Here is a 70897-nt window from a genome sequence, read left to right as displayed (position 1 = left end):
GCAATCTACTGAATAGCATGGTCCCGCAGGATTCACAGCTCATTGGGGATTACCTGGATTCATTAAGAAAAAAACTTCTCCCAGAATCTCCACAAGCAGATCCCTGGGAGGGTCAAGGACCTGAGTCTACGGCAGAAGAAGCATCTTTCTGTGAATTAGAAATCATTGTTGCCTTTTGCATATAGATGCATTGAGGTGGGGAGGTTAAGTGACATACCCAGGGTTACAAAGCAACAAAGTGGTAGAGCAGAGAAAGCAATCTGGCATCCTGACTCCTATTTGTCTCTAGTTTCTATTCTCTCATCCACTCATGCCTTCAAATCTGTAGTTAACGTTGCTATAATCCATTTAGAAATGAATACAAATAAATATTTTTTCTTGTGGGCAATAAAGATGAGTTGATTTTGCACAGTTGTAAAATTCTGTTACATAGAAAGGATTCTTTATTTTATAATAGCTATTAGAATGTTTGTTTGTAGGATTTTCTCGGGCTGGAAACTTCAGAAGAAGCATTGCTTTGAGCTAATCATTTAGCAAAGGACAAAGATGCCTTAGATTGCTGACTAGTCCTATAGTTAATGGTTCTCTCAGGCTTTTCTCTGTCAAATGTGGCAACTATGACATCAAATGTTATCTCTGTAAACACATGCCAACTCAAAATAGCACATGGGGGGGAAGGACGAAGAGTTCCTTATCCTATATTTTAGCCAAGATTATGGTCACCAGCATGTTCCTCTCACCACAGAAAAAAAAAATAGACTTCAGTTCAACTATGCTTTCCAAATGTCAATTTTTAAAAATAAACGTCTGATCCAACAACCCGTTTCACTTTCGAATTAGCCACCTTAGGGGATCATACTCCAAGTGCATAAAATATGGAATTCTTATTTCTGGGATGCCAGAATTTGAGTTATGATATGTTATTTGCAGAGGCTTACTGCGGGCATGAGGATGGCTGCAGCTATTAGAGGCTTTTTTCCAAAGATTTTGCAGGACAGTAGACTGGCAGCTCAGACAACCAGGCTGTTTTGTTGATCTGTCACTGATCTGCCATGTGACCTTGAGCAAGTCTTTTCGCTTTTCTCTAGCTCTGTTTCTCCTCCTACAATTTGCCTTATCTATTTAAATGGCAGCCTTTCTGAGCAGGGAATTTCTCACCTTGTGCTAGCTAGCAGTGCTTAGCTCAACGCGAACCCGTCTTCCTTGGGATTATTGTATTGCAAAGCCAGCAAGTAACACTACCAGTTGAAAGCGCTAGTATAAAATACTAATAAGCTATTTTTCCGGAGGGGATCTTAGCGCAGTCAGAAGAGCAGTAATGCGCCCTTCACCGGTACTTCACTTCTGCTGCTCTTCCTATCCAGGAGCTGAAGCTGTTGACGTAGCATCACCAACACTGCCGCTTTACGGTCAGGTTTTTGGAGGCAAGCCTCAAAACCACGAGGATGTGGGGTGCAGCAGCGCGAAGCAGAGCTGGCCAGGCTGTGGCTGCTAAGCTACACTTGGTTTAGGAGCAGGTCAAATCCGCTCCCATGCTGGGCTTTATCAAGGAGGACGAGAGGTGCTCCTAATCCTGGCTGTGAGTGAAAGTGAGCCTGCGGAGCTGCCAAGGTTTTCCACTGCCCGCAGCACCGGACCTCAGCCATCCGTACTGGCAGCCCCGGGTTTGGCAGTATGTGTCGTGTCCCAGGGGTTCGGGACTGGCAGCGGCGGCCAGCTCCAAGGAGGGTCAGGCTCGCAGCAGCACAGCCCTGCTGAGCCACCCAGAGCAAAGCCACAGGCATTACTGCCCGCAAAGTTCTCGCCCTTTAACCTGCCCGCCCAGCCTGGAGTGGCAAAGGACAGCTAACACAGGTGGCTCGCAGCCCGCCAAGACCCCTGCACCTGAGGAGGTAATTTAGACGCAGCTGAAGGAAATGCTTGCTCGGCAGCAAAGAGCCACAGCCTGCCCTAGTTTTTCCAGCACGGGTAATCGTCACTGGCCGTGGCTCATAGTGAAACGCACGGTGAATAAAAACAGGTACGGAGGCTTGCCACGCGTGCCTTCAGAGTCCCGGGTAACGGTGCACCTCTCCAGAATTTATACACAAGAGCCTCACGTACCCATTTAGCAGGGCATTTGCAGGTGTGGCACCTGTTCCTCAACGTTGGAAAAAGTATAAAAGAAAAACCACCCTAAGGACAGGCTTTTCTTCCTTCTTCATGGCACGCTACCTGTAGACATCGCATCTCTGAGCAAGCAATCTGTACAGCCTGTGGAGCCGTATCCCACCAGACCCTCGGGTAGGGGCTGGGACCTACGGACCAATGGTGCAGGGAAACTCTCTCTTCCCCCAGAATCAATGGCCTTAAACACGGGTTGGAGTGGAGAGGTTTTCTGAGGCTGAACCATGATTTTTGGATGGCAGGTAGGTTTTGGTTGGGGATATAATGTGCGCTGCAGCTTATGTTGACTTCGGCCAAGCAGCTTATTATCCTAACTAGGAGATGTTTGTAAATACGCCCAGAAATACCCAATATATTTTACAAGCCAGGCGCAAGCTGTCAGCCTGCAGCGCATCCATAGCAGAGCCATTTCCTCGGCATTCTTCCTATAAATTAGACAAATGCCCAGACTATTTAAGGCAGCGGTTCACTTCACCGAGCAGGATTTCTTAATGCAGGTCCCAGGAGAAATGCGCCTACCTACCTCATCAGCACGATTTGGGGAGCTGAGGTTTTCTCCCGAAAGGGTCGTTCGGCACACGCTCACCGTCCTCACAGCATCCTTTTCCCAGCCAAGCACACGCCTTCCCCCTCCAACTGCAAGCGAGGGAGAGTCAGCGTAGGGGAGCGCAGGCTGTGCCTTTCTCTCGCGCACACACGGCAAATCCCAGAGCTTTCTGCCTGGAATCCCCCTGAGTCAGCGAACAGCTGGGATTCTCTCCCAGTCAGGAGGCAGCTTTCGGAGGAACATCTGGCTCCGGTCTCTATCTTGTCTGCTGCTCCTTCACACATCTACTTCCTTAAAAAGAGCTTACTGGGGGTGGGGGGGGGGGGGGAGGGAGGGGAAACTGGCTCCAGGTTCTTTTGGCTACTTAAAGAGGACCACCCTGTTGCACTGTCAAACAAAAGTTATGTATTTCCTACAACAAATATAACACTTAAATAAGGGAGACAATTAGATGCAGTTGCATTTGCCTATTGCGCTGCAGCTCCAACACCTTTGGGATGACTGGGGAGGTTTACGTGCAAGAAAGCTGCGTGCCGCTCACCTTCTCTTCAGTTTGAGCTCCCAGGCTGTTAAAGAGGGGCGTCAGCACAGAAAGGGCTGAGCGAAACCTTGGGGTGCTTGGGGGAACTGTATTAAACATTAAGCAGGGATGTCAGTCCACCCAGCCTTCCAGATGAAACCCTTGCTTTGCAAATTGCCCCGGAGAAGCTAGTGGCAATCTTTTTTAGAGGCTCGTAGTGCTTAGGGTGAGGAACAGTGGTCGAGTGGCTTTTCTGACAATTTCCAAATAAGCGCAAGCCAAATGAGAGAGGAGAAGAACAAAGGACACTGCTGTGGGGCAATAGATTTGAGGGAAAAAATTGTGATTTTGTGGTCAGTCAAATATGGAATGCGCTGATGGTTCCTGAAGATTTTCTAATGGAAAAATCATAAGCTGCAAATAGTTAAATCAGAGTCTCTATTTCTCAGCAAACATCTTAAATTACACATAAAAATCTCTTAAACGCTTCAGCTTAAGGGAGGCCCTGGCTAGCTCTAGATCCTTCGCCTTTTGGGGATTTTGCAGCAGACCACCCACCGGGAAAATGAAAAGTTGGCATCTCTACCACCCTAGCACATTTTCTGGAGACGAGTCCCTAAAACGCTGCGCTCTTTTCCCTGGGGAGACGAAATGAAAAGGTCTAACCTGGTCAGCATGATTTGACAAAGTAGGGAGGTATAAATCACCCGTGACATGACTTTCTCTAAACTATTAGATACTCTATTTACACGTATTTGGACCAAATGTCCTGCTTCACCCCGCTACTTACATGTAACGTAATCAGCCCGCACTTGTGCAAATAAGTCTACGATTTCACACAGAGACATGCTATATGCTGTAAGATGCCTTGTCTCAGATAATGAGCAAGTTGTATTAATTATTATAAATCTGTCCCAGCCTATTAAAGTCTTTCTTTAATGATGTTGCAGTGAGGTGGCTGCCTCATTCTGAGTCAGTTCCTCCGGTAGCTACGCCTGCCTTTTTGATTGAGACCTTTTGTGGCGCATAGTGGAGGTCGGCTATTTCCAGTTTATAGGCCAACAAGCCGCTTAGTCTCCAGAGACTTTTACGAAGGTTATGCTCTTCACCTGAATGAAAGGCCTGGAGTTGGAACTCCTAATTTTACGTATGAAAAAAAAATAAGTAACAAAAATGAATGCGTGCATGCCCAATAAGTGCCCGTTGCTAGGTAGAAATTAGGGATTTAGTTTGCTGTCCGTATACCGAAATAATCTTCCTCACCAAGTTAGCTGACCGTTTCACAACCACCAATGCGCTTTTGTCTTCACGCCACATGGGAAACAACTGTTGCTCTTGTTCAGGTAAGAGCAGCCGAAAGTGGCACCTGACAAAGTACATCTGAACCGAGCCTGCATGGCATATAAACCACACAGGGCTTTCCAGGTGCCTGTCTCCTCTGGCACAAACCAAGGACCTGACGAGAACACATCGTGGTTCCCTCTTAGCTTGCTTGTATGCCTGGTTTTCTTCCTGTGGTTGAATATATAGAACTATTCGACATGGTTTTGATGGCTTAAAGCATTATACCAAACTAGATGGCCAGGATATGCACTTGGATCTGAAGGTCTGGGAGCATCCCAGATCCATCAGTTTAAACCCAGCTTTAGTGGCTTGATGTTGTCGATGTGCCTGAAATGTGAACTAGAGCTGGCGTCCTGCGTTTTGCCAAGTTCAGCAGATGCACAGCCCATTTGACACGTAGTTAGCTAAGCTCAGCTTTAGGAGCTGCCATTTTGCTGGATGGGCCAGTAACACCACGGCCAAGGGTCCAGGAGACGCGGTGCGTCTGCCTGACCCTCTGTGCTAAAGGCATAGGGTTGTTCTGCACTCACGTGCACAGTATCCAGCAACCGTCTCACCCTCTTGATGCTGGGGGCCCAAACCCAACTCAGCCCCCAGCTCCCCTGGAGTTTTACCGTTTGCTCGCAGAGGGAGTTGGGAGAGAAGACTTCACTTTCCGAGGAAAGAGAGGCGCCATCCATAAACACTTCACAAGGCAAACGGGAGAGCGGGAAGCAGCTGAACGGCGGGTTACTACAGTGTCTCCATTCCACAGCAATTCTCACAGCAGTCTTTTGGCTACAGTCTAAAACATCGAGAGCCCCTCGGGGTACTGTAAGCACATCCAGCACCAGTTACTAAGCTAGATTGCATGACAGCGTTTCAATCACAGAGGCCACAGAGCCAGGATTACATATCTAATGTCATGCCCTTAAGAGTTAAGTAGTGTTGGACTATAGCATCATGTGCAGATGAGTGTCAGATGTAGTCTTGAATTTCTTGCCAGGATACCAATAACCGCTTTTTGCCATTTTATACTTTTCACTCATTTGGCTACAGTCCATGTTTGCAGCCTCGAATCAGGCATCTCCTACGGGACTGAGCGAGGCTTTTCTTTGCTGCGCTGGGAGACCTCATTGCGCTGAGGACAACTCCTCGAGCAGGTACCTTCTCAAAGGGAAGCACCCCCCACTTCTGTCCAGTGGACATGGTGGCAGGACAGGACCAGTGGATTTCTTCTTAAGGCCTGTGCTAGGCTCTGCTATTCTCTTTGTGACAGCCTGGCATCCATAACCCTCTGGAATAGTCAGGGGGGGGCATTCTGCCCACAACGCTCCACGTGCTCTGCTTGCATATATGTGTAAACTCAATTTTGCAGTGAAATTAATCAGAAGCCATGAAGAATAACAAAAAATAAATTATAAGATTCGTCATTACCTTTAGAGAAACATTAAGATTACCAATTTAGCCGTCCCGTTTTCCCTCTGCAAGCTAGATTTCTTTTAAGAAAGTGAAAGTGTGCCATCGAAATAAATCAGTAAAACATAATTGCTTGGGTATCACCAAAGAATGAGATTCAGAATTATCACTCCCATAACATATCAACCCTGAGCTGGTCTGGAGGGCACGCACGCTTTTCTTAATATGACTGCACATCGGCTTCAGTGGCATTGTATTCGACGAAGGTTTCTTCTTGTGACAGTCTCTGCACAAGACATATCACAGGAGCCAGAAACAAGATCTCTTTTCTTCTTCTCAAGCGGCTTCATCTTTTCTTCTTACTCCTCCTTTGGCTTCATTTCTCCCGCCAGAAGAGAAAAGTAAGGGCACCACTCTAATACCTAACAACCTCTAATAGAAGGCGTTTCTACCACGAGGCTGCGTTGGTGTCTGCTCACGCCCACAGCCTCCACAGGGTCAGCACGGTCATCGTATCCTGGGCTGCAGGTTCTCTTTCCCACCCCAAGAAAAGCCTACAGAGAGCTCCTTTGGAGGATTTCCTCCAATTTTAATTCATCCATTTCCCTAAACACCAGACATGCCTTGGTCCCAAACAGCTAATCGATTTCTGTGGCAGGAGATTAAGTATTTTCTGGTTGGGAATTCTTTTTTTCCAGGCACAGCAGAACCTGCCTGCTTATTCTCCTTGACCAGCCATGCAAGATGAAATGAGCCTGTCTAAGGCCGTAAGAAGGGAAGCTTGTTCCCAGTCCTCTCTCTTCAGCCACGGAGCCTGGTCCTGATTCAGCATGGCCTGCAGGCACATGGTCCGTTCCTGCTGTCTTCCAGAAGAAGATGAGCGTGTGCTAAGTTTTCACCTTGGAAGCCGATGGGATTTAAGGATATGCATACATGGCCCGTTGGATTGACGAGCGCATCACAGCTTCTGCTCTTTCCAGCACAAGGAAAACATTACACTGACCAGCGTAGGCCCACAATATTTCCATGTAAACAACGCTCACTTGGGTCCCCAAGCTGTGTTATTTATGTCCCCAGAATTGCCAGCCCTACCAGAGGGAATTTGAGTGGTCTCAAATGGCAGTGCCTGGCCATCACCAGAATTAAGTACTCCATTGTCACGGAGAGAATTGTTAGAGCTGTGCTCCAGCTTCAGAAGCCTTTTTTGTTAAGAAGACAGAAAAATGCAACAATCCCTGCACCCTAGACAATTAAAAGGAAACACCCTATAAGATGCTGAGAGCCTACAACTGTCACTAAGTCAGCAATGAGGCTGCTTCTCGGGGTACTTAATATCCCTTTTTATTGTGGGGAAAAAAAACCCCAAACCACCCCTGTCAGTGGGAGCCGTTTTCCCTGCTCTGTATCAGAGGCTGAAGTTTTGAATGGCATCTCAGGTGCGTGGACCAGGATTTAAAAACACGGCCCGTGCTATGAAACGTCCCTCCCCACATCCTTTGCTCGGCCTCGCTGAGCCTTAGCTGTTGACATGCGAGAATGGCTGTCGCCCTGATCGTGTCACACCAACATTATTTGTCAGGGATGTTGCCGGTCACCCACTGATTACAAGCTGAAGTCTCTGACCTCCTGGCTCAGCCAGCAGTTACAAGTACATCAAGTAGGACAAAGGTGTCCCTTAACATCCAAATAAACCATGAGAATAAAGCCCGACTGCACGTTGGTGTTAACAAAACACATGGAGTATTTTTATCTCTGGCAAGCTATTTCCTATTTGTAATACTACTTGAAACCGTTTCCAAGACTTCGTTTGATGTTACTCATATTCATATATTTTATGTGTCTTGTTTTCATTTTCCAAACATGTTTATTAAAAAATGTTCTCAGGGTAATGGCCCTTGTGGTAGGAATTTCTGTTTTGGGGGAAGAATACCAGAGTTGGAGGTTTTTGCCAGCAGGATGTGAAAGCTGAAGGAAATAACAATGACTGGGGCTAGAGATTTGTCACAGGGAGTTAGACGCGAAAATTTACAGTCTGGCCATGAGACAGTCCAGGCTAAAGCCATGAATTTATAGGAAGCATTGCCAAAAGCTGGATATTATTATTTTAATCAAACTCTGTTTTACTTTGCACGAAAAAAATGAGAATTGCCAGAGACTTTGGCTCCGCAGATAGAGGAGAAAGGGCAGAGGAGCCACCTCCGTCTCCACTGCTCTTCCCATCCCAGCTGAGGAGTGGGAAGCACGCATGACCTTCCCTGGAGAAATCATGGGAATTCAACCACCCCGAACCTCATAGGGAGAGTTTCTGCTTGCTCGGGAACTCCCCTCGCGCTCAGCGCTGCCGGCTCGGGCTCTGCTGACTTCAAAGGAGCACCAAACGGGCTGGGACCCACTCTCACACCGACACGCCGGCCTCCAACCTGGCAAGAAATTGCTTCATTCCTTCGCTCTGCATCCACCAAAGCGGGTGCAGGAATTTGCGGCTCGGAAGGTTGAAAACAACGGCACCGGTACAGGGCTCGTAGATTCCTGCTCCTCTGCAGATAATGCAGCCTTGAAAGTGCCCGGCAAGGATTTTCATAAAGGAAAGGCTTTATGCTCCTTTACGCTTGTATTGTCCCAGTGACCTTAATTGGTGGTGGGTTTGGTTTTTTTAATTGGATGAGAGAAGAGAGTTCTCTTCACTTTTACCTTAACAGTACGAGGTCTGGATCTGCTGGAAAATTACTTGTGAGACCTCTGGATCTCTTACTTGCACAGAAGTAGCCACTTATATTTATTGCTTTACATATGGCCACAATCCAGCAAATCACTCAAGCATGTGAATAACTTTAAGCATGGAAGGAGTCCCCCGTGAGCCAGCGGAACTACCACCACACTAAATATACACATCAAGCGATGAGCCCGGCTCCACCCTCGTGTTTTCCCCAGCGCTGCCATTTCTCCACATACGCACCCAGCAGGCCAGGGGCTTGTTCCTCAGGTTTCTTTCCAATTGCATAAATCTCGGTGGTGGATTTGAACTGTGGGCTGCATTGATTGCTGCGCGCTCATCGATCCTTGCCCGTGCCTACCCACCGAGGCTGCGCAGCGCTGGGCTCCCTTCGGCTTAAACGTTCTTCCTTTTTTTCCCTTTAATCGGGAGAAAAATACATAACCAATTTGCAGGGGGGGGGAGCCTTGCTGAGTTTTATAGGACCTTGCCGCCGTGTACGAGTATCTCCTCTTATCGCACACATCGAGGCGCAGTCCCCCTCGGAGGGTGGGAGCAGCAGGGACATCTTAGCTGGCCCCTGGGGTGGGGGTCCTGCCACCCTGGAGGGGTAAGGGCCGTGCCCGTCCCGCTGGTTTTTCTCCCTCCCCGCACTTTGGAGGGAGCGGGGCTGCCCCAGAGCCCCCCGACGGCTGCGGCCGCCGACACCTCGGGGGTCCCCCCGGGGACCCCCGCTCTCCCCCCCGGGGGGAGAGGCCGCATCCCGCTCCGGGGCATGCGGGACCGGGGTTGGGATGGCAGCCAGCCAGTGGGATTTTGGGGGAGGAAAAAGGGGGGAGAGGAGGGGATGGCAAATACTCCGTGGCAACGGCAAGACGTGAAGCCGGGAGCGCTAAGCGCGCACCAGGATTTATAGGTGGACTTTACAGGACGTTTTACTACAACCTGGGAGATGATTCATTTTTATACGTAGCGTGTTACACCGCGGGGCCGCTCCAGCCGGTTAATGTTCAACGCGGGCCGGGCTTGGCGGTGGGCGCAAGCCCGCGGCCGGGGAAGGGGCTGCGGGACCGAGCAGCCCCCAGCGCCCCCACAGCAGAGGAGGTGGGGGAAAAACCTTACGAAAAGGTCAAAGGGAAGGAGAGAGCGGAGAGTGGAAGGCGATCCCACCCCCCACTCCGATCAGGCGTGGGTTTCGCCGCCCGTTGACCAGCCCCTGCGTGGCCGTGTGGGGCTGCAGCCGGCAGAGCATCCCTCTCGTCTGCGGGCAGCGGCTACGGAGCACAGCCCGCACAGCACTCTGTGTGTGTGTAATATATATGTGTTTGCGTGTATACATCTATAGGTATGTGTGAATATAGATACGCGGGCGTAAATCCGAGACGCTTCCCCGCTGCACCCGGCTCGGGGAGCCCCCTGGGCCGGAGACGGGTCTCTCCCACTCTCCCAATCTCCCACTCTCCCACTCTCCCACTCTCCCACAGACACACTCAGGGCTCACACGGCTCCTTCTCCAGCGCTGCGCCCCGCTGCCCGGGCAGGGGCCGAGGCCGACGGGCTCCCGGCTCTTCCTCACTGCCGCAGCGAGGCACCCGCGGGCTCCTGCTCCCGGGTGGGCTGCTGGGGGCTTTGTGGCTGCTTTTTTCTTTCTTTTTCTTTCTTTCTTTTTTTTCCTCCCGGTTTCAGGCTGGCAGGCAGTCGCGTCCATCCTCCGCTCCCGGCGGTGGGCTCCAGCCCAGAGCCCCCTCCGGGGGCTCGGCTTTGCAAAACCGCAGCCGCGCAGGACCGTACCCGCGTGGGGTCAGGCCCAAGCTCTTCCCGAGGCTGTACCGCGGGCCACGAAGGCTCCCCACCTCGGTCACGCTACCTTCCTCCCGTGGGGCCCACGTCCGTGAGGCCCCCCCCCCCCCCCCCCCCCGGCTCGCCCGCTGCCGTGGCCGGGCTCCGCCGCAGGAGGTGCCGGGCACGGGCTGGCGGCTGCCGTGCGGGGTCGCGGGGTCGGGCCGGTGCCCCCCCCCCCCCAACCCCGGGCAGACACAAACCCGATTCTCGCTTCGGCAGCGGCAGCGTTTGCCTTCCCCCCGCCTGGCTCCGCGGCGGCGGCAGCCACCCGCGCTGGCCCCCCCCCCCCCCCCCCCCCGCCCCCGTCCCCATCGGAGCCCTTCGGGGCAGGCTTGGGGGGGGGGTGGTCGCAAGCCAGCAAACAAGCTGCCCTCGCCCCCAAAAACCACGCGTCCACCTAGGGGAAAATTCGTCCGAGCGCCGGCAGAGCCCTGGCTGGGCGGGGGGCAGCGCGGAGCTCCCTGCGCCCCTGCGCAGGGCCGCGGAGCACCGGCTCGGCTCTGCCCGGCACAAGCGGGGACCGAGGCCGGGAAAAACGGCCTCAAAAGCCTTTTTTTGGTTAAAAGGAGAAAAAAAAAAAAAAAAAGGCCTTGCCACTAAACGTTTACAAGTGAGGGTTTCTTTTATTTCCTCTTTTCTCCGAGAAGAAGGTGCAGGCGACCGGAGGAATGAATTCCAAAAGGGGTTCGCATTTAGAAAACTTCAGATTTAGCAATTAGTCCGGCAGCGTATGGAGCTCCGAAGGTGTAAATCCTTCCGAGTTCGTGGATTATTGACTGTTACGGTCTATCGGGTGCATAATATTCAGACCTACGCACGTATAACACGCGTACCAAAGCAGGCATTTAGCAAGGTAAATTACATGCCCCGAGAACGCCTCGGTATTAGCTCCGGTGCGCCGTGAGCCGGTCCCCTGCCCCCTCTCCTTGGCTTGAACAGGGGGGTGCGACCCCCACACACCCCCCCGCAACCCCCTCCGCGCCCACGGGGGACAGCGGGCTGCAAACCTGCCCCGCCGGCTGCCGCCGCGCCCGCCCCGCAACGCGGCAAAACGGCTTTTTTTTTTTATTTTTTTGGAAAGAAAAAACCCCAAAACAACCCAAAACAAAACAAAACAAAAAAACCACCCCTACCACACACCAACCTTCCCCGGGCTCAGATGTCAACTGGTTTCCGAAGGAAGTTATTTCCCTCCAAAAATGCTAATGCATCTCGTAAGGAAAAAAAAAAAAAAAAAAAAAGAAAAAAAGAAAAAATTTATTTTATTTAATAGGTATAAGCAAATGTACAGGTATGTAAGGATCCGTATCTCGCCGTTTCGGGGAGGCACAGGCGGACGAGCGCACACGTACATACAAACAACGGAGGGAGAGAACAGTGGGAAGTGCCCAGAAAACACCCCAGACCAGATATATATATATATATATATATACATCGGTACCTACGTGCAATTTTGACCTTTGTCAGGCGCGCCGATCCGGCTGCCCGGGCCCTGCGCACGCCGCCGGGGTTCAAAGTGCGAGAAGGCACCGTCCGAAAACAAAAGAGCCGAGCCGAGCCGAGCCGGGACACGGCCCCGCGGCTCCCCCCGGCCGCCGAACGGAGGGACCCCGGCGGCTGGAAGGGGCGCGCTCCCGGCGCCGCTCCGCGGCCCCGGGGGGAGGGGGTTCTGCGCGGGCCCGGGTCCGGCGGGATTGTGGATTGGGATGTGGATTGGGATGTGGATTTGGGAAGCAGACGGCGCTGCCCGCTCGCACGCCCGGCGCGGGGGACAGCGCAGCAGGCGGCCCGGAGCGGCCTTGCCGAGGGTCGGGGGGGGGGGGGGGGCCGTTGTTTAACTGCTCTCCCCCCCGGCTTCTTCAAATAGGTATTTTGCAAATTCCCTATTTCGTTGTGGCTTTAGCCCTCCCTCCGCCTCTCTACGGCCTCCATTGTTCCAGGTTCACGCTGCCACCGCCGATAAGGGGAAGGAAAACCCCCGGAAAAAAAAAAAAAGAAAAGAAAAGAAAAGAAAAAAAAGGCAGAAAAAAGAAAAAACCACGACCCAAGATTTTGATTTACGACCTAATCAAAACATTATATCTTTGGTCAAGTGGCGCAGAAAAATGATGACCCTCAAGGCTTCAGCTAGGGGGAGAAAGAGAAATTCAGATTACACTCGGAGTGATTTATGTCCTCTCTGAGCGGTCACGTTGATTTTTCATCGTTTGAGCCATTACACAGTAGAGTGGAAAACTCTGATCCAGTATTTTTTTGGTCCGGAAACGGGATATATTTTTCTTCTAAACGTATATGCCTATACTCTGTATTAAATATATATTCTTCCTCCACGCACACACATATTCTAAGTATATACACCGATATTTTTATATAGCTATATATACGAGAAGACTATAAATAACCAGTGCCACCGAGAAGAAACGAGAGCCGAAAAGAGCATGTAAAATACCGTGCCGATACCCGCAGCGATCCGCTCGCCGCTTTTCAAGCCCGTCCCGCCGAGAGGCTTTGGGCAGAAAAGCCCCCGCTTTTCTCCGGCTTCCCCGACCCCCGAGGGGGGGTCCCGGGCTGCCAAAGCCTCGCCGGCTTCGCCCCCAGACCTTCCGCCCGCAGCCCAGCGAGGAAGAGGAGAAGAAGGAGGAGGAAGGGGACATTTTGGGGAAACCCCTGGCACTCACCCGGGTGAGGTGTTGAGACGGTACGGGGAAAAAAAAAAAGAAAAAAAAAAAACCGAGGGGAGAGGCGTTGGGTCGGGGCGGCGGCGAGGCCGGGCACGCCGAGGGGGAGGGGGCCGGCCGCCTTTTCTTCCCCCCCCCCTCCCCTCCCCAAGCATGGAGGCTCTCTCTCTCTCTTCGCCGACCTCCTGGCAAAAACACACAGAGGAAAAGAAAAGAGAAAAACGGGTTAAAAAAAAAAAAATAAAATAAAAAAAGAAGAAATTAAAAATTAGACGAGGAAAAAAAAGGGGGGGTAAAAATTAAAGGCGAGGGGGGAAAATGGGGGCTGGGGGCTGCTCACTCCGCAAATGGGAACACGGGGGCGACTCCTCTTTTGGGTGGGGGAAGCGTTTTCCCCGTGGGAAAGCGCAGGGCGCTGACCTCTCCCCCCTCCCCATCTAACTGCTGGGGGGGGGGACGGGGGGGACGGGACGGGACGGGGACCCCCCCCACCCCGTCCGCGGTGGCCGCCCGCCCGCCGGGGGAGCCCGGGGGTGGGCGAGGACTCCCCCGGCGGCTCTTCCCGGGCTCCCAAAAGCGCGCAAGGAGCGCGCAAAGGCCGCGCAAGGGGCGCGCAAAGGCCGCGCAAGGGGCAAGCTCCCCCCCCCCCCGCGGTGAGTTTCCTCCCTGGCGTCCCCTCCGCACCTCGCCACTTTACGCGCCTGCGGAATTTCTTCGTCCATCGATATTCCCGCCGGGTCCTGCCCTCCCCCCCCCCCCGTCCTCCGCCAGCCCCTCCTTGCCCTCCCGGGGTGTAAACCGCTGGGAGGGCCGAGCAGCAATTCATCTTGATTTGCTTCAATTGTCCGGCGATGGCAAAGTTATAATCCTGTATAATTTCACGAACAAGCAGGTTGAGAATGAATGGGTCGATATTCTTTAAAACAAAACACACGAGAGCACGACCTTTCCCTTCAACGACGTGTTGCAGCACGAAGTCGCAGGAAACTCGGGGCTAACCTCTCAACCCCCGCGCTCCGCGGGGTTGCGGTTATTTGGGCTGCTCTTTGTTTCTCTTCATGTCTGAAAGGGGGATTTGGAAATAGAAATGTAATATTACATGAAGGATCTGCCCGCTGAAGGGAGAAGGTGAGCGCAAGGGGCGGCAAAGGGGAGAGATTATTTTGAACAGGAGCGGTTTGTTTGCAAATTGGCTTTTCTTTTCCTTCCCCCCCCCCCCCCCCCCCTTCCCACCCCGTCTTCTTTAATGTAATAAAAGCTTCCTTCACAGCGGGAGAAATTTATGCTCGAGATACAGCAACTTTGTGGCTGGTAATTCTCGAGGCCAGCGATGTCAAATAATCCATTTTCTCGGGGCTGCGCGGGGGAATAAAGGGATCCTGCTGCACGGAAGGCAGCATAGCCGAGCCCGGCGTTTCTCTAGCATGCGATGTTAGCGTGAGGGAATTCTTTTTTTTTTTTTTTTTTTTTTTCTTTACGCGAAACAAATGCCAGCATTTATTTGTATTGCAATAAAAAGTACTGCCCTGTGTTTCCAGAGAACAAGATCCAGTGTCAACGATCAGTCAATCACTGCAGACCAGTTACCGCTGCGCAGCTTGGCTCAGTAAATAAAAATCCAGACAAAACTGTATGCTGTATATTTTACTCCCATGAAATAAAACACATTTTTTTTTTCATGTTTGCTGAAAAGTAAAACAATAATATTGTACGAAATGTTATACACAGGGCATGTTTTACATTGCAATATCAGAAACATCATTGCATCCACCAGAGGTACTATTCTAAAACTGATATTCACACAATGGGGTTTTTTTTTAATAATTATATGTTAGAAACATACAGTGTCGCATTTAGTATATACATTCCCTTGCTCGCAAGCGAAAAAATCCTAATCGCTTCTGTGTAACATGCTTTATTTTAAAGCCTAACCTTTTAAAAACACTGTTGAGATATTACTAACAACTGCTTTTATAAAATTAATTTGACATTTCGATATATATACATCCTTTCAGTCATTTTTATGTTAACAATGCTAAACTTAAAAAATAACAAGCTTATAGTAACATTAAAATGTCATATCATATCCAGTCAAACATTTGTCCATATATATATATATATATATATGTCCTTGTAACTGTTGAAATACTCTTAGTGAAAGAAAGATCTCAGAATCTGTAGGAGGTCCTTTGAAAACAAAGGAACTATCTTATTTCAGTGGTTTCCTCTTTTTTTCCTCTCTCTCTTTTCCTCTCTCTCTCTCTGTCTCTGTCTGATTTTGCCTCCTTTCTCTTTCTCTCTAGTGCCCATTACTTTCTAGCGTAATTCTCAGTCTCTGCGGGAAATGGGGAGGGATTCCCATGCAGTGTTTCCTACTTGGGTGTCTCACACGGGTCTGTCCACCGCGTACTGGCAAGCGCTCAGGTTGGAAGCGGGGTTCTGCACACTGGCATAGCCAAAACTGGAGTGCTGCTTGGCTTTAAGTCTCAGACTCGCCAAGCTGGAGTTACATGTGTCCCTATAAACATACGGAGGTGTTGGAGGAGCATAAGGACAGGCTGGCGTCGGCACTGCAGAATTCAGGGAGGGATTGCTCAAGTTGTTCAAGTTATTCAGGCTGTTGAGGCTGGAGCCGGGGACCCCGGTGACTGCCGAGGGTACCATGCTTGAAGACATACTCATGGAGGAGATGGAGTTTGGAGGGGAGAACATGCTCTGAGAAGACAGAGGGTTGACATTCATGGAGTTGAAGAAAGGAAAGCTTTTGGTGGAGAGGGAGGCGGAGGTCAGGCCCTTGGCCGCCCAGTTGTTGTACGAGTAGCCGGGGTACATGTCATCGTAGGGCTGCATGAGGCCGTTAAACTGGGGACCGAAGCCGTTTTTGCAAAGCTCGGCTTGCTGGTTCCTTTCTCTCTTTCTCCATTTGGCTCTGCGATTCTTGAACCAAACCTTGGAAACGGGGGGAGAGGGAGGGAGAGGCGAGACGCGAGTTAGTCAGGAACCACCACCACCGCCGCCGCAGCCCTTCGCAAGCTCTCGGGGCAACAGCCGACCCTGTCCCTATATACATACACACACACACACATACATATATAGTTCAAAACGTGTACGTACGTACACATACACAGGTTTGCCTCCTCGCCCAGGGAACCCCGCGCTGGGCCGGGGCAGCGACGTGCTGCCGGGGCTGCCGAGCATCCCCCGGGCCCCGGGGCCGCTGGGGTTTAGCAAGGCAGATCCGTGGCTGTGCCATTCCCCGCACAAACCCCCCCGCACCCCCCGGCATCATTCGCGATGCTCTAATTCGCGCCAGAGGCCAACGCTTCCTTCTTCTCTCTTTTTTTTTTTTTTTTTTTTTTTTTTTCCCCCCTTCCTTTCTCTCTTTTCCCCCCTTCTCCTTTCTTGGCTTATACCTCACTGGAGCCATCCAGGGGAAATACAAAAGTGCAAAAGCGAGGGCAAAACGCCTGGAAACCCGCGGAATTTTAAGGCGATGTTTCCTATTACGGGGAAGGAGGGGGAAGCCAGCAACTAATAAATCCTTGCTTCAGTTTGTTAAAGCTACAAGTTCCTCCTGCGCGAAAGCTTCCAGAGCTGAAAACCACTTTCTAAACAAACTTGTTCGACTGCTCTTTGGCGGAAAAAAAAAAAAAAAAAAAAAAAAAAAAAAAAAGAAGAAAAAGATGAAAAAAAAAATTAAAATCGCCATTTAACAACGTGCTAAATGAGATCTAAGGGACCCTTCCCGCAGACAATGGGAAAAACGTGCCCTTTCCCAATCCACATCTAGGTGTCTGACCCGTCGGGCAGCCGCCAGCAGCAGCCTTACCGTGTGTATTGGAGCCGCCCCGGGGTGTTTGCAGGACCCCCCCCCCCCCCCCCGCCCTTCCCCGGGGCCGAGCCGGGCAGGGGCCACCCGGGCACCACGGGGACGGGCCCCGTCCGGCGGCACCGCGCCTCCCGAAACCAAACACCCCCCCCCCCCCCCAACACACACACCCCCTTCCCCGCAAAAACCCCGCCGCGACCCACACCGCTCCGTCCCCCGGCGAGGCACCGGGCCCCCCCCCCCCCCCGGCCCCGCACACCGCCGGCTCGGGGCTGCGAGCCGGTCCCGCTCGCTGCTGCCCCCCCCGTTCTCAGTGGCTCACGTTCCTCAAGCGACGGCGGGGAGAGGATTTATGTGGGATTGCCGAAAATCTGGGGGTTCGGCGCGTTTGGGGGCTTTTTTTTTGGTGTGGGTTTGGTTTTTTTTTTTTTTGTGTCCCCCCCCCCCCCCCCCAAGTACGGCGTTTGCACGCGAGCAGGATCCGGCCTCGGTATCTCTGCAGCGCCGTGATGGTCCCATAAATCTCGGAGGGGGAAAGGGCGGAGAGAGACGCTCGTCGAATTGTGAAACCAAAAGAAAGAGAAAATGCAAGGAAGGGCACGTCGGGAGCGCCTCGGAGTGAAGTAAAAGCCCTTGTGTATTTTACATCTTTTTCTCATTAGAGGCAGCGCAGGTTGCAGCCTGTTCCAAGTTGCTTTCTTGGCTAATGTTTTCATTAGCGTTTCGATCAAAAGGAGCAGGACGCATTGCACGGTGAGGGCGAAACGTGCAGCAAACCATATTCCGGAGAGAGAGAGAGAGAGATCCCAATCTGTCTCGCTTTGACAGAAATGTCCTGCTCTGCCCTGCTTTTGTGCAAAGGCTCTGAAGTTTGCATACGAACCGAAATCGAAAGCAGCTGCAAACATTTCAGCCCTCCTCCCCTTTCCCACCGCCCCCGACCCCCGCCGCTCGGAGCCGGGGTGTCTTGTCGGGACTTACCCTAACCCTGGCCTCGGTGAGGTTGGTCCAGACGGCGATCTCCTCCCGGGTGGACATGTCCGGGTAGCGATTCCGCTGGAAAGTGGCCTCCAGCTCCTGCAGCTGCTGGCTGGTGAAATGAGTCCGCTGCCGCCGCTGCCTCTTCTTTTTGGAGGGGTCCTCGGGCCCCGCATCCTCGTTCTTGCTCTGTTGGCTCTTATCTTTCTCTGTAAGGGGCGGGGGGGGGGGGGGGGGGAGGGAGGAGGTGTGGGGGGGGACACGACAAAAAAAAAAAACAACAAGGCGAAAAACGAGGGCTCCTCAGCCTCCTCTCCAGCGGCTGGGGAAGGGCTTGTCCCCAGCGCCGCCGCCGGAGCCCGCAGCCTGCCCCGAAAGGCGGCTCGGCGGTGTAATGATTAACCCGCACCGGCCTCCCGCCGCCGCGGCCCCTCCGCGCCCCCGCGGGCACCCACGGGCGGCTCCTCCCGCGGGAACGGCCGCTGCCGGGACAGCGGGACCGAGCCGCCTCTCCGCCTGTTTGTATGCAGGTTTCTCGCCTATCCGTATCGGGATTCTTCTCCCACCTGTATACATGTAATCCCTCTTATTTGTCTCTCCGTGCCCGTATTATCCGCCTGCCCGTATGGTGCTGTTCCTCTGGCTGTACGCGTATTATTCGCCCATCTGTAGCCACATCACTGGCCTATCTCTATCCGTACGATTTCTGCCTTTATACCTGGATGATTTGTCCCTCTATACCCGGATTACTCGTCCGTCTACACCCTCGTTACTCGTCGATCCGTATCGACATTATTCGCCGACCTGTAATCCATATTATTCGCCCACCTGTATCCATATTATTCGCCCACCTGTATCCATATTACTCGCCCACCGGTGTACACGCTGTTCACCCATCCTTACACATGTCATTATCTTCCTATACGCCGGCACACAGACACCGCACGAGACGCAAAAAAAAAAAAAAAAAAAAACCAACAAAAAACCACCACCAAACCCACGAAACGTGGCTCGGCTCGGCTGCGGGGCGCTCCCGGGGCAGAGGGGAGGCGGCGGCGGCGGCGCAGGACGGGCCGCGGGACCGGACCAGGACAGCGGGGAGCCCGGCGGGCGGGGGGTGGTGGTGGTGGGGGTGTCCCTGCCGCTCGCCCCCTCTTACCTGCGGCCTCGGGGCTGGAGGTGTCGGAGATGGTGTGCACCTCCAGCCGGTGCTTGGCGGACTCCAGGGAGGAGCGCGCCTGCCCCGGCGCCAGCGCCGTCGCCATGGCCAGCGCGGGCTGGTGGTGGTGGCAAGATGATGAAGAGGAGGAGGAGGAAGGTGAGGAGGAGCACAGCTTATTCCCGGCTCCCAGGCGCTCCAGGCTTAACGGGTCCTTCATGCAGTTCATCGGCAAAAGGACGCCAAAGTCTACGTGCGCGCCTGGGGGGTCGATAGGAGAAGGTGTGCGTGTGTCTGTAGGTGTCGGTACGTGTAGGAGGGTCGGCGCGGCGGCCCCTCCGCGGGCGCGGAGCAGCCCCGCGGCTCCGGGGGGGGTCAGGGCTGCTGGGCGGGGAGCCGCGTCGGGGCGGGCGGCGGCTCGGCTAGCGCCCGGACGGCACGGCGAGCCCAGAACCCCCCGCCGCCCCGGGGGGGGCGCGGCGGCGGCGGCGGCGGCGACGGGCGAGCGGGCGAGTCCGGTCCTGCAAGAGCCGTCACGGCGACACGGCTGCTCCCCGGCCGGCGGCCCCCGGCCCGCCGCGGGGGCTCCGCGGGGCGGGGGCGGCGAGGCGCGGCGGCGCTCCGCGGGGCGCTCCTCTCCGCTGCCCGCGCATGGACCCGCGCCGCGCCGCGGCCGGCCCCGCACCGCATCAGCTCAGCCGCTTCCCTCTTGGCCTGACATCTTAAACCGGCGGCGGCCTTCCCCGCGCCGGCACGTCACCCGCCCCGCCCCGCCCCGCCCCCCCCCCGCCCCTTCCCCCGCCCGCCGCGCCCCGCCCCCGGACGCGCCCCGCCCCGCGCCCCGCCCCCCGCAGCCCTGCGCGTCCCCGGCCGCGCTCTGCCAGCGGCGGGCGCATCCCCCCCCCCCATCCCCATCCCCCAAAAAAACTCCCGTTTTCCGCCCGGTTCTCCCCGCGGGTGGTACCCGCGCCCGGAGAGCCCGGCCTCCGCCGGCCGGCCCCGTCGGGACCGCTCCGGGCACGCCCGCTCGGCTCCGCGTCCCTCCGCGCTGGCGGACCCGCGGGGAGGGAGGGTCGGCACTGAGGGAGGTGCGGCAGCTACGGGGGGATGGAGAAAGCGAGGAAACCCCGGCGCCGACCCCCCTCGTCGTGGAGGGGGGGCGGAAAACAAACGGGCGGGGGTCGCGGCCGGTTAGACGGCGGATCTTGGAGGGGTGACGGCCACGGACAGCTAAGGGCGAACGGCAGCAATCGCCTCCCCTCGACGGAAAGCTTCACCGCACGCTCGCAGCCGGTTTCCCAAGAGCGAGCCCCCACGGCGGCTTTTACCCCCCCCCCCCCGGTTTTACACCTTCCTCGCACCCTTACCCGCCGGGATCCCTCGTCCCTCCTCTGGACGGGGACCCGCAGCCTCCGGACCCGCACCCACCGGCACGCAAACCTCTCCCGCGCGGCCTTCCCACTAACACCCCCCCCCCCCACTCCTCCGAGGTTTTTTAGGGGAAGATGAGGCAGGATTTGACCCCTCGCCCCCGGGCAGCGGCGGTGGAGGGACGGGCTGCGCTGTCCCCCGGTCCCCGCTTATAGCGCGGGGAGGAGGGGGGGGGGGGGGGGGGGGCGAGGCTGCTGTGGACTCCGGTCTCGCAGGAGGAAGGAGGAGCGGGGGTCTTTGAGCCTGACGTGGGGGCAAGTTGCCCTCCCGTGTTGGCCAGGACCTCCCGGGGCAGAAAAGCCCGTCCCCGAGCCCTGACCCCGGGGAGCTGCGGCCCTCCGGGGAGCCCAGGAGCGGAAAATGCAGGTCGCGGCTCCGCCGTCCGTTCCTCCGCACGGGTACGGGCATCGAAAAGTTCCCGAAAGCTTCCCCTTGGTGTGACCCTCCACACCCACATCCCAGCGCCCGAACTTTTCTGTATCCCGTCGCTTCGCCCCCCCCCCCCCCCCGCAAGGGTCCTTGTCAGTGGCGATGCTCGTTCGAGGTACGTATCGTCCCCCCGCAATCTTACTTATCGCTAAATTATACATATTACTTTCGCAGCCTGTTAGTAAAGAAGGTTAAATTAATTTACATTCTGCTCATTATCTGGTGTTTAAATGACGTGTTTTTATCCCTGAGATTTGGCAAAGAATCTCTTTCCTCAGACCCCACAGCGTTTCGACGGAGACAATGCTCTTACATTTGTAGTGGATTTTAATCTGATAAGACTCTAATTTGCTTAAGTCTTTTAAATAGGGGGTTTAAAATGATTCTAGCCGTTTTCTTATTGAATTTCCTCTAATTCCCCCAAGATCATAAAGTATATGTGTAAAGTAAATATTTCCTCCCTTTGCACCGGCAGCAGATGACCTATAACTAAGTCAATATGAATCCAGCTCCATTCTGCACAATTTGTTTACCAATCATATCCCCCTTTCTTCTTAACCTCTCGCTACCTCCGTGGTCCTGCACCCAGAAATCCACCTCCCCCCCCCCCCCCCCAGCCTTTCCCCACGACGGGACCACGCCAAGACCACGGGCGCGGAGCTGCCCCGGCCTCGCTGCCAAGGGGCACTGGGAGGGAGCGCTGCCCTTCTCCAGCCCCCCCCGTCGGGGTTGTAACCAGCCTGCAAAGCCCTGGGCTGGGGGGGGGGAGCCGGAGGGAGAGGGGATACGGTGGTACCCCCCCCCTTTTTTTTTTTTTTTTTTGAAGGGAGCAATGGAACCCTCTCGCAGATGAGCCCTTTCCCCCTCCCTTCACTTGCTTTTCTTTTTTTTTTTTTTTTTTTTTTTTTGCATTCATATATCTTTAGTTAATTTGGGGAAATGCTGGCTTCTTCTGCCGCGACTCGAAACGAAAAGTCCCTCCCGGCTGCGCGGCGCAGAGCGCTTTTTACGCGCTTTTTACGCGCTTTTTACGCGCTTTGCAGGGCGCAGCGCCGGTGCCCGCCCCGCAGCGAGAGGGACCTCTCTGGCCAGGGACACTCGGCGGGGGCAGGCGGGGCCCGGCCCGCTCCCCCCAGGGAAGGGGGAGACGAGGGGCAGGGGCCGGCCACCGCGCCGCCCTCCCACACCTTCCCCGGGGCCAGCCCCGCGTCCCCCAGCCCCAGCCGGGACAGAGCCTCCGGCCGTCCCCGCGTCCCCAAAAGCGGGGCACAGCACCGGCCCGGGCCCCGGCAGCCCAAAAAGAGAAGGTGCCGGCATTTCCTTTGATGAAAACTCCCCCCACCCCGGGCAGGAGGGGAGCTACCACGCAGCATTAGTTGTCATGGTGACCATAAATCACGTAAATCCAAAAATACCCACCTATAATCTGAGATGAAGCTTTTATTTCCCGAGTGAAATAATATTTTAAAAGCTGTCAGCCAACCGAAAAACAACCTAATTGTAGTCGCCCAAGTAATATATTAGCGGTAAAGGTTTCAATTAAAATGTCAAAAGTGTTTTTAATTTTTTTTCCCCTTTTTTTTTTTTTTTTTTCTCTGCTGGAAACTCCCATCGCCTTTCGGGTTCGGGTCCTTGCCGCGAAGCCGCCCCGACCGCCTCACCCGCCTACCGACCGTCCGCGCCTGCTACGCGGGGCTGTCTCCCCTCCCCACCAAAACCCCCCTATTTGGGGAAATTCCTCCCTTCCCCTTTCGCCCGGCGCTCCAGGGTTTGCCAGGGATGCGCTCCGGGGGGGCTGGAGGGCATCCGCCGGCCGCGAAAACCGGGGAATTGGGGCTGCTCCCCACCCCGCTCCACCTTCTCATTTCTTTTCCAATTTTGTATTTATTTTTTTTTTTTTTCCCCTCCCCGAGAGTGTTTTTCGACCTCCCGCTCCCGCCGGCCGTGCTGGTGGCCCGGGATCTCCGGTGCCAGCCCCGGTGCGGGAGCCGGGCGGGCCGGGAGCGGGGCCGGGAGCTGAGCGCCTCGGCTGGGGGGTGCGGAGGGGGGTTGGCCAGACCTACCGAGGGTATTTATTTTCCCACTTTTCCTTTATCTCCTAACGGGATCGTTGTTCCTAGGCGTAATACTCTCCTAAATGGATAAATTGGGTCTCATGTAGAGTCTCCAGGCAGTCCTGTTGTCTTTTACCTTTGGCTTGTTGTCTTTCGCCTATCTCGGATTACCGGGTATTCTCCTCGATGAAGAGCCATTAATTACCCGTTCAGTCAATATTAGGAAGACTACAGAGCTTTTTACATAGGATTAAGAAGACATCAGATTGTTCCGTTAGTATATTCCTCCTCACGAATAAGCTTTCGTTATACATTTCGTTTTCCCTGGAGTGAGGCTAACAACCGCTGCATATATTATTCTCAGGCGACGACGAAGGGAGGGGGAAATTATATATCCGAAGCTCAAGAAATAACTTTTAATTTGCGCTCGGCGGGGGCTGCGGGAAGGGGCGCGCAGTTTCCCCGGCGCCGCGCAGGGGCAGCGCAGCGGCGGAGCTCCGGGAGTGCCTGCGCCCCGGCCAGGGGACACCCGGCTCCACCGCTCGGGTCACAACGCCGGGGACAAATTTGGCCACGTTATGTGGCGGGGAGGGTGCCGCTCCGGCTCCGCCTCGGCCCCCCCCCCCCCCGTCCAGCCCTCCCGCGGGGGCGGAGGCTGCGCGCCCACCTCGTCCCGGGGCTCAAAAAAGGCACCGGGGCCCTTTGCTTTGCACGCTGCCCTGTCTTCAGCTAATCCGGACGGAAAGCTGAATCAGCGTTGGGGGTTTTTTTTTGGGGGTTTGTTTTTGAAAAAGAGATGCTAAGTTACGGAATATTTGGACCAAAGAATAATTTTTTTTTAAGAGTTGAAACAATCAATTTGTGATGCTGAATGATGATATAAGGCGGAACGTAGTTTCAATGTCTTAAGTTGGAGGCTGCTGTTTCAGCAATACCCAGATTATCGATTACAGGAAAGGATTCCTTCAGTAGAATTCACAGAGCTAACAAATTGTATAGATCACGTATATATACACACACGAATAGTTTAAGCATCCTCCCGCCCTGCATAAAAATTATTCGAAGAAACCCACCAGCAACCATTTACACGTGCTGTGGGGCTGTCGAAGCCTGTGCTGAAGTTTTCCTGATTTTGGGGGACTGGTCCCCCAGCAGCGATTTTCCCATCTCTCTGGGCAAACACGAGACCCGCCGGGCTGCCTTTGACACTCTGGGCTGCAACAATATTTTCATATTTTCCCAGTTAGCCTTTCCCCGGCGTGGTCACGGACCCGTTTCTTCTGGAACAGCCCTCCCTCCCCGTGCCCCCTTCCCCGCGGGAATCCAGCACACCCGTGTCGTTTTGGAGGGTCTCCTACTGAATTTCGTTTCCTCCTTTCACAGGAGCATCGATTTGACCAACCGTTTGCATTTTTTTTTTACCATTATTATACCACTGCTGCTAGTGAGCGATTATCCTCCTTGCGCCCACCGATGGTGCCTAACTCGCGAAATTACCTGCCCGACCGCCCTCGTAATTTCCGAAACCGAACTCTGACGGGGACGGGGGGGGGGACACGGGGGGTGTCCCAAATAACCCCGGCTCCACTTCCCCGCCTCCCACCCAGCCCGCCCCAAGGACCAGACTTTTGGCGAGGTAAATCCCATAAAGCATGAAGTCCTGACGATCAGGCAAGACACAAATCAACGAGCACCGCGCGATTAAAAGCAAATCGAAGCCAAGAGCCAACAAAACCCGCCCGAAACACGAGAAACCACCCGTGATTTCTACGATTTGCAGCGAGTCGCCCGAGCAGCTCGGGGCGTCTCAGGACTTGCCATCATCCGTCGGCCAGAGACACGGGCTGGGGCCGCACACAGGGATATAAATACCCGCACATCTGCAGGGGTACACCCGCACATCTGCAGGGACATACCCGCACATCTGCAGGGGTACACCCGCACATCTGCAGGCATATACCCGCACATCTGCAGGGGTACACCCGCACATCTGCAGGGACATACCCGCACATCTGCAGGCATATACCCGCACATCTGCAGGGGTACACCCGCACATCTGCAGGCATATACCCGCACATCTGCAGGGGTACACCCGCACATCTGCAGGCATATACCCGCACATCTGCAGGGATACACCCGCACATCTGCAGGGGTACACCCGCACATCTGCAGGGACATACCCGCACATCTGCAGGGGTACACCCGCACGTCTGCAGGGGTACACCCGCACATCTGCAGGGATATCCCGCATCCGCGGTCGTTCCGCGCTCCCCTTCCCCCTAACGGGCAAGGTTTTAATGGCCGGGCAACCCCGCGCTGCTTCTTAGGCTCAGACTTCTATTTTAATTAATGGCATTAAAGGTGTTTAGATAGCAATTTCCCCCGCAGCCCGAGGAGCGAAAAACAGACCGGCTGATACGGTAACGAGGCAGGAAATTTTGCGTGTACTACAATAATCCGGGTTCATAATTGATGGTTAAGAAAATAACCATTTGTTTCTCGGCAGAGGAAGTAAAAGTTACCGTGTCAGGGAGCATATGTGGATATTACTTTTATAAATACTTAGTCGAATAAAGCTGACTTGGAAGGGCTCATAAATTTATTATATCAGAAAGGTCCCCACTTTCCCATTAGATCGCGCTAAGGGCTTTGATTAAGACCACCTGTTCGTCGGGAGGAAAAGGCAGGGGAGGGTAAAAGGGCCTTTCTTATTTGCAAACCATATATAAAGCAATGTCACCCTTCCTTTCCACATTATTTAACACTTATTACCGGCCGAGGGAAAAAGTGCCAGACCCTAGTAAAGCCTATTTGTGCCCAATTTAATATCATGTATGTTTCCGGGATTAAAAATTATCGGCTCGTAATACCTTGGCGTTTGGAATTACCCCGGCTTTCGCTCGCTAACCTTCCTTTAGCCTAAGCGGTTCTTCTTCTAGGGGTTTTGATGTCCAGCTAGCAAATCCCGCTTAAAGTCTCCGGGGGAGGGTGGACTCGGGAAGGGGCCGTGGCTCCTCCTGAAATCCCTGGATGTTATTCGAGAAACAGCGAGCTGTTTGGCCAAACAGGGTTAATACCGTATTCTTACAAGGAAGTGTTTAACCACGAGACCGGGAATACGTGCATTATTAATTCACTCTAGTTTCCTGTATTATTAATTCAGGTTAATATCTTTTATTTAAACAAAATTACGTTTATCTTGGATTAAACAGTCTCTCGAAATACAGAGCGCTTGTTTTCTTCTTTGTAATGTGTTTGCATTGCTGTTTTTCTTTACCGCCCCCCGCGCTCACCTACCAGACCCCCAGAAACGGGCAGGGGAAGAGCAGGCAGGAGCTCGCCCTGCCTGCAGACGGGGTAACGCCGCGGGGGTGCCCGCCTCTGGGGGCAGGAGAGGGCCGGCAGCTCCTTTACGGCCGGGGGGATGGGTCAAACCCCAGAAAATAAAAATAAACACCAGGGCGACGCTGCGGGTAGCTGAAAGGCGCGCTGAGGGCGATGCTTTTTGGGGGGCCGGGGGGGGGGGCGGGACTCGCGCTGGCGGCGGGCGATGGTGCGCGCCTGCAGCCGCGGGGGTGCCCGCGCACCCCGCTGCCCCTCTCTCCGCGGCCGCGCATCTTCAGAGCCGCGCAAGCGGCGCCCGGGCGCAACGCCGCGCCGCGCCGCGCCGCCGGCAGAGGGCGCCCTGGCGCCGCCCAGGCGGGCCCGGCGCGGAGCTCCCGCCCCGCCGCCCCGGCAGCGCGGCCCGCGGAGGGGCGCGGAGGGGCCGCCGCTTACCGTTAACGGCGCTGGGGGGCGGCCGCCCGAAGAGTTTGCTGCCGGCGGGCTCCTTGCGGCCCTCCGGCGCCTCGCCGAGCTCCCCCTTTTTGACGTCCGCCTCCTTGGAGAAAAGACACTCGACGGCGGCGGGCTGCACCCCTGGGGACGGGGACACGGGGTTGGGGGGGGGGGGGACACGGGACGGACACGACACGGGGGAGAGGTGGTCAGCGCCCGCAGCTGCGCAACCCTCCGCGGAGGCGGCGCCGCCGCCGCCGCTTCCCGCGGGCCGCTCCGCCTGGCTCCGCACCCGCGCACCGCCCCGGCCCGCCCGGCAGCGGGGCCGCCGAGGCTCCGGCCCCGGCGGGGAGATCGGTTGCTCTTACCTAGCTGAACACAGGCGGAGACAAGTTTGCGGCAGTTGGACTCCATTACCCGTTATCTGCAAAAGATGAAGGCGTCGGAGTTTTAAATCAATTCTTTGGGGAGCGAACAATAAACGCAAAAAAAAAAAAAAAACCAAACCACCCCAACCCCAACCCCGGCAGCCACGTCGCGGCGGTGCTGGCGGCACCCCCGCATTTCCCCAGCCATGTCCCCCTCTCCCCGCCTCAACCTCGGGTCCCGCCCGAGCCTCTCCACGGCTTAGGCGCAACCCCCCGTGGCGGCTTCCCCTTCCCAGCCCGTGGGACCCCGCGGCCTCCCTCCACCCCTCGTTCTCTGGGGGCGTGGAGGAGGGTCCCCGAACCTCGCGGCCGTGCTCTGCCCCGGGCCAGCCCGACCCCGGTGCCAGGGGGTGCCGTGGGGCAGCGGGTACCGGTAGCCGGGCCCCCTGCGCGGCGGGCGAGGAGCGGCCGCCGAGGCCCCGCTCCCCGGCCGCCGCCGGCGCCTCCCCCGGTCTGAGAGGTCGGGCGGTAAAATCACAGGATTAGTGCCTGATTGAGATGTCTGTTCGTGAGATATTACAAAATTCATTATCACAGCTCTCTACTAACTCGATATGAAGTAACACAGATGGGATTTTATTAGCCCAGGCTTCAAATGTTTACTTATGATAATTTCGGGGGGAAATTTGCATGTCACCATCATTTCAGTAATCTTTCTTCTTCTTCTTCGCCTCTTTTTTAATGTCTGAACCGGGCTCTTTATTAGCTGCTGCTTAGAAATGCGGCAGCCTGGAGCCGAGGCACGTTTGGGATGAGCAGCGCCAGCCGCGGCGCCCGCCGTGCGGGCAGGGTGGGACCAAGGGGGAAAAGGGGATATTTTTTTTTTTTTTTTTAAAAAAAAAAAAAAAGGAAGGAAAAGAAGGGGGGAAAGGGGAAGGTGCGGTTATCGGGACTCCTCTCCGGGTGTCGTTGTGACACGGCGGTTTCTATTCAAAACCCAAGGACGCCAGGGCGAAACTCCGCTCCCTCCGGCAGCCGGGCCTAGCAGGCGAGCTGCGCCTAAATTAATCGGGAAGGCGATTAAGAGAACCTCAGTTCTTCGCCGATGGTCCTTAAATCGGGATAGGTCTCCGTCAAGGTTAGTCCCGCACGACAACCCCAGCTGCCCTCCCCCGCCGCCTGCCTCGGGGGCTGATTTATCTCACGCGTGGAGACGCACGGCTCCCCCCACGCACCCCGCCGCCACGGAGGGGAAGTTTTTCCTCTCCCCTGAACCGCCGGTCTCCTCGGAGTAAACTGCCTTTCCCGGACAGATTATTCCTCCTTCCTCGCTCTCAGCTGCCCGGACTGCTCCTTCCCTTTCCGCTCTCCGTACCCTCTTCTAATTTTTCTTGCAAACTACATCGCAGCGTGGGGGCCAAGGGGAGCGAGAAGCGTTTTCCTATTGTCTCCGGCCCGGCGACTCAAACGAAAGCAACTCCACTTGCTTTTCCATTTCCTTTTTTCCCAGCACTCCTTCGCTCGCAATTAAATATCTCGGCCCCTCCGTGCGCCCACGGCCCCAGCAAACGCACCAGCGGGGAGAGCTTTGCCTTTTCTCCGCTCCCGGCCGGGCCCGCTCCGCAGCAACCTGCTGGGAGCACGGCGGCTCCAGCGACTGCAGGGCTCGGGCAAAAAAGCGCTGTCACTCGGGATATTTTTTTTTTCTTTTTTTTTTTTTTTCTTATTGGTATCTATCGCTGTTCTTTCGGGGAGAAAAAAAACCACCCAAAACCAACCAACCCCCAAAAAATCCCAAACACACACAACGCCCCCCCAGAACAGAGTCCCCTGGCAGATACCTCAGCAACGCCCGAAACACCGAGAGGTCCGTGATTTCGGTTGGGAGGCTTTTTGTCAAGAGGCCCGCGGCCGCTGCCGGTGGCTCTCCAACGAAAGGGGCGCTCCGTGCGGGGCCTACCCCGCCGCGGTGCGGGTCCCGCCGCTCCCCCCCCCCCGCGGGTGGTGCCGGGGGGGGTCCCACCCGCGGAGCCCGCAGCCGGCGGCGGATCCGCCCGCACCATTTGCCGGCGCCCCGAGCCCGGTCCGGGGCCGCCGCCGTTCCCCGCCGGGCTGCGGGGCTCCGGCTTGCGGGAAGGCGCTGCCTGCGCGGCCGCTCCGTGGGGTCGGTTCCCCGGCGGCCGCCCCGCCGCGGGAACCCCGGGGCCGGCACGGCGGAGAAACGGCGCCGGGGGCAGCGGTCGCTCCCTTCTCCGCCAGCCCCGCGGGACGGGCCGCTGCCGCCCGGGAGGACGGCGGCAACTTCAGCCCGCGGCCCCGCCGCCCGTCCCGGGGGTGTAAAGAACCGGGTCCTCCCGCCCCGCCGACGCCCCCCCAACCCGAGACTCCCCCACTCACCGGGGCCGGCTGCGCTGTCCGCCCCCGCTGCTGGCGCTGCTGGTGCCGGTGCTGCCGGGGGCGGCGGGGCCGCGCCGGGCTCCTGCGCTGGCTGCGGGGCCGCGGAGCCGCCGCCGCCGCCGCCGCCGCTGGCTCCCTCCTTCCCCGGCCCTCCCGCGCCCCCGCCCCGCCCCGCCCGCCTCCCCGGGCCCTGACGTCACGCAGGCTCCGCCGAACGCGCCCCGCCGCCGCCGCCGCCGCCGGGCCGGGGCGGGCGGCTCCGCGGGGCTGCGCGGCGCTCCGCGGGCACGGGCGCAGGCGGCGGCGGCGGCGGCGGCGGCAGCCCCCGGCCGCGGAGGGGGCAGGGGGCAGGAGGAAGGAGAAAAGGCGGCGGAGGCGGCGGCGGGCTAGGTAGCCGGAGGAGAACCGAGGTGAGCGAGGGGGGCCGCGGCCCCTCCGCGCCCGCGCAGGGCGCGCCCCGCTCCGCCCGGTTGGGGAGGGGGGGGGGGGGGGGCACAAGGAACCGTGGCCAAAGTTTGGCCGGGCCGGGCGGCTTGTCCTTGCTACCAGGTGTGAAGAGGGACGGCCCACCCGGTGTGAGAGGTCTCGGTTCCCCTTTTTAACCCACCTTTTTGTAATTTTTTTTTTTTTTTCTCTCACTTTTTCTATTTTTTTTTTTTTTAATCCCGGGGCTTCTTGTTCGTGCCCGTAGCGCTAGGGCAGGGCCGGGGTAGCCGAAATCCTGCCGCTCGGCTCTGTTCCTCGCCCTTGCCTCGCTTACGGGCGACGGCGAGAAAACACTACGGGCAGACTCTCTCCCCCTTTTCGCCAAACGACACCGAGCTGGCGCCAGGGGGGAATTTATTTTCGATTTAGCGATGTTTTTCCTCGTTTAAGAAAATAACGAAGTCGGACATCTCTACTGAGACCAAAGTAAAGCGATGGCTTTTTCTCGCAACATTTCCGCGGCGTTGTTTATAGAGGGACGAGGCGAAAATAAAATAGGCGCTTTCTTAACGCGGGGGCTGCACCTGATCTATTTGTGGCTATTTTTAAATGATTTCAGCCTGGAGTGAATTTTAGTTATTTAGAGGCGTGGGCAGGGGGCTAGGCAATTGTTGCCGGAGGCGGAAAGCGAACCCTCGGAAGCGGCCAAGTTTGCAGCGGGTCGTTTTGCCGGCGGCTGCCGGGGAAGCCCAGCCGCGTTCGGCAGCTCCGCCGCGTCCCGGCGCGCACAGAAAAACCCCTTCGAGTGCGGCGCGGCAGCGGTCGCCACGCCAAGCGGGGCGGGCTGCTTCCCCTCGCAAGGAGAGAAATCGTGTGGGAGTTTTTTTTTTCTCGGGAGAAATAAAGGAATTAAGCGTGTCCTTTGGCTACCTGCGTTTCTGGCCTTGGGAGCGCTCTGCCAGGTGGAAATCCCGTTTCCCCGCGCATCCGAAGGAGGAGCGGGGAGCCACCTCGCACTCGCGTGTCCTCGGGAAAGGCGAACTGCTTGCGCCGGTGCGCACCTTCCCCACGCCCCGCAGCCCCGCAGGGAAGACGAGGCAGGGCAGCCTGCGGCGCCCCAGCGTTGGCAGCGCGGCCGCGGAGCGGGGTCGCGCCGGGCGGTAGCGGGCTCCGACCGCCCGCCCCGGAGCCGGAGCGGCTGAAGTGAGCAGCTGGTGGGAAATGCAAATGGCTCCTGGAGAAGCATAAGATCCAGGGTGATTTTCATTCCCTCCTCGAGTGTGTGGAAGGAGCTGGACATACGTTTCACGCTCCTAATCCTTCTTTTACATTTTTAGTCATACTCCTATTAAACAACTAATTAATGCCCAGAATCGCCAGGGAATACATTAGACATGCTGCCGTGGAAGAGGGGTTCCAGGGTGTCTGGAAACTACGGAGCCGACTTAATAGGCGGATTTCAAATTTTTTTCACCCCCCCCCCCCTTCTGTCAAAGCAATAAATGTAATAATAGATTTCAGGGCGAGCAAAGGCCGCGGCGGCTGTATTTATAGTCTGGCTCCCCCCTCCCGCCAGCGCCGTGACAACAGCTTTAAAACCCCCGACGAGCCTAAGGAGCCTTTCCTCGGCCGGCTGAAGCGGGGAGCGGCGGCGACGGGCTCCGGCCGGCGCCCGGCACCCGCGGCCCGGCTGGGACGTGAATAGCCGGGCGGGCAGCCCTCCCTGCCGGCCCCCCCGGCGGGCACGCCGGCTTGCCGAACGGCTCGGAAAGAAGGCCGGGGTTATTCCTCGGCCCGACAGGCGGAAAAGCTGTTTTCATAAACGCCTATCGCGACTATCCGTTTGCAGGCACCTGGCGCGGCCGGCGGTGCCCCCGACGGCGGCGGGAGCCGCGGGGCTTCTCCACGGGTGATCGCGGCCCTCAGCGTGGGCGAGCCGAAGGAGGACCCCGGCTGGCTCCCCGCTGCCGGCCGGGGAGGCTTTTGGCCAGGGACGGGGGAAGGCAAAAAAAAAAAAAAAAAAAAATATATAAATAGCCAACAACGGCAACAAAAAGGCAAAGCGTATGTAGCGGTGACTAAATGTAGAGCCGTGTTTCAGGCACCCCTCAGCGTCTGGCACCGGCCGCCAGCGCTGGGGGACCGGCGGCAAAGGGAGTTCTCCTCCAAAGTGTGCGATGGGGCGATTCACGGCCATTTACTTTCTTCATTCCCGGATTATGATCTCAGCCCTCGCAAGCAGTCCCTCCCGTCTCTCCCCCCCCCCAGCCTCTCCTCCCACCTCTCTGAGCTCCTTAGCTGACAGCAAACGAGTATGTAAATACCTATAGCTGGCTATGTTTAACACACTCAAACATTATTGATTTGTTGGGCTGCCCGAATATTTTCTTCCTGTCCAGATCTGGTTTCAAAATTGCTCATTCAGGCGGTTCGTCCCGATGCTACAATACAATAATTGTTAAAAAATTAAGCATTTCAAATGGACCCGTTGATTTGCATATAAATTAAAATTACTGTGCCTCGCGTATTCCAGTGTTTTATAATCATTTCGAAATTAACGCTTAACCACTTGATCTAAAAGAATATATAAATGTCTGTATTGACTCGCTAATGAATTACCTAATTAAAACGTCCCGAGGACGTCGGTCGTTAGGAAGATTGTTAAATCGGGGCACATTAGGGGTAAGGATGACGGTGCGAGCCGGAGCGGAGCAACCTCTGTTAACACAGAGTAATCTAAGCTTCACGCAGTGATTCCCGTAGTTATTTTCCTTTGCTTTCATCCCTTACCCCTCTTCTATCAATTTTTCCTTTTTTTTTTTTTTTTTTTTTTTTTTTTGAAGGAAGGAAGAAAGGAAGAAAGGAAAAAGAAGAGGAAGCGCAAATATCTCCCGGGTTGCTCCGAGCCGGCGGTCGCCGCTCCCCGGGCGGGCGGGATGCCCTCGGCCGGGGCTGCTCTCGGCTCGCACCTCCCCGGCCGCCACCGGCTGCGGGGAGCGGGGAAGCGCAGCCAGAGCCGGCGGGGCTCGTCCTGCGATAGAGATGCTCACAGGGCACTTACCTTCGTCATGAGACTAGGGATAAAAAGGTAGTTCTTCCTAGGAGAGGCAGTGCAAAAGAATGCGAGAAGTTGAGGGGGAAAAAAAAAAAAAGGAAAAAAAAAAAAAAAAAAAAAAAAAAAAGACCGGCGGTGCGAAAATCTGTAGCCTCGGGGGCTAGCCAGCAACCCCTTTCATTTCAAGCACTTATTGATTTGCTGTTGTCATCTTTGGCGACGCAGAAGGACACTTGAAAGAATTTCTGATGGGGCTCTGATCTGAGAAACGAGGTGACCTGACCGGGCTCTCACCAAATTCTTAATTACCACATCAACTGCCTTAAAAATAAAAAAAGGAGGGGGGGGGGGAGGGAAAAAAAAAAAAAAGGGGGGGGGGGGAATCTTTGACAGCAACAGAGTTTGCTTATCTGAACTTTTTTAACCACTCAGAAACTCTTCCTGTCTCCTGCTCCCACCGCTGTAACCGCAGCCCTGCACCGCCCCCCCCCGCCCCAGCCGCCGCTCCCCGCAGCCCCGAGCTCTCGGTCCACCGGAGCAGCGACCCGGCGAGCCCGCGGGGGGCGTGGGCGTGTGGGTGTGGGTGTGAAACCGCGGCGGCCAAGGCTGAGCGCACCCCTCGCCCCCCCCTTTTCGTTCACCGGCACCGAGGGCAGGTCTGGGGAGCAGCCCCCGGGGGCCGGGGAGGCGAGCCTGGGGAAGGGAGTTGCAAAAGAAAAACATTTCAAATGCAGCAGATTGCAGAGGAGAAGGCGAGAGAGGTCAGGACGAGGGGTGTGTTGGGGGGGTGTGCGTGCATGTGTGTGCGTGTGTTAGACTCCACCAGACGTGCGAGCCTGTGACTTGTCTGCGGCCAGCTGTTTTGAGTGTCATCAAAACTAGATGTATACGCTTCGAGCAGGGGAGCCAAAAGGAAAATTCAGATGAGGAAGTCAACACGAAAAACCTATTGTCGAAGGCACTGGAAGGCGGACGGTGTTTGGTGTTGCTTGTACACAGGCGTACAACGCTGACAGATGACAGCAGTGCTCTTGGCTGAAGAGAAATACGCTCGCTGCCTTTGTCCCACATGGTGCGCGCACACATGCACATTCCTTCTTTTTCCTGCTCCGGCTGCTGTTTCTGCAGGACAAAGCAAACCATCCTTTACGGGCACCATCCTCCCTCCCCGCCTTCTCTCTATTTTTTCTTTCTCTTCTTTTAATCCCTCCCCTCCATGCGTGGTTGCTCTTTATTTTGGTGTGAGGAAGCTGAGGGACGGGATTAGCACCTATTTCGGTGTCTCTGATTCTGTCCACTTCGCGGCGGTGGCCAGACCCAGGCTGCAAATGCTCAGCAAGCTTTTGCTCAGCATTTTGCACCCTTGTTAGCTTCGAAGGGACATTGTCCTTTCTGAGCAAATGCCAGTCCCACCAGTTCACGTCCCCCCGATGAGCAGGGCTGACGATGTCCCTGTTGTCTGTGTGTGTCACCCCTTTCCCATTTCCAGCGGGTCAGCTGCTCAGCTATGGCAGCCAGGACTGTCTGGTTATACCCGAGTCTTACACTTTCTGTTGAGCATCAGCTCCTCGAAGCCTGGTTTGTAGGGCGGCAACACTTATCAATGAGGATTAGACAGCCTAGCACGCGTTTTCAAGCCTCATTGTATGGCTTCAGTCATTTGTGACAGGACTTTTCAGCCCATAGCTTGCTCATAGCCCGTGTCCAGCACGGTATACTTAAACATGTCTATCTTCTCCCTACGTGCCTGACGCTTTGCAATACTGTCACTGGACTTCCTTCTCAGCGGTGTCCTGTTGTAGCAAAGGGAATGAATGAAACCACCCCTTGTTATCTTACAGGAGCTGGATTCAAATTTGGGGGATTTGAGAGCTTAGCAGAGAAATCCTAGAAGGGGTGACACTTGGATTTTTTTGACATGGCTTTCTACGTTGCTTTGAAGATCTTTTCCAAAGCTTACGGAAACCCAGGATCTCTGTGTAGTTGCCTAATTCGTTTGCATCCATACTTGGTAAAATTAGACCTTCTGGTAAGTGCCGCAGGTGTAGGCTGAAGGGGATGTCACATTATTCAAAAAACAGGTACAGCACAACAGTGCTGCCAGTGTTGGAGCGTCACAGCCTCCGTGCTGCTCTCGTCTGGAAAGCAGGCAGGTGTCACACCTCCTGTCCGTCACGGCGCGGAGGGACCCATCCCTCACGCTGTGAGCGCTGCCAGTATTTGTCTTCACCCTCTTCAGGGAGCTTCTGTCACGCTGCTCGTCAAGCGACTGCTTCTCCTGTGTCTCACTTGCCTTTGTTGCCGCCAGTCCGTCCCTCAAGCTACGAAATGCTCCGCTTAAAGTGTCCACGTGTGGTCGCCGGCTGTGGCCTTTGAATGTTTCTGAAGGAGAAGGGGGGGAAATGATGCCGCAATGACCCCAAATTATCTTTATCTTGTGGTTTTGTTACAAAAGAGAGTACCTCTTCGTACTTTTGCTTGTTGGGCGTGACGTAATTGTGAAGAAGCTGATTGAAGAAGGTGAGGTAAATGTGCATCGCTTCGGCTTTGCTCTCCTCTCACACGTGGTTTTGTGGTCATCCAGTGCGATGACCTGCGATTGATCTGTTCCTGGGTTGCGGTATCTTCCCTGAACGACACACTGCTGAAAAAGGTAGATGCACACAGAAACTATCCACCTCCGTCTGATCTCATATCATTCCTTACAGCAAACCGTTTTCTCTTCTTTCTGCTTTCTCTGGGCTGTCCCTGCCCCGGTGCGGGTCACCCGCGGCCTCAGTCCCTCAAGGTGCTTGTCCCCCTTCGCCATGGAGGCCCCCAGATTGCATCTTCCACCCTGTGGCTGCCAGGTTTTTTTTTTTGGTAAGAAGGTCGGGGAAGGGGTGCTGTGTGTGCTTTGAAGTTTTGGGGTGGGATTTTGGGGAGCAACAGTCAGGTTTTGGCACGTGGCGGGGCTGTCCCGCTACCTGGCCTTTGGAGCCGGTTGGAACCAGCTGTGACTGACCCTGGGCGGCTCATGGCTACCTCAGGGGTGGCCACCCAGCAGCCCCACCGCTACCACCGTGCTTCCTCGCTCGTGGCCTCCTCGCCCACGGCTGGGACACGCACAAAACCCCTCCAGAAGTGCGGGGTATCACGAACCCCCATCCCCACCAGCAGTGAGGTGGGGAGAAGGAGGGGAAAATCCCGCCTGGCCTAGGGAGGCCCCGCTCCTGGGCTGAAGGGACACCTGCCAGCGCCTTCCTCTACGCTGGGAGGAGACGGGACGTGGCCAGCGTCAAGACAGCTTTGAAACATGCCCAAGGAGCTGGCTGAAAGCAAGGGAAACAGCTTAAAAGCAGCCCAGCTGCTAAATTGGGGTGGCTGAGTAACCCCGGTCGCTGTGAGAGGAGGCTCAGGCCCCAACACCCCCGTCCCACCGGGAAGGCCTTGCCACCCCCATGCCAGCCCCTCGGCAGCGCTCCCTCTGCCCCAAAGCGGCTGCCGGGATGTCAGGATGGCTGGTCAGGCTATGTCCCAACCTCTGGAAAGTCTCAGTGCTTCAGAAAGGCTAAAGTATTAAGCAGCATTTGGGGAAATCGCTCAAGGAAGGGCAAAGGCGGCGGCACCCAGCGGGTCATTCTTCGTCTGGGAATGTGGCCAAGCTCTCTTACTCACCGTAATACACCATGTCAAAGAGCTGGCTCCTTATTAGACACTGCTTTTAAAAAGTATTTCACTTGGAAACGTAATGGTAAATTTTCTTCACCATTTGAGGGCTGCTTCCCCACTTTATTTTTTTTTTTTTTTTCCCCTTTCACTACTTTTATACGAAGCCATTCTGACATCCTCCATCAGCGAAAATGTTGAATGCTTTTAGAAAAACATTTGTTCTGATGGAATTTATGATCTGATCTGCTATTCAAATTTATGGTTATCTTAATGTGGTAGGTTAGATAAAATGTCTCTTGATGACATCGTGGCAATCACATAAAGCCATACTTTCAGGCATGTTTGGACAGCTTACCAAAAAGTGTTTGGGAACAGAATGTGGGTATAATAAAATGCAGAATTGAGTTGGAAAGATTGCCAGGTTAAAAAAAGCCACATAGTCCAAACCTTAAGCTAAAAGACAAGTTTATGGGTACGCTATAGGAGTGTCTTCATTTCCCCCAGGCAGAAGAGACACTGACTTTGAGGTCGGACTTGAAGAGGAAAGGTAAGATGTACTTGGTGCTTCTCTCTGGGAATCAAGAGAAAAAAAAATTGTTTAGTGTTCCCAAACAATTCCAGTGGACAAGAAAGGAGAAGAGGCGAGCCCACCAGCAGGTTTCTCTTCCATGTTTCTCTCCTTTCGGGAACCTTGCTTCCCAGGAGAACAGTGTGCCTGCTGGTTCTGCCGGTGTTGTACCACCCTGCTGAGTGCAGGCATGGCTTGGTGCAGCGCGGAGCTGGCTTCTTTCCGAGCACTTTTGCTGATGGCAGCATTGATACAATCTCATGAGGACGGCATACCCCATAAACCAGTTCTCCATTCAGCAGGGCCATCCCTGTGCCATCGACCCTAACTAGCTATGCTCCATGGACTATCATGGAACACATGTTTATAGAGTTGCTCACAGAAACTACAGACATCAATCTCACGACTGAACTCTTTCCGCACCAGCGTATCTCACTTTTTCCGTCTATTTTGCAGGCTTTTACCGTCCTGGTCAGGGTTTACTCATGCCACAATTTCTGGGGATCAAAGCCACGCTGCCTTCCTCTGTTTAGCACCACACTATTTAAATGAATATATTCTCCATGTACCCTTTGGGGTGAAAAGAAAGGGGCCTTTTAAATTTGGCAGACAAAAGTTGCTGGAGACAGAAGGAGATCTTTCTGCAGCTGATTTCTCTGTCACTGCCTGCTACTGAGCAGCTATAGCTGATTTTGGTTATTGATTTCCCTCCTGATTTCTGAGACCGAACATTTTCACACAGCCCATTTGTCTTTAATTTATTTTCCTTTTTGCCTCAGAGCACTGGGAACACAAGGGGCCACAAACACTTTGTGGCAACCACCTTGCCATGAAATGAAATCCCCTGTTGAAGCAGGTAGGCTCAGAAAACACTGCGTAATAAGAACACCCAGGAAGTTATTTCTGTCTTCTCAGATTTTAAAAGCTACTGAGCATACCTGTGATTATAAGTGAGCTGTAGGTCAACAAAAATGGCTGTTAGTGCTTTCATTATAATCTCAATTGTTGGGAGTTTACATAGCACAAACATTTGCTTTGTGGTGAAAGTACAGCATGTAAGCCTTTTGATCTGCAAGCAGTGAAAAAAAACAACAACTTTTTTGCTTTGTTTTCATTCCCTCCAAACACACTTTACAAACTGGGTTACAGCAGGATCGATCTGATGTTTGAGCTATAAAACATGGCATGAATATACATGACATTGGCCACTCCCACTTTCCTTGGTTTGGGAGAAAAATCTTTTTAAAAGGCACGATAAGATCTCTTCTGAGTGTACTCAGTAGCAGACTGCACTGTCTCTGCAAAGAGATGAGAAGCCTGAAATATGGGCTTCGCCTCATGTATAGCCCTGCAATGAGTAATAGGCAGAGACACTCCCTTTGCTGCTCTGAGACCTGCGAGACAGCAGAGAAAGGCTCGAAATATCGTGAGCATGAAGATTTTGAGATTCTTCAGTTCACACAGGGCAAGGGAGCAAGGAAAAGTCTCGAGTTGCGTTTCTTTTTTTCAGTTAAAAAGGCTCCTCTTCTCCCATAGAAAAGAAAGGCAGCCCACTTGTGGCTTCTCCAGGCCTTCTCAAAGAAATCAGCAATGAAATGCTGAACAGCTGGGCTCCTTCTTGGCACTTCACAGACAGGGGGGTGAGAGAAAAAGATTTCCAGATACTAAAGCAGGAGCCACAGCTGCTGCTACGGCAGAAGTTTTCCTGGGAACAAGCAGGTAGGAAGCTCTGTAGTGCCTTGGCAGGCTGAAATAGCAGCAGTGAGCGCAGAAATGGGTGTGATGGGCAGCAGCATCACTGCCTGCCAAACACCATCTCTGCCTGGTACCCGAAAAGGCCAGGCAACGTCAGCTCATGTGCAGCAGAGGCTGTGGCTGCCCAGTCTGTATCAAATGACAGGCTGTTTCTTTAGAAAACCCGTCTGTGGGTTTTCCTAATCTGCTGAAGCACAATGAAACACAACACGTTCCACTTTTGGGCTGTTTGTCACGCCTGCTGAGCTATGGTACAAACAGTAAGTAATCCTGTATTTACAGATGATACGATAATACAAAAGGAAGGCATCTTTAGGTCATTTAGGCATTCCTTAAGGTTTTTTTGTGCTTGACTTGGAAGGATGACCTACAGAGTTGATTGCAATCTTCCTATCCCAGCGCCCTGCCAGAAGACTCACTTTTTGAGACTCTTTCCTTGTTTCTGTAGTCTCTCTCTCCCACACCAGCTCTCCAGATTTTTGGTCTTGCACATTTATTCCAGGTTTCCATTCTGGGGATGTTTACACACAGCTTATATGAGGATTAGAATTTTTAGCCTTATGCATTTTCCTAGAGATACAGAAAACTCACCCCACTGCAGAACCTTACCTTTCCCCAAACGCTAGGTATTACTGCAAAAACATAGGTACAGTGAAACTTCTCCAGCTTAGAGATCTTTTTTTTTAACAAGTAATTTTTTAAGAAAGAAAAAATATTTTTCCTTTCTCTTCTTCTGACAAGTTACTGGCTTATCAAAGGTTGACTTTTTTTCCTAGAACACTTCAACACAGAAAAATGCTGCTTTCCCAGTTAAAATTTAGCCTACAACGGCAACCAAAAATACTGGTCTTATGACAGGCAGTGTGAGGGAACTGTTAGTACCAGAGGAAAACACACCCAGCAGTAATCAACAGCACCATTTCCATAACTCCTAACACCTGTTAAGCCCAGTCAGGTCTTGGCACTTTAAATACCAGCTGTGAGAGGACTATTTTTGTTGGGGTTGGGGGTTTGTTTGCTTTGGGAAACCTGGGGGTAGTGTTAGACAGGCGTTGCTCCATCCCAAAGATATATTGTAGAGGAAGAGTTTGTTTTGGTTTTAGTCTTATTTTCTTTTGTCCACCTCTTTCCTATTCCTAAGGGTATTGTGAGTGTGCACAGATATGGGGGTGTGTATATATATTTACTAGAAAAATCTGATACTCCTGGCTTTTTTGATAGATTTGACGCTTGCTGGAAATTTTTTCCTCTTCCGCTGAGGTAATGTTTGCTTGCTCACACTTATTAATAATTCCTAATGATGAGCAGAATTAGGCTTTGAGTTCGTATCCAGAAAAGGACTTTAGGTAACTCAGTTCAAGAAGGTATGCTGTGGATACCTTAGCTCCATAGAGTTGATGTCTTAGGTGGCTTTGTTGTGTGGGTGGTCAAATTAGTTCACGTCTTCTAGCAGCTGTGCTGTACAAGCTGGAGGAGACCAGACTATCCTTGCTGGTGGGATACCAGCTATGTTTTCTGACTGGCTAACGTGACAAAATGGGAGTTAGGAAGAACCCACGTGCTTAAGAAGTGGACTAGGCTGGCGTATGGTCAAGAGGATTTTACCTGCGGCTGATGTGGTAGGTAAAAGCCTGTGGACTGTTCTTAGCTAACAATATTTCTATTATGCATAAAACTTCTGCTTTTCTATAGTCTCATGACCTCCTTTAGTCCTACATTTGGCAATTTCTGTGTGTATCCGAGTTGCTGGGTTTCCTGTGTTGTGTTATTGTTTCATTAGCTCTCTGGTTGGCATAAAGTTTTCAAGGGAAAGTGGCACCTGGTTTTTTAGGGTGTCTTTCTGCTCTTTGGTACAACAGCTCTTTGTTCTTCCTGGTTTGGTTTGGTGGGGGTTTTGTGTTTTGTGGGTTTTTTGTTTGTTTGTTTGTTTTTTAGTGCAAGAAAGGAAGGCAAACTATGTCTCCCCCCCCCGCTTCTGGCTTTATTATTAGGTTCTCTGATACTGTACTGAGTGCATCCAGATTGCTACATTTCTGACTTAATAGTGTTAATGCTTTGAATATATGTAAATGAATACACAAGAGAACTGTGCTCTGTTCTTATAACAAAGCAAGTAACTGAAAAAATTAATTTGCTTTATCATTTCTTACTGTTCCTCTATCTTAAATATGTCAAACTCTTCTCTTCCTAAAGGTGAGACAGTCCTAGTTTAGCAGTAACATAGGAGATGGTGTTTTCGGGCAAAGTAAATGTGAATTTTAGTGTATTGGGGAATTTTAAGCTTATATTAGCAGGCTAGCATTTAAAAGCTCTTTAGCAAAGCTTGGAGTCCTAAATCATTGAGCTGCTACATTTATTAGGGCTATTATACAATAGCTTCAGTTCCAAGTACTTTACAAATGTTTTTGAGATTAAAGCATGTCTGCATGTTCTCGCTGAATAAAAGAAACTGATTGTGCTAATTCAACATACACTGTTTGAAAATCGTTTTGTTTGGTGTGTAGGCTAGAATATCAATTGGGTATCTGGAGGCTGCTGCATCTTTGATGGGGGTTTGTTAAATGCACCTGTAATGCAGATATTAAAATGAACGCTTCAGTTCTGTAAACAGCCTGACCTGAGGGGAAGGAGGGAAATGTAATAATAAGAATACATTTAGAAGCGTCAAAATTAGTGCTCAGGTGCTTAGCTTCTGCTGATACAATTTGTAGATGCGCTAAGTGTTTAGCACTCTTGTTAGCGTCAATGTAATAAAAATACCGTGGAGTGGCACACGTATAAAATTTACTCTTCCTAATCACGTGGGTAGGATAACAATTCTACTTTGTCATCCTATCTGATCTTTACATGTGAAAGTATTGAAGTAAGAGTCTAATGTTTTCTTCTATCCGCAAAGTAGAAATACCAATTGTTTGATAGACTGCAGCTGTGAACTCTCCAACTGGAAAAGAACACAAGTGATTTGGAGGCAAATGCAAGACCATAATTAGAACACTTATTCCCCCCCTGCTTTCTGCACCCACTTACCTTTTGCCTGTCTATGTGACAGATATTGGGAAGATTCAATGGGTATTTTCAGGTTTCTGTTAATATTTATGACCTAGCAGCATACTAGTTTCTCTGTTGTTGTTGTTTGAAGTCTCAGATGGTTTCTGGTGTACCAAGGCTATTTTAAGACTGAGATGCTTTGGTTCATGTGCAAATAGAAGCTGTCAACCCTTCAGCAGAACCAGGATACTTTCAGCTCCCCAGCTGAAGGCTGCCCTATACTTTCAGCATGTTCTTGTCTGCCTGAAAAAGTTCACAGCTGGTTAGTTGAATGACATGGAGGTACTTTCCTCTTTCATTGTGCAGATGGTGCTAACTACTGACTTAGCAGTGGGGGAGAATAAGAATTATGAGATGCAAGGAGGAGCACAGTGTAAATTGAAGCCCACAAAGTGCCAGGTTTGGAGGCTTCTCTAAGTTGTGATTCGGAATCGGAGAGGAAGGACTCCTTTTTACTCTTCTGAAGTGAAATTCTCTTTTAGATATCAAATTGAAAGTATGGCAGTGAAGTGGCCCCTTGCTCCATCCCCATAATGTTTATACGTTGGACTTGACACAGTTTTAGAGGTAGTTTTCTTTGTTTGGAGATTGTTCTCTGCTCCTCCTGAAAGCTAAGCTTTTTTGTACTGATTCAAAGAGGATGCCTAGAATTGCTAGTTGCCTTTGAAAGTCCTTTTTTTGCAAGTAGTACCAACAGATGTTGCGTTTGCACTGAGTATTTTCTGTCGTTTTGCAAGTGTGTTTTTAAATTAAGCATCCACTAGAAAGAAGTGGTAGTTAATGGCTTAGTTTTCTTGGCCAGGACAAAGGTTTGTTTCCTTTTGTTATTAGTTCTGTGTCATCACAGAAAGTAGACTAACTTTATTTTGCGTTTGTCTTTTTTTTCCCCTAGATGTATTGGGTTGAATAGCTCAACATAACAAATTATTCTATGTGCTTTAGTTTCAAGTTTTTCATGTAGAATCCAAGTTCTAGCATCAGGATTCAATTAAATGATAGTTTGATTTGACTGAAAAATTAATGGTCCAGAACAGAAACCTCGCAGTATTTTTTTGAAGTTCTTATTTTCAGTACTCCTGTTTTAAATAAAAATCTGGACTCAGCCCAGTAACATAAAGCTACATGTTTTCTCATCAGCTAAACATACGTAATGATTAAATTTAACAGTGATTGTTTGCTTGTTGCTCCTCTTGGCTGCATAGGTATCTTTCTGCATTCATAAAACTAATTCCCTGGCTCTAAGTGGCACTATACTGACTTGCTGTGAAAAGTTTCTTGCTACTGTCTGTTGCCCTTTTCAGGAAATAATGATTTGCCAAGTACAAATCATATTCTATAATTATATGTCATCTTCAATGACAGCTTGAACATTCAACTCCTGTTTACGCTTGAATCGGACATATTGATTTTTCATTTTAATGATAAACAGATTGGTATGTAATACATTTGACAATACATATGCTTAAAATGTGTTAAGCTGACTGAATGAAAAAAAAAAAGTTTGCAATGTAGGCTAGTGGAGGCATTCAGGCCGAAAATAAAATGAGGATGCATGCTACTCTAGGTAACTCACACCAAAAGAGAGTGCAGTTTCTTTAATCTGGTATCCTTGCAGGCATATTTATAATTTGCTTTTCTGGTTTGCTTTCAGTCTGTCTTTTGGCCAGGAGAGACTTTGCAGCCAAGAATACTTGGAGCATTTAAAAAAAAAAAAAATAAAAAATTACTGTGGCTTTACTTGAAAAATGTTTTTGGTTTTGAATTTTGATTTGTTCTCATAGTCAGAATCTACCGCAAGTTAAAATGGAAACTGGCCAAACTGCACAGTTTAACCTCTTGTTACCTGTGGAGTCACTCTTAAAAGGTTTTATTTTGGTGTCATTCTATAGAGCTGTACATATGCACCTTAAGATGTTAGGAGAATGTGTACTGTACTGACTGTATTAAAAATCTCTTCTACTAAACTGTTGCTTTTGGATAAAGATGAAGGCTTCCAAGAATACTCCAATTTTGCTGATGGTAATGATGTTTACTTAACCCCTTAAGATTTCTTTAGAGTATAAACAGATATCTTAAAAGAAATTTGAGTTCTTAAAATTTTCCTGTGGACTTGCATGGGAAACCGAGCACTTGGCTTTGTTATATGCTATCTAAATGTTACATAAAATCCAGTTATCCAATTTCAGTTTGAGTAGGCACTATGATGTAAATACTTGTTTTCAAGTATAGTATTCTTATCAGGTACAAAATAAAAATATATAGAAATGTGTATATACACACATATGCACACTATGTGCGTACAAAGGCAAATGATTTGTTAGTGTTCTGAACACTTTGGCTAGAGCAGTTTTAACCAGAAAATGACTGGCATCCTTTGACAAAAAAAAAAAAAACAAAACACACAACCCCGAAGAAAACCCACCCAAATGATAATGGTGGAACTGGTTGTGAATGTAGCAGGTTGCCAAGTAGAAAAATACTGAAAGCATGTGTAAGTATTTACAGTAAAGACCTTATGTTTTCTGCTTGGTAGTTTGCAAAACACTGAATTGAACGCTTTGGATAATCTTGACATTTGTACTTCTGTGCTTCATGTTACAGAATGTCTTGAGGTCCTCCTCGATCAGTGAGGCCATCACGTGTGCTCTGTCCTGAAGTATCTTTGTTCATGGTGATTTTTAAGGCTATTTCTTCCTTCAGACTTCCATAATTTGATACATGAAGACAAGTGGTTCATAGCCCTGTACAGCAGATGAATGTAATCTTTTTTTTTTTTAATAAAGCACGAACAGTTTCAGAGCAACAACAGTCATTTTGCTGCTCAGAGCGGTGTGAACCCTGAATACCTGGTCTCCCTGCTCCCCTCTGGCCTATTTCCTGCTAGAGTCTGACTTTAGCAGGCCTTTCATAGGCTGACCTTCGTGTCTGTGTGTTCAAGTTTGGTCTTCAACATAAAGATGATGGAATGAGTCCCCTGAGAGGTCCAAGGGCACCAGGTTTCCCTGGTTAGTTGCTGGTGTTTATTCTCTTTGGAGCCCATGTTCTTTTCTTTGCATCTTGCTAATCCTTTTCTCTTTCTGTTCTTTCCCCATGTTCTCTTTGATCTCATTCCCTTGTATTTTCAGGATGCTACTTTTATAAGTACAGCTGGTTTTGATCACACAAAGGATACATCCATGGTCAGGTTCTGTGGTCTTTGAGCATGGCCTGTCACGACTCTACCTGTATTACTGAAGGTTCACAGTATTTAAGACTGTATAGATTCAGTATTCTCCTGTGTTTTATTCAGCTGCTACTGTGCAAAGCCTGGGAAGTATAGTATCCGTGTCTGACTTACAATTTTTTTTTTTTTTTAAATTGAGTATTGATTAGTTGAGGTCAGTTAATAGGGAAGGTGTAGAGGATGCTTCAAGAAATGTAAAGACCTACAGATAGTTTGCTTTTGCAACAGAAATGCATTTTTTCCATTCAAGAAAGAAACTTATGCCTTTAAAAAAAAAAAAAAATCAGCTGGGGATGTATAAAGGGACATATAAAGAAACAAGGAGCTTCTAGTTATACTTGATTATAACCTTCCTCTAGCCAAAGATTGGTACAGCAGCACATCCAGGACACAAACCCTTGTTCTGTGGGTGAAACTCCCATAGGAGTCACGTGGAGAAAAGCTGTATAGAAACAATCAGCTCTCCAGATGACTCTGACATGGAGTTAATTGCTAATGTTTACTTGTGTTCTTGACTTTCCGGTCAGAAGTTGGCAGGTCTGATTCAGGAAGGCTTTTACCAAGAAGCTCTTGTTTTGTGTGTGTGCCAGTGGGACTCCCTGTCATAGTTGATGCAGGGGAAAGCTTTACATGTGTCCCTACTTGAAAAATGATCCCCCTCTCATCTTCTGTTTCTAGACTTGCTTGTCCCCACTTCTTCTAAAACAGTGCTCTAACATAGAACTCTGTACTGCTCTTCAACATTAGGGTCAAAAGTTTTCCCTCTAGCCTTCCCAGCAGCCTGCTGTTAAGCACTTCATACTTCCACCCACGTGTGATGTGTGTGGAGTGCCATGGGGATCTGTGTTTCAAACAAGGGCTGGATGGGAGTGAGGGATTCATCCTTAGGAGTCCGCGTCTCAGGTTGGTGTGGTTAGCTGCACCAATATACAGACACAGCAAGTACCGAAAGCTAGGAAATGATGTGTGTTTTCAGAGTATGTTATCAAGAAGACTCAGGTAGGCTAACTATATTTGTTCCGTGTAAATATGAGAAATAGTTGTCATTCTTTTGCACATTTTGTTATGTTGTATAGATTGTATAATGATGTAGCTATATAGATTGCATTGCTGAGATCATGGGTCTTACTATATGTGAATTGCTTAGTATGTTAGGACCTGCATTTCACCTGGGGTCTTTGAGCGCTACTGGAGTATTTCTACTCATGCTCCCTATATTATAAATGTGCCCTATATAGGTTTTCATGTATTCTGTAGTGCTGTACGTTTTTTTACTAGTCCAGAAAACACTCGTGAAATTTTATTATTATCAGCTTTCGATTGACCTATCATGGATGTAAACTCACTGTTGCTTCCAAAGTACAGCGGTGCTATGTTGTCTCTCCAAATGAAATGTACCTTTCCTACCAGTCAGGCAGCTGAGTTGGGGTGGGGAGTATAAAATAGACAAGCTTTCAGGCACATAAGCCTTTCTTCATGCTTGACCGTATACAGTACACAATTGCAACGGATCTTTTAGGCTCACAGGTCTCTTACAATACACTTCTACAGAAGCAGTATGGGCTTTTTCATGTCAAATATGAATTTAAGCATATAAAATAAGAGATGGTATCTTAAATTTGTTTTTTGTAAATATACGTCAACTTATCTTAATTTTCTCATTAGTGAGATATAAGTTACTGGAGACCTAGCTGCTGTGGCGTTATTTGCGTTAACTGATACAGCATAATAGTGTGATGATGAAAGGGACCTGGGAGAGGAAGAGGGAAAGCAAAACTTAGACAGCTCTCCGCTGAATTGAATGGAATCTTGACTGCCCACCAGGTTTTAAGTTGTTCTTAAATGTAGAAGAGGCATTTTGATTATATTACTAAAAATTTTAAAAAAGAAAAAAGCCCAAATCAACAAAAAACCCCACACCAAACCTGGGTGTGGGTTTTCTTTTGGCTTGACTTTAGGCAGTTCAGCAGCTGTTTTGACTTGGATTTGCATCTCATCCTAAATGGCAAAATTTAGAATTTCCATTTAAAATAGGGCTTTTTTTTTTTTTTCCCCTTCTGTGACAGCTTTCCAATTTCTGGAAAAGGCTAGGAACTCCTTGGTGGGTAGGTGCCTGGCTATTGATACATAGCTCAACAAGGTAGAGATCTAAGTGCCAAATGTGAATAGTAAAGAGTCCGTACGTTTTTATTAAAACACCTTTGCCAGCTACAAATAAAAGGGCAGGAGAAGAGCCACCTGGCAATGTCCCAAGTACATCCCAGGGCATGGAAGCCTCCCAGCAGAGATGGTGGGAGGAAGACTCATGTCATAGTGGTGAGGGGAGGATTGAAGTATGTGTGCATTGGTTGGGGGGACTGCTGCTGTCTAGAGCACAGCCCCAGAAACAATGGAAAAAGATAATTTGGCTTATGATTTGTGTTTGGCACATAGTAATGATCAGGAATCTTCTTGGCAGACCCCTGCTCCTCTTCTCTTCAGCAGAACCCACAAACATAATAGAAATGGGCTGTTGCTGGGAAAGGAAAGATGGATGTTTGTAAAGGGCACTTGAAACTGGCAAAAGTTAAATGGCACCAAATAGTTGAGCTGAGCCCTCCCTCCTCCTCCTGGTCTCCCGCTGACTTTAATGTGATTTGGTTGTTACTTGAGTTGTTCCTATAGTCAGATTACATGTGGGTATTTATAATTGTTGCCCCTGCTATTTCTTTTCTTTGTGGACTTTTTTTTTTTTGAGTCACACTTGCGTGTGTTTTGTCTTTCCAGTTAGGTTGTAAACTCTGAAGCAGGGGGGAAGGATTAGCTGTCTCTTCACTATGCGGTGGGGCTAATCTCTGGCAGGTAGCTTGTCGCTATGCTTAAAACATACAAGAAGAGAGTAGGAACGAGGACGGCCGGTTTCAGGCACCTGTGTTGTCCTTAACCACAGCTGCCTCTCTTCCCCCTAGATGTTCGGAGCCAGCGGCAGCCCTAATCCCAATCCAGCTAGCAGTGTCCTAGGGTGCCATACTGTGGAGCAGGCCAACGCTTCCTCTGTTGTTTGTTTTGATTTGTGGCTGAGCACAGCGAGAGCAGAGCCGTACCTGCTGCCGTAACACTGGATTGGAGTGCCACTGGATGTTGGTGCATTTGAAATACGAATCCAAACGTTGCTGCTTGTATCCTTTTCTGCATAAAGATGCCTGCCCGTGTGTCTGTTTGCTCGCACTGCCTAATTCAGCAGCTGTGAGCTGCAGGCAATAGCACATGTGCACTTGGCTAAAATAACCAGCCAGCCTGTCCCTTTGCTCTTGCCAGAGTCTCATGTTGTTGAAGAGAGTTTTTAGGATCAGATCCGGCTTCTCAATTTACCTTATTCCTTTGCCCAAGACCAGCAGGAAGGCCTCATCAGGGTGGCCTGTCCTCTTATTCTTTTCCATATCGGGTTTAAAAAATAGTAATTTGGGTAATTTAGTGCAGTATCTAAGTGGTTCTCATTTTAACCTTAAAATAATATTGTAGATTAGCAAAATCTCTTTTGGGAACAGGCCTTAGTTTTGGTTTGTGTTGTTTTTTTTCCCTGAAAGTGCCTATTTTTATTTTTATTCTTTTAAACATGTTGAAATACTGTTTGAGTTTTTGCATGACCATCACTTTACTGTATAAAGCAAGGGCTGTTGCTCTTCAGTTGCCCAGCGCAGACTTACAGGGCAGGTAGCTAGAAATGCAGCTTGCTTCCTATTCTCTTGAAACTGATCCCATGTATGTGAATGGTATGAATATGAATTTTGTAAATGCAAATAGCATCTTTTAGAGAGAGAGCCTGGACCCTATGCCTGGATGAAAACGCACTCTCCCATATCTGTGGGCACAACTTGTAGGTATATTCCAGGCTGAGCATTCTTATGCCAAGATTCATCCTGAATCAAATTTTTATGGTTGAGTTATAAGCCCCTGAAAAACTGCTTTTATAATGGAAATGTTGAAAGACCCTCAAGTTTAGGACCAGGCACAGCTATAATTTTAGAGGCATTAGGCATCTGAAATAACTTTGTCTAAAGATTACACTAGGATTTGTCACCCGTTTTCTAGAAAATACTTAACATTGAACTGTATTTTATGCACACAAAAAGACTTACTTCATAAGATAAGGAGCTCAGAGATTTACATTCCAATATTCAACAACACTTTTACTAAGTGCTTTTTTCACTCTTGTAATAGAGTTGTCATAAACTATGTATTTTAAACCATCTCAGACTAAATTTATGAAAAAATTCTATGTGGAATGTCGATTCTACATATTTGAAGTGGAAAGTGTCCCATAGTTAGGTCAGCTTTTTAAAAACCACTTCTATTAACGGAGAGTCTCATAGCTTACTTAGCTTATTATTTAATCAATTGCCTAAAATTACATTTTTATCTATGAATGCTTCATGTGTGAGGAAGATTCCCTGGGGCTGCATCTTGCATACTGGGAAGAAACAAACGAAGAGTCGTCCTTTCACCACATGGGGAAAACCACTTGCAACATGTTTGGGTGCAGTGGAAGAAATCCTCCTGACAAGCTGGAATGAAGGCAAGACCCGTAAGGAGGTTGTATTCCAGCGAAAGGATGTGTGTCCAATTCCTGCATCAGCCAGCTGTTGAGATGTGCACTCCCCTGACATAAGGAACAGCAATGCATCACTGTCAGAATGTCATGCTGGCTTTTAGGGGTCAGTTTTATGTTGCTTGGATGTCTTGGAGTGGCCAAAGTGCTCTCATGTAGAGCAGTAAAAAAAAATTTTTTTTTTTTTTTCCAAGTTTGACTTCAAGCAGTGCTAGACCTGCTATTCCTGAGTGATAATCCGGTTCCTCAGTAATGTGGACAATGCCTTTTGCAGAAAAGATATTGAAATGCACTCCTTTGCTTGCTGTAAAGGATGGAGAATGGAGAACACGTTATCTGCCACAGGCCTCTCGGCATGAGTTCAATGATGTGATTGAATCGGCTGAATAATCTCATTGGACTGCACCCTCAAGGAGTGTGACAAAGATTGTACACCAAATGTAGGCTCAAATGTTGCTGGCTATGCTGGGCTGTTTGGAATTTATTTTCAGAAAGATGCTCTTACTGCAGACTTAATTAACAAGTGCCATTGCATACACCTTACTCTTCTGTGCAAAGTTTAGTTTAACCTGTGTGTGTGTGGTGGGGTGCTTGGCAGGGAGAGAGGTAATATGGGTGATCCTGAAAGGGTCTCAATGCATGTCCGTATTTCCCCTTATTTTCACCTTTTGTAGTTGCTGCTTTAGAAGTAACTGCTAATAGTTGGGATGATATAGGTGGTTTTAAAAAACCAAATTAGTAATTCATTGTTAAGACTACTACAGAGTTAAATATTGGTTGCAGAGATTTCATGCAATCTGGAAAGGCTGCTGTTACAGCAAGGAATATCCCAGGGAAAGCTCTCATTATTTGAATATTTAAGCGAAGCATGAGCTGAATCCCAGTGTGAAGTATTGTAGTGATGATATAATCGACTGAAGAGATGGGCATTGCCATCGTTCTTGTTGGTGATTAATCACTTGCCAAATTAGGAAGCAATTGTAAGGACAATTGGTTATATCACCACTTCTACCAGCAAAGCAAATACAGAGTTGCTGAAGGAGTTATCTACCTGTTTATCTTACCCGTGGGAGGCAAGTGTATGGGTAGAAAGAAGGGAGGAAATTGGTGACTCTTAATAGGTTGTGTCACTGCTTCTTTACACTGAGCATAAACAAAACAGCATCTAACAGCTCCCTCACTAGTTTCTTTGCTCCCTTTTTATCAATGAAAACGTTACAGATCTTGTAAAACTTACGGTATCAAGTTGTTCATTCAGAAAATGCCTTAATTTAAAGGCTAGATGTTACATATTTATTTAATTTTTTGCACGCACATTTTAGAAATCTGTCTGCACGGGTTTTGTAAATAGGTCAACTTTCCGACTATCCAATAAATCATGATCATCTTGCTCTAAAATCATTTGCTTGGGCCAGGGGAGGCAAAGTTGTCCACTTTCTTAAAGTTCTTCTCTTCTTCCACCCCTTTTTGTCAAACATCACTGAGATCTCCATGCTCTCATCCTGATCAGAAAAATCCCGTTTGTGAAGATTTCAGGTAAAATCTTGGTCCTTCTGAAGATGATGTCAAAGTTTTCCTGGCAAAGCCACAATTTTAACCCATTCCCACAGAAAGTGGTTTAAACGAACAATATGGGTCACCTCGTATTCTCGCATGGCAGCATACTTGTAGGTTAATTTGAGACAGGAGTGTTTTTGTTGTGCGCGACCAGCTTGTGGTGTCACCATGGCTGTGTGTTTGGATGGCGGCAGCTTCAGTGCACACCTGTGCTGTGCCAAGCAGCACAGTCTCCTTGAGCAAGAACTGACTGAGCCGAGTCTGGGAGCAGGTTCTTCATGTCGACAAGGCACTGCACCAAATCAGTGTGGACCCAGTACCATGCTGAGGTGGTGCTGGGGACCCCAGCATCATGCTGTGTGTGGAGCTTTGCTGCTCTCTCAGAACCGGCTCAAATGTCCGCTAAGTGTGGTGGTGCGTCACCTCATGGGGACAGGTCCCGAATGCCTCAGGACCTGCCAGGTTTCTTGTAGGCTGGGAGGTAGGAGTAGCTTTATTATTGCATTTTTGCAGATAATGGGAGTGACAGCCTATTTTGCTCAAGGCTGTGCTGGAAGTTTCTATGGCAGAGTAGGAGATCATGGTGTTCAAATCCTTGGAGTTCCTTATCCATGATGACTTTGCCAGTTTAATAGGCTTCAGATGCAGATACTTGGTGTTGATTATTTGGCTGGTGAATTGTTTCACACCTGCTTTCCCCTGCATTTTTTGAGGGTGGAATTATCTGGGGAAAACTGCAGATAGAGTGAAGTTGAAACCTGAATAGCAAGCGTCAAATAAAAATGGTGGCGGAGGCTTGTAAAGGTGACAGAAGTGAGATCAAGATTGCAGTTAGATGCCTGAGTGCCTTTTGAAGAATGTACATGTGGATGGTCGCTTCAGACAAATCTCTATTCAGAGAGGTATATAGGTCCAAGTGTAGGAAGTATGGAGCACATCTTGAATAGTAGAGGTATGTGCTTCACCTATCAACTTTATGAAGTCATGTTAATTGGTAAAAATGGAAGCAGGGAGGTGGGGGTAATGTTATGTGTAACTCGCTTTCCTCAAAACCCAGAATGTGAATCATTTATAAGGGGGATCCAGAATAAGATTTGGGCTGAATGGTGCAGATATATCTGTTCATGGTCTGTTATTTATCTACTGTAGGCTTGAGTAATAGAGATACTAGAGACCAGCTGTACTGGAGGTGCTTGGGAGACTTTATTCTACCTGCAGATTGTTTCATTTCCTGAATGATACAAACTGATGATTTCTTGTCACTTATTTGGGCATGTCTAAATAAGTGCAGGAAATCATTCTGCAGACCATAATGTTATGATACATTTTCTATCAACAGCTGAAAACATTTCTGAACAGACACAAGTCTCTGAAGTCCTTGAGGTTTTGAGGAATGCCAGAATTGGCACTAATCAAATTTACTACTGCAGATTTTTCAAGATACTGTATGTGGTTGAGCCAAATAAATTGAATTGAAGAGGAGTTAGAGGAAAAGATTGGCAAAAAAGGAGTTGAAGTAAGGCTGTGCATGCTTTTCCTGGTAGGAACAGGAATTTTGCAATGAACATTTGTATAATTGATGTTAAAAAATAACTACTACTGGGTTTTGTTTTATAATGCTGGATGAGTAGCTAAGAATGTCAGTCCAACTCAAATACAAATTTGTACCTCCAATGGTAACATGAACTAAAATCTGAATCTGATACCTGAAGAAAATAATGAGTGTATTTATTCTGTATCTTTGTTTAAGAATAGGTTGAAATTATATTTTCAATTTGTTGAATGTAGAGGAATTTTATTAAAAATTAACAAAGCTCCAGTAAAGAGAGGGTGCATGTGTGGATAATATTTGCTAGTTTAGTAGCAGATTGATAGGTATTAGTCTTGTGGAAACATATAAATGAGGATATTTTAGCTCTTTTTTTCTTTAACGCACCAAGACTCTCATTCATTATTGTATAGTTTGTTGCGAGGCAAAATTTTACTTAAAATAACTGTTGATATGGGAGCCATAACAATCACCTTTGACGGGACTGGGGCAGTTCTCTGTAGAGTGCTAATAAAAAACAAAAACAAACTTCAGTTGCATTGGAGGGGAACATTAAATATAACATGTTTTTAGCCTGCATAATACTTGAATGTCTGTTACTGGCTTGAAGAATTTTACCCACCGTTTCGAGTGTCCTGTGAGTGCGTGGTTATTGCTATAGTATGGGTTTTTTTGAAGACATAATATCCAATGTTTGCAAAATGTGTGACTTAAATTTTATTCCGAAATCCAGAAATAGGAAAGAACAGAATTTTAAAACAGAATTTTAAAAACATGGAATGCCAACAGTTTCCTTAACGTCAAGTCTAATGAGCATCTTCTCATGTGCAATCTAGTAGTTATCAATTCCAAGCCTAGAAGGGCTTGCAGAGTCTGGTAAATGCCTGAAATAAAGCCAGCAAATCTCTGTGCAGCAGCAGGGATGCAGGAGCAATCTTAAAACCTCCTGCACCTGCCATATGTGTCCAGTCGCTGCAGATCTGAGTATGAAAAGCTTGCTGGATACCTGTGGGAGGGCTAGGCACACTTGTGCTCCTGCTGCACGTTATTATATCTGTGTCAACATATCATATCTGTTGCTAGATTTACATGGCGTTACTGGCAAAACATACTCTGTTTGTGCTGTCTGTCAAAGGCCTCCTGTTTATTTTTTTTCTGAGATGGAGCCTTTTGCAAGACTTCAGAAAAGATGGGCAGGCAGGTCTCCAGCTTAGCTACCTGGTAGTGTGAAGGAGCCGTAGTATTGGCTTAACCCATTGACTGGAAGACTCCTCTGTTGACAGAAGGTCATCGGGATGGCACTTCTACTGCCTGGAAAGGTTTCTGCTTTCTTGTTCAGTGTAAGCACCCTTTCCTGAGCAAAAGTGAGTAGGCTGTAACATTTCAACCTGCTAGAAACTCCTGGCTGTCAGAACAGCTTTCTGAGTCCATATGAAGCTAGGTGTGAACTATTGTGCCTAGGACCAGCCCAGGGAAAAAGGAGAGTGAATGTGAATACAATATAAAACTCCTGGCGCTACAGTCTTTCTCCTGTGGGGAGGCACAACAAAAATACAGCTTGGACTTAGGGCCAAGCTCTCTACAGCGGAGATCTTGCCATATAATTTGGGATGTGGTGGGGCTGAGTGGGAATAACATAAAACAGAGTGACAGGGTAAGGTGGGGAGTTTTTACATCAACTACCTTGTATACCTAGTTCAGACACATACGGTATTGGTTGCTTTCTACTAGTTTGTATTTTATTTTTTGTTTCCTGACTGTAGATAGTCTATCGCACCTATCTGATCCGAAGGAATATAAGCTTTAAAAATAAATATGTCAGTATAAGGCAGACAATCCATCAGATCCCCAGTGCAGAGATATGATACCAGTTGCTGAATGAAGAACAGTACAGGCACAACTTCTCTGGAAACATCATTTGAGATTTGAACTTTCACTGACTTGAACAGTGATATGGTTTCATGGAGCCAAGATTAGCATTGTGTATCAGGACCTGTAAAACGACTGTGCTGCTCTGAAGGGTATTGGTCCCTCATCACGAGGTTAGCAGCTTTAGACACGAGGCTGCCTTTGGTGCTTTGTGTACTAGCAGTTCCCTTTCTGACAAGCTACTTCTCAGTGCTTCTTGAGACAAGTGTGAGTTTTGACAACTGCGGCTATAACACCGCTGGGTGAAGCTTTAAAAGGTCAGGTTTACTGAATGTAGATTTTATTGGCCAAGCGTTGGCAAAAAAGTAGTCATTGAGGTTTCATGGAAGATAAAACTTTCAAGTTTTGCAAGGGATGTGGACTGCAAGATGTAAAATTTTTCTGGACATCTTAAGCATTTTTGACCTGTCTTTTGATGATAATCCAAATAGTTAGCGTCAGTATTGCCAATCTTGAGTTAAAATTACCCGTGCCAGCTTTGTAGCAGGTACTCCTTCAGCACTGTTGGATGGGAGAATGTGGAGATGTGATCGACCAAATGAGCCAATGGGTTTTTGGTGATGGGCTGGAAAAAAAAGGATTAATACAAAGGAGAAAAATAATCCTAGAAGGTGTTAGTTCCTTTGTTCCCTCCGTCTTAGAAAATGAAGGATGTAGTCCAGCTTTCCTCCTGTCATCAAAGGAAATATTTCCACTAACTTCAAGCATTTCATATATAGATTTGGGGCCTAGTTTAATTTCAAAGATAACAAAAATTTGTACCAGGTGTTCTGTGGGTTTTTACCAGAAGTCCTAAAGTAGGCAGCCAAATGAACTCGGGAGACAAGTAGTTTATACCTGGGAGGGAATTTTGAGTGACAAAAATCAGCAAGCTCAAGTCTTGCAGAAGCTGTGGGCAGCACTGTAAGCTGCAGAGAGCTAAAATGAGCATTATTAACCTGACTCAAGTCAGAGCTTTGTAAATGCATGCAGACTGTCGGAGGATCTTGGACAGATGTTTCAGATGTTAAAACAGGATAGGCTTTGCCCATCCTGACAATCTGTCACTGTGTGTGTGTGTTCAATAGGCAAATAAGAGGGAATGCCAGCTTTTTTCATGTAAATCTCCAGGGATTTTCCTCTAGGGTTCAGAGCTCTGGCAAAAAGCTGTCTGCAGGAATAATTAAAAAGGAAAAAAACCCCTACAAAATTAAAAAAAATTATATCCAGTGCATAAGCATTGTGTATGTGCATCTTTGAATTAATCTTATCAGTGCTTACAGTTAGAAAAAAATCTATCCCTTAAAAAATCCCTTATAAAATTAGGTATTTTGAAGCAGTCTGAAGGAGCACATGGTTTTGTACTGGGAATTGGTCTCTATCCAGTATGCTTTACATGTATTTGTTGAAGGATACAATGCACTTGTATTATTGCACCGATTTCATTCTTGGATGATTTCCCCTTTGGCATACTAGTGACAGTTTTTCATTGGTTATTCATTTATAGTATTGATTAACACCTACCGGACCAATTTATTAGTCCCTCTGAATCCATTTTAAGTATCAGGATTTTCTAATGGAGAAATATCCCTTACAGAATACTAACATCACACTTGTAAAACATTCATTGGCTTAATTTATTGTACTATGTATAACATAAACCAGAGCTCAACAACTAGATGTCCTTTTGTTGCAAGCCTCCAATGTTGCAAGCCTCCTGTTTTTTTTTTTTTTTTTTTTTTATGTGGAAACTTTACCTGGAAGCACAAGTGAAACCCATTCTCCTGCAAGACTCATGGGGCTCTTCCTGCCCATCAAGTAATTGTGTTAGCATTCCTTCAAGGAAAGAACGTTTTCCCTGTTCGCGTCTGTCTGCAGAAATAAGCACACGTGGTCTTGCTTATTGCGTTTGGGGAAAGTGTGGGGATTGCCTCTGTTTCTGTTTTAGGGAGTAAGGAGTGAACCAGGAAAAATGGCACAGTTCTTTCTCTTTCTCCTGGAATAAGTTAAGCAGAGAATGGTGCAAATATGTGGCACGGTGAGAGAGTTTCTCAGGAAAACTCTTCTGGGTCAAGGTATCGTAGCTCTGGGACATAAATGTCCAAACTGTATCTTCAGAACCATCCTATGGGCTAATATTATTAAGTACTCTGGTTCAGGAGCATGTGTTCCCTATTGTTCTTCTCGGGGAAATCTCTTTGCACATCCCTAGGTACATACATGCATATTTAAAGCGTGTGAGTTGTCAAAAACCTCACGTGCACATGCTAAAATTACTGATTAAAGGCTCAAATCCTGAATGGTGGTAAAATTCTACAAGCCTACAAAGCTTGGAAGATACTGTTGTTCACTACATCTATTAGCTCCCTTAGCCCGTATTTTCCAGTAACTAACCATCTAGTTTGTTTTCCATATTAGCAGGTAAAAATTGTTTATAGTCATAATTTTCTACCTGAGCTACAGCTAGTGATTGACGTGCTCTTGATGACTGACAGGTGTTTGCTTACAAGATTTTTGCATGATGCCTGGGGTAGGCCTAGGTATATGGGGGAGAAAGCTGGGGTAAAAAAAAAAAGAAGTTATGAATAAGGCCAGTGTCCTGAACTTCAGCTGTTTCCCTCCAGAATGGAGTAACAGCAGAGACTGTCTTTCTCTGCATTAAACCAGAGTAATGCTCTCAGACCTTTCTGACCTGAAGTGCCTAAACCAACAAAATAGTTAAATTTAACAAATTAAAAGCAATACTGTAGTTGGGAAAATAGCAATTAAGACAGAAAAACTTGTGGAATTTTTATACTATAATCCTCCAGTAGTTCCTAGATCTCCTCCCAGTAGACCATGTCAGAATGGGACTTGTACTTTATCAGGGGAACATAACTGGAGAGAGTTCACAGTAAGGCTATGATTTAAGATGCAAACAGATGTTGGCCAGTGATGCGGCTGCAGCAGATGAATAGGTGATGAATCAGGAGAGCTTTGCATAGTACAAAGGATAAACGTTGTCAGTGCAAGTTGTCCTGTTTCTTTTCTTTAAAGACACCTCATTTGGGATGTGCTCTTTTTACTGAATGAAATGTAATGACTGTTTTCTGACTTGGTAACTACTTTGAAACTGGGTAAGGCATAGGCTGCAATTATGAATTAGAATTTACTGAAGCTGAGCATGCAGTTCACGGTGTTATATTGCTTTGAAGCCAGACATTTCAAACTTAACACATTTCATGGGATCAAAAATCAATATTTAAGTAACTGCAAGTGTGCCAGAAAAGTCACATGAACTTGAACTTAACATTTATTTTTCAACGTCCTCTTTAGACAATGCTATGGAGTTATGTAGTTCAATGAGATTTGCAAAGCAGGAAACATTTATGCTAGGATGTTCCCTAACCTTCATATTCAGCCTCTTCAGAAACACCGTTTCTTGCTGCCTGTGGGGTCCAAACGGAGCTTAGGGAAATCTGAGGCCTCAGACTAGGGAGGAAAAGGGCTGGGTTAATAAATGTCCATAGGCTGTGGAAAGAATTTGATGCTGACTAGCATTTTCCTCATGGGCCCCCTTCTGCACTGAGAAACTGCATTTCACGGGGTATTTGCAGAAAGCTCCAGCAGAGCAGCTCCACAGAGTTACAAGGTCTGGAGCATGCTATGAGAGCAATAAATGTTAAGCCTGGTATGGAGTGGAGGGGCTCCATGGAGATAGTGTCTGCTGTACCTTCTAGCAATCTGTGGATTATTTCTTTATAGAGAGATTGATGGATGCATCCCAGTCATCTCTCCTGATCATACGCTTAGGTTATTTTCTTCCTCTTCTGCCTTCAGCGTTCTCCATTCAGGTCCTGCTGCGGTGGGGATGTGTGTGCAGAAGAAGTGCAAGAAAGTTGTCTGGTGGGCACAATGTACTGTTTTCTTCATGGGTTTTAAAGGAAGGCCCTTAGAAACTTAAAGGCATGGATTCTTGTGACTGCAGTGATTCATGCTCTCAGTAAGGGAGTATAAGCCCAGGCTCTTAGTAAGCAAATTAACTTTTATGTCCTAGTGAGTATATAATTATTTGGATTTACTAATGCTTTAGAGCTTTTACAAGATAACCTTCTAGTTTCTTCTTGCTCACTTCTTTTCCCTCCGCTTGTGGAAAAGAGTGCTTAGGATGAAGGTACAGTGTGCTGAACAAGTCTTCATTTGATTTAATAACTTGCTCTATATATTCTAATGCATGTTGTGGGACCCCTAACAGGCTGGACTTTCCTGTGGGTAGATGGCAGGTCGATGACAGAATGTCTATTTGTAAGTGCCATCAAAACTGCCTTAAAGCATGCCTTTATTGGGAATGACTTGCCCTTGTTCTGTCACTGAGCCCTTTGTAGGTTCCTGTCTAGGTTTCTGAAGTGACCCCGGTTGTAAAACACGCACACAGCATGCAGTTAGTGTTTTGACTTTTAAAGCCAAGGTTCCTTCAAAGCTCTGGTTTGGAGTCCAGCCTCACAAGCAGGTGAATTGACACAACAAAGCGGGTGGTAACTTCCAGAGACCAGGTAGCTCTGACCGGACAGGGCTGAAGTTGGAAGAGCGAACTGCTTAAAGCCTGTTTACCTGTAAAAGAGCAACTTGGAGCTGCAAATTTAGTTTGTGATTCAACAACCCTTCCTGCCAGATCTCTGCTAATGCTAATTAGGTCTGGATCAGTGTGTGCACTCAGTTGTGCCTTGTTGAGCCAGGAGTAGCACATGCTGTGCTGTTGCTACCAGCCCAATGCCAGCTGCGGTAGCAGAGATGATACCTGATCCAGCATAAAGTTAAGAGTGGTGCAGACAGATGACACCTGATCTCGCCTAGTCCGCTGGGAGAGCTACTCCTTGAACATTTTTAACAAATCTGAAATGACAAAGCATGTTTTCACGGGCTCTGCAGTCTCTGTCATGGCTTCAGTATTCCCGATGAAGCAGTAAGCATCTTAAAGCAATATTCTTCATCTCACAAACCCATACCTATGCTCTCTCAGTAAACACCCGCCTGTGCCGTAGGGGCTTTAGTCAATATAGCTTGTAGATAGGAGATTAAAAAAACCAAAGCAAATCCTAGTCTGTTTGGACATTATTATTACTTAGTTGACAGGCAATTCTGTGCCAAATGTCTGGTCCTGTAGACGCTTAAGAGTGCAGTTTTGTTGGCTTCAGTGAGCACTTTAGTTATCAGGCTAACACTTGTTAGCTGTTGGCATGATTTAGGTCCTAAGCCAAAGAAAGTTTTCCGTGGTAGGAAGGTAAACCCATAGACACCAGTTGTTTTAATTTAATTGGAATTCAGTTGGAGTCTAATAGTCAGTCATATCCTCTTAAGGGCTATCCACAAATTCCATTGAAAGTTGGATTGAGATCTAAAGCAGTAAGAGGGCATTTTTGATACATATTACTATTAGTATCCTGTTTTCGCGTCTGTCGTCTAAAGGACAGTTTGTGATGTTTAATAAACAGCAGCCCGTGTGTGTGTCTGTCTGGAAGCAGATTCAGGGACTCTGGTGTCTTTTTTTGAGGTGCAGTTCTGTGTTAATAACATAGGAGAAGTGTGGCTTGTCTTCTCATAGCACTAAAAGTGAGATAATCCCTGTGTAAGGAATCAGTAAGTATGGTCTGCTTAATCTAGTCCCAGTGTGAAACTGTTGACATTTGTTCTTTTTTTTCTGTCATTATGTGACTGGGCCTGTTTTGTGCTGGATTAGGCACAAATCTCCTATGCAGCACATTTGGCATGTTACTAGTAGTTTAACTTCATTAATAATGTATGAAGGAAATGTAATCCATGACAAGGAAGGAAAGAAAAGTATTTTTACAGCTACCAAATCCTCTGGAATGGGTAATTATTCAAGATTTTATGTTTGATGTTATAGTTTACAATTGAGCTCCTTTCACAGAATTAAAAAAAAAAAAAAAAAGAAAAAATATACATACATAGACACACCCCAAAAATATAGTGGCACTACACGAAATGCGCTCCTTGTTGTTTGAGGTCGCATGTTCTGCTTTAGAATGCATCAAGTGCGGAGAGAAATGTAGATTGTAAAGAGAACGTGCTTTATCTTGGATGTTGTAAGCAACACTGTGTTATTGTCTGAGTTTGTTTTCATTGAGACAAGATAACAGGCTTTTTTAAAGGGAAAAAACCCCAACAAACAAGCTACTCACTGGATTATGTTGAACTTGCATAAGAAGATTAACTGTTTATGTGCATCAGCTAAGTAACATAGTGTTTTACTTACAGGCTGTTTTAAATTAATTTCTTATTCAGAAATTGACAGCATACTTGGTATTCCCTCTCACCTGCAAATTGGTCCTAAACAGCCTCAGTATTTGTGGTGGCTGAAAAGTCACAGTGTGCCACAGAGAACCTAAACCAATGGTCATTGCAACTACTTTTGTGCTGTGCACTCCTGTCACATTTGTGCTATCAGAGCAACAGCTGGGGAGACTTTTTCAACAAAGATGAGTGTCAGATAATCCTGATGAGATTTCACATCCAACATCTTTTGTAATTATGTCACATTCAGCTGTAATGGAATAATTCAAGCTGAAAGGACAAGCTTTGATCCTTTCTTAAACCTTTCCCTGTGGACTGGCTATCTAAAAGATTTAAAGATATTTCTGCTACAAGATCTAGTGTTTCCTCAGAGAAGTCATGTTTCTGAAGCAGTGAGATCTGTAAGAGCAATGTTATTTGCCAAATACATCTCAAAGCATTTTTGCTAAATAAAGATGTCAATAAAAGGATGCCCTTCCATAACCAAAAGGGAAGTTAGAATTCATTTTAATATTCTTTAACTCAACTGGGTGCACAGAAAATGGACACTATTTGATAATCACAGTGGTGTAATCTATAAATGTTGGTGTATAGATGTGTTTGCGCTGAAGCAAATACAAATTTGTTTTGGCAAAGATCATACATATTGGGAATATCTATTTAGTGAAGTAAACGTTTCTGAAGATCCACTCTTTACAAATAATTAGTTTACATTAGGATTTTTGAAATAAGATTTAGTGGCCAGTGTCCTACTGAATTTCAATATAATTTCAGTACCTTATGCCCCTAGGCTCTTTTGGAAAACTTAATTAAGTTAGAAAGGCCTTTAGGCCTACATAAAAAAATAATGCATTCCTCAAAGGAATCTTCTTCTTATTTCAGGACAATATTTTGTATTCATTAGTTTTACTTATATGGCACTGGCTATTTTACGTCTCTGAGCAGAGTGATGTGGCTACGGATATGGAAACTGCTGTAGAAGATCTTTGCCTGGGATCCCTTTGGCCTCAGTTTGGAGGACAGAGTTTGGATCCTTAATTTTTCTGTGTGTCAGATTTATGCCAATGTAAATCCCTTGACTTCAGCGGACGTTTTTCATTCATTTCCTGGCCTCCACTGGAAAGAGAACAGTTTCTTAAGGTTTTCACACATGGACTACATTAAGGGGTCACATTCAGATGATACTCTTCTGGCATTTCCATCAGCCAGGGGTCAATAAAGTGCTATCTGGGCTAAGAATATAGGGTTGGGCATGTGTTTAGTCAGCTCCAAATTTCCCATCTGTCAGACATGAGAAATTCAATGTCTTTTCGTGCATGCCTGTTTGTTTAGGGTCTGAGAATCAGTGTGGCAGGGGTCATTTCTGAGGGCTGTGCTGGTGGAGTCCTTTGGTATGCCTCCCAAATAGCCTGGTGCGTGCCTCGCTCCTGTCTCCCGGTGTTTAATGCTCACTGATCTTTATGGTCCCAACTTTGTGAGGCCTATGATAGAAGCTGACCTCTTCAGAGGTATACAAATGGGAGAGGCCTTCTTTCACACAGTGTTATAAAGCTTCCCTCTCTTCTCCAAGTTTCTGCTACACATGTAGAAAGTTATTAATTTTGCCTTAGCTTAAGTTTGGTTAATAAATAAAATTAATAACCAAGGTCCTGGGAGAATGTTTTTGTCTCTTTCCCAGGATCTATTTCAGTTTATCTGCAAGCTAATAAATGGTAGTGACTAATGATTGGTATGAGCAAACCTCAAGAGCATCAATTCAGAAAGCAACCTTGAGTTTGGACATTTATCCGAGTTAGCTGTGTCTCTTGAGTGATCAATCTGATCTGAAAACTTGAAGGATTTCTTCCTCCATTTTGCTGGTTGAGAGGAACTGTTCTGCCTCTGGTTCAGGAAAGTAAAATTCTGGGATGTAATACACAAAGCTGGTCTGTGCCTCTGAGGAGGGATGCTGAGAAGGCCGAAATTTTTAACTGTTTTGTATCCATTATCAACGAATGGGGCAATTGCACACTGCTAGCCAGTGCAGTTAATACCCTTGAAAAAGGGGTGATGTTTCTGCATGGATAGGAAAGTGAGCTTTGGATTTTTCACACGTCGTCTGGACCTGCCCTTGATCATAGAGTGATTTATTCAGTTGTTTAATAAGCATCTCCTTAAAATTTGGGAGGGTGGATGAGGTACTAAAAAGCTCAGGAAAAGGACAATGCTTGCTTATCTTTTAAAATAGAGAGGGGTTGGTGAAAGGAAAGGAGCAGGGGACCTTGCAGAGTAGTCAGACTGATTTTAATCTTTGGCAAAATTCTGGAACAAATTAATGTACAGTTTGGAAATACCTAGGAAATAGAGGACAAAGAGCAGCCAAAAATATCTCAAGAACAAATCATGTTTAACTAATGTAACCACCTTCTATGGCAGGGCAACATATCTGTGGATAGAGGCAAAGCAATAAATCCCTCTGTATCCTGGCTTCAGAAAAGCTTTTAAAACAGTCTTACACAACACTTTTGTAATGAATTCAAGATACGTGACCTAGGTGAAACTGTTGTAAGGTAGGCTCAAAATCAGTTGGGCAATTGTACCATAGAAGTTACCAGTGATTTGTGGCCAAAACGAAAGGGTCTACCAAACAGACACTCTCCGGGGTCTGTTTGAATCCTGATTCTGTTTGAAGATTTCACTAGTGACTTGGCTATTTTATTAAAAGCTGTAATGAACCAAAGATGGGGTGAGCTACAGTCATGTTTGAGGGCGGAATTCAAAATGTTTTGGTAAATTAGAAGTGAAGTGATCTGAAAAGTATAGGATGAAATTCAATGGGGTTGAGTGATTCTTAGTTGTAATTGCCTACATAAATATGAATAAGAAGCAATGGGGTAAGCAGAATTTCTGCAGAGAAAGATCCAGTGCTGAGTAAGTCACAAGAGAAACGTGATTTAGCTGTGTTGCTCTGTTGCTAAAGATTTGAACAGGACTGTAACAGGAAGGAGGCCGTATTTTTTTTTCTCTCCCCTCTCATCACTGTAAGACTTCAGCTGGACGGACAAGTAGTAACGGACTTGAACTGCAGGAAGATGTATTAGAAGTAGGGCTTTGGTGACTCATGTTAAAGAAGACATGAAACACTGAAATATCCTCTTGGGAGACCGTGTGCTCTGTTCTTGGAGAACACCGAGAAGAAGTTAGGTAAGTACCTGTCAAAAAGGACCAAAGCATGGCTGGTACTATGCTGGGAGAGCGATACAGAAAATGACCTCTTAATGTCCCTTACAACAATATTGAAAAAGCTGTGGTCCATTCTCTGTGATAAGACGTTGTATATGTGTAACACTAAAAGTATATCTGGAACTTGGGTATTGGTATACAAGTGCCAAGGACACCAATTTTGCAACCTTTTCCAGAGTCCCATCTGTGCATGATCACTGAAGAATCAGTTCTTCAGCCGTTGGAATAAAAGACAGGGTGCTGGGGTGGATTTACAGGGATTCGGTCTTGTAACTTTTGAGTGCATTGGCCAACATAAAAATTAGCCTTAGGTTTAGTAAAAGCTTTCATTAAAGCTTAGGCGTTGGTGTAATCACAAGGGAAATCCAGATTTGGATACAGTGGATAAAGTTTCACTGAATTGAACACAGGAGATGTAATTGCAGTTGGGCAGAATCAAAACAAATGTACCCAGTTCAAGGCACTGAAGTGTCATTTCAGTAGTAAGCCGAGAGTTGTGCATGTGGGTAGTGTGGGGGAGCTGCCTCTGCGTGTTAGTATCTACTGTGCTAAATCACTTTATGTGTTTATAGATGACGTACCGCCTAACAGGAAACCAGCTCGAATCAGTTTTACCTTTTATTAGAATGTACAATTTTAATGAAATCCAGTCATTCTAAGGGGGTAGGGGAGGACTGCGGTCTGTCAGCTAACCACAGATTACTTCAGGTTAGTGGGCAAAGCCCGTAGGACGTGTGATGTTGCAAAATGCTGGCAAAAGACAGGAGACTGTTCAGAGGAAAGCAAGCAAGAAAGCCACTGTTCTCATTCACAGGCTACAATGGTATCTATAAGGCTTAAAGACTAATTCCTGTTTCTACATCCTATCTACCTGCTGGTGCTTTTACAACAGAATTAAATCTGTTATTTTAGTGTTTAAATGTGGTCTAGCTGGGAAGCTTTTTGGAAATGTTTGTGACTGGCAATGGAATTACCCAAATGAGTGGAGTTACAGGGCTGAGAAATACTGTCCAATTTGTTTTATTATAATATAGTGTGTTGTATATTTTAATGAAGGATAATGTAAGGTATCTCAAATACTTGATTGCCTTGGCATAAATTAAATTCTCTCAAAGCTCAATCAGATTTAGCTATCATTGGGTAAAAATGTAACTAGTACGCGTGTTCTGTTGCAAACTGACGTGCAAGTCGTGATGACAGTGGTGCAAATGAACTTCCCCTTTGATCTCCTGGCCTCCTTCATGCTAAATCTGCACAGTTGGTTCTTATTGCTGTGGCGAAAAGAGGAGGAAGATCATGACTTCATGGAGATAAAAAAAAGGTATAATTTCTGAAACTGTAGAAAGTCACTGTATCGTGGTTCAGAAAAGTTATCCTTTTTTTGTTTACTGAAAAAATATTTTAAAACCTATTGGTTAAAACGAGAGCATAAGAAGCAACTTTTTTTTTGTCTTCAGGTGGTTTATTAGTCATCTGTTTAGCAGAGATGGCTTTAGCTTTTTTAATGGATCTAAAGCTCAGAGCATTTGAAAAATCTAATCATTAAACTTGATCAGCTTTTTATATTTTGTGCATTTGGCTCAAACATTCACACTCATGCTTGCTCACTTGGATGAATAAATCCACAATGTGCTCCAGTATGTAAGGTATAGTGCAGTTTTAAGGGCAGCCTCTCTCTATTAGACATCATGCTATTTTTACTCTTCATCATGAAGTCTGGGATTTCTTGCAAATGAAATGCATCTTAGCAGTAATTTAAAGACAGTAAAACTCTGTGATTTCAAGGCACTTGTAAAGGCCAATATGCTACCAGCACTAGACTGTGTTTGAAAGTAATGAGAACCAGCAATCTCAAAACGCTTAATGGGGTATTATGTTTGCATCTTAAGATGCATACAAAATCCACAATTATAAGAATATAAAGTTCTGTGAATCCTTAAAAAAAAAAAAAGTGGTGATTCTAGACCTCTACCCTGTGTGGTGTAAAGCCTCTGAACCAAGAGTGTCATATAATGCAATGTGAAAGAAGTTTCATTGTGAAATGGGAACTAGCCTCAGTGATCTCAAATGCATATAGGGTAGATGTGAAATTGGCATGTCATGTTAATATAAACTTTAAATTTATTGGGGAATTCCCCTGGAAGTTAATACCTACCGATATTTAACTGCTTTATGATTGGCATCAGCAGAGAACCATTTTGTGGCTTATCTTATTAATAAATATTAATAAAATACAAAACTATGCCTCAGGAATCTGAAAGTACAAGAAGAATGTCAATTCTGTTTTTCATGAGTTTTGAACTACTGGTCCTGATCTTGAAGTGATAGAAAGTGTTTTTTTTTCTTTTTGCTTATTCCAATTTCTCAGATTCTGTGACTAGATTTAGTGGAACTTTGCTGTCCTCTAACTCATCTTGTGAGCAAATGGTTAACAAAAACCACTTCAATATGCATGGGCCTGAAGCTGCATGTGTTGTTCATCAGAAAGATGTGATTAAAAAAAAAAACAGTAGAAACTAATTTCTTAAAAACTATGGGTATAACTGACTAAATATGGAGAAAGACAGCTTAATTAAGGTGTGCCATATTTATGCTTGCTTTGACCCAAGAAACAAATAGTCCTCTCTTTAGAGCAAACACTATTTACCTGAGGTGTGCTGGTATTTCCTATCTCATCTGAATCCAGGAAGAACAGCAGCTTATTTCTGTTTAAATCAGCTAAGAATTAACAGTCATTCCAGAAGTCACAAATTTACATCACTGCTGTAGCTGTTGATAACTTATGTCAAGTCTGTATATACCATTACGTGGTTCCTAAATAGGCTGTGTTTGCTGTGAAGCTTAGATAACCATTAAGTGACCTTTTGTTCATACTTGTGTGTGCGTAATAGAAAAGTTCCTCTGTTGCTCTTAAAGTCTACATTTGCATAATTTCACATTTCTCAGTGAGAGCTCCATCAGCTTAGTGGGTACAAAATCTCCCTTTTCACTTCTTTCAGTTGAAGTATTTCATGGGTATCAAAAATAATGGTATTAGCCATCAATTTCATTCCTATGGATCATCCTAGATAAAAAACATAAATTACATTTTAGGTTTGTAAAGTCTATGTTACATTAAAGTTTTAGGTGATTACCACAGAATATGCACATAAAAGGTAGCCTTAGAGTGAAAATCAGCCTATTGACTGAGAAAAGCTCTGATTTTTTTTTTTTTACTCCTTTCCCTCCCTGCCACATAAGCCACTTCTCCCCATATGTTAGAAAGCTGAATCCTTTCTTCAAGAAATGGAACGTAATCATATCCCTTCCAGCTCCGCTGTATCTTCCTAAAGGCTTGTATGTCTTTAGTTTCTCCTGGCTCCTCTTCTCTCCTTTCCAGAGCTGAATGCTTTCTGGAGTGTAGGAATGTCTTTCTGACTTGTCCAGACGCTTTTTTTTTTTCCCCTCCAAGAGTGCTTCAGACAGATGCAGAAATGAATCTGTCTGTTGCAGGGAAGAATAAGCAAATATCCACTGTGTCCATGCATGTTTTCAGTTTTAGACTATGCTAAATATGTTTCAGGCTTTCCTCAATTTCTCATGCTGGCTGGCGACACAACACTTAGCCAGTTAGCATAGATAGCTGAGAGGTTCCTGTGGCTGAAATAAAAATGAATTCATTTTCCATAACCCTAGATTTGTCTTCAAGCTTACCTGCCTCTCTCGCTTAGCAGTAAAACTGTTAATGTGATTGGGTTTTTGAAGTGCCTTCATTAGCATCAAAGTTTTCACCTGCTGAAATGAATGAAGTTAACATCACAGACTGCTTTCTGAGTCTCTTCAGCTTGGGGAAGTGTTTCTGCTTCAGCTTATGGTGACTTCATCATACTGCTGAGGTCCCCTCTGAAGTGGGTAAGCACTGAACTCTGAGTATCACTTTGGAAGGGACCAGAGGCAAAAGCCAGGAGAACATGGCTTTCTTCTTGCCAGCTAACAGAAAATAAGACATGCAGGCAAAACAATGTGAAATACTTTTGGTCACTGAATAGGTAGAAAGAAAACAGGGAAAAACAGCTCTTAAGTGAGAGAAAACAACGTTTCAGTTATTCTGTAGGTATTACACCTATTAAGACAATTCTTGCATAACAACATGTCAAAAATGTTTGAAACTTTTTTGTTTTCTCTTTCTGTTTGCTTCTTACTGGTTGAAATTTTGAAGTATGTTTACAAATGGTTTTCTTGCATGACTTCCCCTGTTCCACATGTATCAAAAGCAAGAGAGAGTTTTCATATTGTAGATACTGAGCTGTACAGTTTAAGCAAGTAACATATTTCTTCTCCTTGAAAAATAGTGTCTTCCCGTTGTTCCTCCTACCGTTACTTTTTTCATGGTTTAGCATATTCTAGGGGAAAAGGAGGTAGAAAGTTCTCTAATGCCTTCTTGTCTGAGAAGACTGATAGGATTTTACCCCAGTCTTTCTTTTTCCAGTGTAAGTGATTTCACTTCTAAGTGCAGTGGCAGGAATGAAATACAGTGGGTATGTTTAGAGGTTGTCTTTTAAATTTTGGTTTGTAAAATTGGTTTATTGTTACTGCTGTACTGGAACATTGGTTAACATGTGATACTCATTTCATCTGTCAAAGTGCTTGAGAGCAGTTCCATCGCTAACATCATGGGTCTGCTGTGATTGGGATACTTATGTCTCTGCTGTTAAGAAAGAATGTACTTAGGGTTTATCTGGGATGCTGGGTGATGTTTCTTCAGGGTTTAAGCATGAATTTAAACCTTGGTTCCAAGAACAATATATTTGGCCTATATTGTATTTTTGCTAAATTATAAAAAATGACAGAACAGGTAATAAAATAGGTAATCCCTACAGGAAGAGGAAGAGCAATTAAAAAGGTCATGTGACTAGTATTTGTCACTTTTTTAGCATATTACTAGCAAGTGATTGTTTTGGAGAAAGCAGTGAGCAAAAACATGTCGTGTTGTGTCGTGTCGTCCCCGTCCCCCTGTCCCCCCCCTTTTTTTATATTTGTCTAAAGGAGAGTTTTAAGTATAATATATTTCCAGTAACTTTAAGATTCAAATATTCCTTGTTCCCACTTTCATTTGGCTCTAAGAGACAACTTCTGTACTCCCTGTTCCACAAAAAGCAGAAAAGATATTTAGAAGAAAATCATCTGCTTGTTCCTTTGCCCTTTCACACTGAGCAGCAAAATCCTACTGAAATGCCCGCATTGATCTGAAAAATAAAACTTTGAACTCTGCCTTTTCCTAACCCAACTGTATAGACCAGTGACGATGCCTGTTTTCACTGAAATCTAAAGAAATATTTCACATAATAACTTCTCAAAAAAGAACACCCAAAGGGATCGGTGGGATAGACTGTGGTCTGGGTAGGTAATCTTCCATCTTCTGAATTGAATATTAATTGTTGCTGCTAGTGAGCATATTCAGTCTTTTTGTCAATAAACTAATGTGTACTTGGTGTATACTTTGTTCCAAGACTGCATTTTGACAGTAGCATCAGATGGACTGTTTAACTTTTTATCAAGCAGAAAAAACCTTATAGTAATTGTCATATTGGATTGTGCTTGTGGTCTGCCTAATGTACTACCATTTCTCTGATGACCATACCAGATGCTTGAGATGAGGATGGTAGACCCCATAGGAATTAAAGGCTTCTATGAAAATTTCATTCTAATCCCTTCTAATGAGAAATTGAGCTAAAACTGAAGCAGGAGCTTTTATCCTTTCCAGTAGTCTTCTTTGCTTGGTGACTCTAACTCCTCTAAATATTCTTATATGTGTCTAGATTTGATCTGCCTTTGGATAGTAGTGTGTGGGTTGTTTTGTGTGGGGTTTTTTTTGTTTTGCTGTTTTTGGGTTGGTTTTTTTTTGGCAATGAATTTCAGAGCCTACGGCATGAATTGTGATAAACTCGGTGTAAAATATTCTAATGTAATTGAAAGTCTCCTTTCCTCTCGAACTGGTCTTCTCAAGTGTATTGCAAATGTGAGGGCTTCAGAGTTAAACAACAATGCAGACAACAGCTACTGTCTCCATGGTTTATCACTGAGGATAGTCTAACACCTATGGCTGGTGATAATTTTTTGTATGTACAGTCTGAGAGGTTCAGCACCTCCCCCACACCTATCTTCTCAAAATCATGTTTCTTGAGGTATTTCAAGTTGGGCAACCCAAAATACTGACTTGAAAACCTCCACTGATTTGGTTGGCTTCTGTAGTCAGTAATGGTTTAATCAGGAGGTCAGGTTATTTTAGACTTGGATGCTTATTAGAGCTAAAAGAGGTATTTTCACTACTTGTTTGGCTAAGGCATTGTTTGATTGATAAGTGCATCATATCTGCAGATGTATTCACTTGCTTCAGTGTCTGTGGCATGTGATTAGATGCTCTTATTCCCAGGTGAAAACTGAGAT

General features: G+C 48.0%; 1 protein-coding gene across 3 annotated transcripts; it reads right to left on the bottom strand.

Moving 5' to 3' along the window:
- Positions 1 to 15198: 15198 nt before the first annotated feature.
- PITX2 (paired like homeodomain 2) lies at positions 15199 to 33191 on the bottom strand. 3 transcript variants are annotated; one of them, XM_049814966.1, is made up of 6 exons: positions 29631 to 29732; positions 27234 to 27289; positions 26866 to 27006; positions 19175 to 19435; positions 18019 to 18224; positions 15199 to 16157 (listed from the first exon to the last, which is right to left on the bottom strand). In XM_049814966.1, the coding sequence occupies exons 2-6, from the start codon at positions 27277 to 27279 to the stop codon at positions 15594 to 15596; spliced, it is 1218 nt and encodes a 405-aa protein (XP_049670923.1). In that variant the 5' UTR covers positions 27280 to 27289; positions 29631 to 29732; the 3' UTR covers positions 15199 to 15593. The 3 variants fall into 3 exon arrangements, with proteins under 3 accessions (XP_049670923.1, XP_049670921.1, XP_049670920.1); XM_049814964.1 differs by lacking the exons at positions 19175 to 19435; positions 26866 to 27006; positions 29631 to 29732 and adding an exon at positions 33118 to 33191; XM_049814963.1 differs by lacking the exons at positions 19175 to 19435; positions 26866 to 27006.
- Between the last annotated feature and the right edge of the window lie 37706 nt (positions 33192 to 70897).

This window comes from Accipiter gentilis, chromosome 12 (genome assembly GCF_929443795.1).
Source record: "Accipiter gentilis chromosome 12, bAccGen1.1, whole genome shotgun sequence".
Lineage (NCBI taxonomy): Eukaryota > Metazoa > Chordata > Aves > Accipitriformes > Accipitridae > Astur > Astur gentilis.
This window is presented reverse-complemented; position numbering and strand designations above follow the sequence as displayed.

Coding starts and splice junctions, on each gene's coding strand:
- PITX2 (XM_049814966.1), bottom strand. CDS start 27,279: ATGGAGTCCAACTGCCGCAAACTTGTCTCCGCCTGTGTTCAGCTAG. Junction 27,007..27,233: donor CTCCGCCTGTGTTCAGCTAG/GTAAGAGCAACC, acceptor CCCCGTCCCCAG/GGGTGCAGCCCGCCGCCGTC. Junction 19,436..26,865: donor GCCCCCCAGCGCCGTTAACG/GTAAGCGGCGGC, acceptor TCGACCCCCCAG/GCGCGCACGTAGACTTTGGC.